We start from the raw sequence: 72,089 nt of genomic DNA on the forward strand, positions 1-72,089 counted from the left end.
GTGAATATAAATCATGTGGTACTGGTGGCCTCACTCTAAGAAATGTGGTCTGGTGGTGTGGAATGGGTACATTAATTGAGTTCTTTGACATGTCCCCTTTTAGGGGTGATGTTGTTCAATCTAGATCCATTATTATTAGAACTCAGGTAGAGACAGCAAGCACAGCATACATACTGCCTTTTGCCCTACACTCATCACAACATATGCTTAATTTCCAAAGTGAAGAGCAGCATAATGCAATGTCTACTGAGCACGTGCTATGTGCTCAAAAGTATAGTATGTTGCACTGTAAAGAAGCCTTTACATTGTGTGATTTAATCCTTGCTGTGCCAGAAAAGGTGAGTAGTATGTGTCCAATAATTTACAGAATAATTTAGATGTGGTGTCAGCCTTTCTATTCCTCTAACACAATTATAATACGACATTACACAAGACATTATAATACAAGACATTATAAGACATTATAATACGACCTTACAGAAGATCTAGAAAATTGTCTACACTCACCCCAAAAAGGTTTTTTCAAACTCAACTTACAAGTCCATGTTGATCTCTAACACTGCAGCATATGTCTCCCCTGAGTTTTTGGTACATCCTTATTCCAGAGTATGTCCCTGTCTTGCGAATTCTAGGTTGAGGCCAGGTCTAGTTTCCTTCCCTCTGTAAAAGCAAAGGATACACAACATGTGTATACAACGTGTGTATACACTTGTGTATCCTTTGCTTTTACAGAGAGGGAAGGAAAACAGGAAGAAAATTTCCTCTTTGGAACCTGTCTAATGCATCTTGAGGAACCTTAGACCTTTCATTCAGAATTCAAATCTGCAGATTTAGGTCTCTAAAGAGGCATGGATTCAGTTGCACTCATGCACACTTCCAGGCATTTGGGCAAAACAGAAAGCAGAAAGGGAGTTTATGTGTCACACACAGTGCACAGTAACTTGTTCCCATTTCTGTCTCAGCCCCATGGTCTCTGAATCCATTTCAGTTCTAAAGATGTGAGATGCATTTACAGAAAGGATAGAACTACTGATTTTAATCCTATGAGATGGTATTCACAGGAATCTGGTCTAAGTATGCTCTGGAGGGACAGTAGACACCAAAAAGGCCTAGAGAACTTACTGTTTGCAAATGTGGGGACAGTGAAGCTCTGGGCTGCAGACTTGCCAGTTACAGACTGGAAGCCCAAGAAGGAATCTAGTGTCCAAAGCCCTTCTAATTTAGAAGTGGTGGGCACATTTTATGTTTATGTTGCATTTTTAATTCTGGAAAGTGTTCAGTAGATATTAAAAGTAAAGAGTCTCCAACTCAGAAAACCTATCCACAAAGTTAAAAGAGAATTGAAAAAAAAACCCTCTTATCACTCAATTAAAGCAGAATGTGATGTGCACAGTGCCAATCCACTGAGACATTTCAAAGGCACAACATAAAGTTGTTATTGGACATAGCTAGGCAAATCCTTTTACATACATGTTATCTAGATAATAATTTTCTGTGAACAAAGAAGAAAGAAGCCTGGACAGCCCTATTTGTCATAAACGGTGCATCCTAAACTTACTTGGTTATCAGTGAGACTTTCTTTTTTTGGTAATTGGTTAATTTCAAATAAAATACATGTGTCTGAAGTTATTGCAGGAGGAGATAATTTTGCAACTTAAAGAAAAATGTAGGATAGAATGTAATAAGTAGTCATGCTGTGTTAAGAAATGTATGGCTTTTCATTAAGTACAAAATCTTTATTATAAGCATTATAGTAACAATGTAATTATAAATATAATGAAAAAGAGCATCGGGAACATTATTCTTCACAGTAGAGACACTGATAAAAAGGATCACAAGTGATGTATTTTTACTAGGTAACCCCACAGTACATTTTTACAACACATTATCTCCAACTTTGAGTAACATTGGATAGGTTAAAGTTGGTGCAAAAATAACACTTCGTTAAATCTACAACATGTTTGACACATTAAAATTATTTTTAATCTAATGAAACAAATTAAGTTTACATGTTATCTAAAAATATTCCAAATTTCATTTGATTTTATTATCTATCATAATGTATAATATTAAAACAAGTTATTTCTAATATTGTAATTTTTTCATTCTGATTATAATGAGAAGAATATTAGCCTGTATACCCACATCATACATCACTTGAGATACTGTTTGTTATAAGAAAAATCCATAGTACCTCTCCACTTCATAAATCTTACATTTCAGTGATTTTAATTTCCCATGGAAAAGTACATGAATAATGCCTATTGAATACACAAAGACTACTAATAAATGCAATGTAGCTATCATTAACCACAGACATTCACATACACACTAAGAATGAAAGCATACCATCTACTGTTTTTAAAGTTGAATAACATTAATATTTGCTTGTCCAAAAGGGAAAAAATTATACCTTTTTATATTTTTACCCCACCCTGACCAGAAAGTATATTTTACATGTAATTATAACTCTCACAAAATCTCTCTCTTTTTAAAGCTGACATACAAGTAAATCAACTAACTATTTTAACTGGGTAGTACTCTATAATCAACAACCTGGTTTAAAGAAATCTGTGAATGTGTTAGTGCATTAGTGTATTGCACTGTGAATCCTCTGATATTTGTTTAGACTTGATTCTTCGTTAAATGTGTTCTGAAATTCATTATATCTGTAGAGTATTTTTAAGTATCAATTCTTTGTGGTTCTCTAAGGTATATCTTTGGCATAAATATTTTTTCACATTCATTATATTTGTAAGGTGTCTGTCTCTTAAAATTTTTGTGATGTTGAGCAATGTTGGGGAAAATATTGGAGCATTTTTTTCAGTGTAAGTTCTCCCATGTCCAATAAGATCTCTGTTGTAACTAAAGGTATTGTCAGCACTCTACATTATGATTGTTCACTTTAAGTATAAGTACGGTTGTGCATTTTAAAGCTAATACTTAGGGAAAGCACTTCCATACTCATTACATTTATCTCACTTTTATCTAGTATAATTTATTTGGTGTTGAATAAAATGCGAGCAGTTATTAAAGACTTTGCCACAATTCTCACATTCATGGAATTTTTCTCTGTTATGGATTCTTCTATGAAGATTAAGGTGTGAGCACTGGGAAAATGCTTTGCCACATTTCTCACATTTCTATGGTTTCTCTCCTGTATGGATTCATTTATGTAGAGTGAAGTCTCGGAGCTGGATAAAGCCTTTGCTTTTTAGCAACATTTTAGGGTTTCTCTCCAGTATGAATTCTTTTATGTTGAGTAAGGCCTGAACACTGGGTAAAGGCTTTGCCACATTCCTCACATTTGTAGGGTTTCTCTCCAGTATGAATTCTTTTATGTCGAGTAAGGATTGAGGACTGGTTAAAGGCTTTGCCCCATTCTTCACATTTGTAGGGTTTCTCTCCAGTATGAATTCTTTTATGTAGAATAAGGGTTGAGGACCAGTTAAAGGCTTTGCCACATTCTTCACATTTGTAGGGTTTCTCTCCAGTATGAATTCTTTTATGTTGATTAAGGTTTGAGGACCGGTTAAAGGCTTTGTCACATTCTTCACATTTGTAGGGTTTCTCTCCAGTATGAATTTTTTTATGTCGAGTAAGGATTGAGGAATGGTTAAAGGCTTTACCACATTCTTCACATTTGTAGGGTTTCTCTCTAGTATGAATTCTTTTATGTAGAATAAGGGTTGAGGACCATTTAAAGGCTTTGCCACATTCTTCACATTTGTAGGGTTTCTCTCCAGTATGAATTCTTTTATGTAGAATAAGGATTGAGGACCATTTAAAGGCTTTGCCACATTCTTCACATTTGTAGGGTTTCTCTCCAGTATGAATTCTTTTATGTTGACTAAGGATTGAGAACTGGATAAAGGCTTTGTCACATTCTTCACATTTGTAGGGTTTCTCTCCAGTATGGATTCTTTTATGTTGAGTAAGGTGTATGCACTGGGTAAAGGCTTTACCACATTCTTCACATTTGTAGGGTTTCTCTCCAGTGTGAATTCTCCTATGTATAATAAGTTTTGAGCAACAGTTAAAAGGTTTTCCACATTCTTCACACTTGTAGGATTTCTCTGTGGTATGAATTTTTCTATGTCCAGAAACATTAGAGCTGTGGTTAAAAGTTTTGCTACATTCTTTAAGTTTGGAACTTTTCTCTCCAGTATGTCTTGTCTTGTGTCTATTTAGGTTTGATGATTTGTTAAAGACTTTTATACATTTGTAACTTTTGAAGATTTTTCTATGACAAGTTGACAAACATTGGGTAAGACCATCAGAACATACTTTCTGCCTGTTACACTCACCCACACACTCCCAGTCTCTTCTTAAGTGTGTATTTTCAAGGCCAGAGCTTCCATATAGTCTCATTATTGATTTCTGAAAGGGGTCGTTTGTGCCCTGTTCTGGTAACAGGTCTTTGCTGCAATAGTGAGATAGTTCTGAAAGAAATGAAAATAACAAAGTATCTCACTAACCAGACTCAGGTGAATATATTTCACAATTTGAATATATAAAACTGTAGAAAGAACATTAGCAGGAAAGCACAATGAATACCATGGTCTTACTTGCATCATAGATGTATGATCTTAAAAATATATTTACAACCATGATTCTTTTAGAAATCATAACTGCTAATAGTTCATAGCACCCCAATTGAGAAAAACACCAAGAACCACAGGAAGGGGAAGGAAACTTTGTTGCATTTACCCACCAAAGCCCTTCCTCCATGCTGACACTGAGTTATCACTTTAGTAGTAAAATCCCATCTCCTGGATTCCCTTTCAAAAGAGAATGAAACTATGGGCACATGTCCACACATGTGTTTTTTGTGGCCTTTCCAAAGGCTGGTTTCCACCTCCCTTGACAACTACATAACTCTCTGAGAAAAATATGCACATATTAAGAATAAAATTCTGCATTATCATAATGATGGTGCAAAATATTTAATTATGCTAAAAAATTTGAAAGGCAAAATAAAAAAAGGATCATTGCCATGTGTTAATTTCTATACAATATAAAAAGACATAATTATTGACATTGATATCATAAAGGTGAGGGAAGATATAAAGATTAAGAATTTTTATATGCAACTGAAGTAGTTATTCATTTAACATAAGTAGTACGTTCAAAAGATTTTATGTAGTTCTCACAGTGAACATCAGAAAAAAATGTTTATAGAGATAAAAGAAAGCTAGGCAAAGAAACAAAATATGTCACTAAAAATCAGTGAGGCACAATGCAGGACAGAAGGAGAGGAAAGAAAGAAAAGACAGTGACAAAAGTTATATACAACAATTAACATAAGATAAATTGTAAGTCCTTCCTTTGAGAAAATTACATAAATTTTATGTACTAGTTTTTCCAGTCAGAAGGCACAGTTAAATAAAGAGTTAAAAAAAATCCAACTATATTCTATCTAAAGCGACTTGACTTAAATCCTGGTGAGAACAATAGACTACAACTGGAAGGATATAGCAAGATATATCAGAAAAACATTTAGCATCTAAGAGCAGAGGAGTTCAAAATTATATTATGTACATTATTTTGAAGTAAAAAACGTTATGATTTTTAAAATATACTTTAAGTCAAAACTGTCACAAGAGAAAAAAGGGCAATAAATATAAAAAGTGGTCATTCACGGAGGGCCTATGACAATAATACATTTATATGATATCTATCTTTATCTTACATCAAGGTTATCAAATATATTTTTATAAAGCATTGACAGAAATGAAGCAAGAAATAGACAACAAAATAATACGTTACTTTGATATTCTATTCCACTTTCAATAATAATAAAACCAGTCAATTATTAATAAGAAAACAAAAGATTTGAAAACACTACAGAGCAATTAGACCTAACAGATATATTGGAAACACTCTACAGAATAATAGTAGAATATACAATCTCATTGATAGCTCATAAAACGTTCTTCCTAAAAAACTACCTGTTCAGCCACAAGTCTTAACCAATTTTAGAAAATTGAAATTTTACTCACTTTAATTTTTGACTAGAATGGAATGAAACTGAAAATAAATAATAGAAGAAACACAGAAAAATTTACAAATATAGGAAAATAAACAACACACTCTTGAATACGTTCTTCTTCAATGGAAGAAGACCTAATGTTGTGAAGATGCCCAGATTGATCTACAGATTAAATGCAATTCCTTTCAAATTCTCAATTTCAGTTTTTGAATAATAGAAACAGTAGACTCTTCCTTCAGAAGTTTCATTAAATGTAAATGGTTTAGTCTCTCAAATGAAATATAAGATGAATGTATGTATAAAAACAAACAGAACTCTACAATATGCCACCTACAAAATCCTTCCTTTAAAAGCTCTAAAAAGTCAAATGGTTGAAAGTAATGTAAAAAACACTACATAAATAATAGGAGGAGGATTAATTATTAATTATTGTGGCAATAATTAAAGAAAATACACTTTAAGTCAAAAGCCATCAGAAGAGACAAAGACTTTTATAATGACAAAATGGGTCATTTAGAAGAAATCTATAGCACAGAACACAAATAGACAGATGATATACATGTAATGTACACATTTTAGGTTAGATATTATTTAAATATATATTATATATCAGGGCTTTGCATGATATATGATTATTTCAATGATGAATATATAAGGCTATGCCTCATATATATGATTTCAATGATGAATACAAAAATTTGACAGAAGATAAATAAGTAAACAGATAATGGGAAAGACATTATAGACTAGTTAGATGTAAAAGACATTTAAAGAGGTCTGCAGTCAAAAGCAGCAGAATACACTATGGTTTCAATCATACATGGTAAATGCTATTATGACAGTTAAGTCTTATCAAGTTGAAAAACTCTAAAATCATACAACATATATTTTTTGACAAAATTGAAGTGGAACTAGAAATCAAAAGCACAATACAAACTGGCTAATACAAAAATATGTCAAAATTAAACACACTCTTTAATGCATTCATGCTCAATGATCAGATGATTTAAAATTTTTAAGATGTCAATACTATCCACAGTGATATACAAATTTAATCAATGTCTATAATAGTTCAATTATACTTGTTTTAGAGATATATAAAAATAAATTCTAAAGTGTATTAGAACAAAAAATTGCCAGACTGTTTTAGAAATACAAACAAGGAGGAATAGCACTTCTTGATCTAAAAACAAATCTATAGGAATAAAAAAATGAGCAACTGGCACAAGGAGAAATAATGAGATGAAACAACAGAATGGAGAACCCAGAAATAAACTTTTGTGTCCATGACCAAAATTATGTTCCTCAAGATTGCAATGGCCATGCAATGAAAGAGAAGAGTCCCTTAAACAAATGTTGTAGAAAACTGAATATTTATGAGAGAAAAACCAGATGTTGGTACCTTCCCTTGCACTATATAGAATATATCTTAAATAAATTCAATACTTAAACATGAGAAATACATTAATAAAACTCTTAGAAATAACATAAGGGAAACATCACAATATTGGTCCTGGCACTGTTTTAGCAGATGTAACATCAAATGCATAATCATGAAAAAGGAAGAGAAGAAAAATGGGATGGTATCACACTTCAAATTTTTTGCAGAAAGGAAAAACTTAGTGGACTAAAATTGCCTTTTAAAAAATGGGTTAAAATAGATGCAAATCACATAATTGATAGAAGTTAACACAAATGACAACTATGATAAGGTATCACCTCACCACTGTTAAAATGGCTAATGTTCAAAAGAAGAGACATAACAAGTGTGGACAAGAGTGTGCAGGAAATCAATCCCTGTAGATTGTTATTGATTGTAAATGGATAGTGTCATCGTAGAGGTTTGTTAAAGAATGTAAATAATACAACTCCCTTGTCATTCACCAATTCTACCTATGAGTATAACCATGTAAAATCAGTATCTTAAGAAGATTCTGCACACCCATATATATTGCAGCATTATGCACATTTGCCAAGAAAATGAAAACAAACTAAATGCCTGCTTATGATTAATAGACTAAAAAATGACTGTACAAACACATACCATATAATTTACTAAGCCATGAAAATGATAAATATCTTTCCATTTCAACAACATGGATGGACGTAGTGGGTATTATGCTAAGTAAAATCAGCCATTCCAAAAAAGATGAATTCTGCTATAGATAATTTTTTTAAAAGTTGAATTTACAAAAATAAAGAGTACAACAGTGGTTTCCAGAGTGTGGAGTCACGAAAAGTGAGGAGATATTTAAGGGTAAAATCTTTTAGTTATAAGATGAATAGATCTTGGGATCTAATATATGGCATCATGATTAGAGTTATTAACAATGTTTTATATGCTTAAAATTTGTTTAGACCATAGACCTCACTATTAATAAATGTTCTCACTATAATTAAATGGTAACTATGAGAGATGATGGAATAGTTTATTACTTTAATTATATTGTTTTACCATTTATACACGCGTCAGTTCACTACAGTGTGTACAATAAACATATACAGTTATACAATTTTTATTTGTGGAAACTTTCACCATTAAACACCACACACAGAGAAATATATGCACACATACACACATATGAATGACGCATTTCTGATGCTACTAAATAGGGGAAAAATATGGAATATAAGTTATCAATGTATTATGTATCAATTAGGAGTATAAATATATTAAGCTATTTGAAGCACTGAATGAGACAGTATATGTAAGAATTTCATAAGGTGAGAAGGGAAAATAAACTATATTATAGTTTGGGAATTTGGGTATAATAAAGTTGAAAATTTACTCTTATTTTATATAACAAAAGGAGTATTTAGAAGTGAAATAACATTAGATTTTCTTACATTGAGTAAGAGGATATGAATTTATATAAAATTAGTGAGTCTGACTTTCTGTAGGATTGCCTCTGAAAACTTAGAATTGGAAATCATGATGCATAAAATATGAATATATGTACCTAGTGTTTCTAGCATTCCAGAAACAAATCCCAATATCTCCACTATTCCCCTTTACACATTTCAGAAATGAGGCATCAAAAAGAACTTAAAACATGGAGATGGGTAGGAAGGATAATGCCTATAATCCAAGGACTTTGGGAGGCCAAGGAGAAGGGTCACTTGAGACCAAGATCTTGATACCAGGAGTAGCAACCTGAGGAGACTCCATTTTTATAATAAAGTAATAATAATAAAAAGGGCTGGCCATGGTAACTCATGCCCATAGTTCTAGCTACTTGGAAGACAGAGGTTGTAGGATCCCAGGAGCCCAGAGGTTTGAGGTTGTAGTGAGCTATGATCAGCCACTGTACTCCAGAAAGGGCAGGAGGGCAAAAACCTGTCAAAAGATGGTTTAATATAGAAGTCTTCAAAATATGTACAGATGGGTCCATAACCCCTAAATAATAGAAATACTGATAGATAATGTAGTCCCTTACAAGCCATTGCAAGTTTGGCTCTCACTGAATTCTAAGGAAGATCACTGCATGGGTAGAGTTCTTAGAGAGTTATAATCTTGGGACAGAAGATGTCCTTCTGGAAGATGAATAGAAACATACACAGGCTTCCTAAAATCATTTCCAACAGAGCAGAATATTCCAAGCCACTCTTTTGAAATCTGCCTTCCTCCTTGAGCTTTGGTTCTCTAACATTTGTTATCTGCTTCACTGGATCTCACCTACCTGGATATTTAGCTGTTGTTTCCTCTTTCTTCATAATCCAGGGCTCTATCCTTTGCTCCAGGCATGTGATCAGCTCTGGCTTTGAGATGGCAAGACCTGTATTATTAGAAAAATTTCACGTGACTCTTGCTGAAGACTTTCCAATTACTAACGCAGTACTATCCTTAGTACACAGAACATTATAGACAATTCTAGAAAATTCCTCTGCAAGATATCGTTTTCTCAGAGACCCTGTAGAATGATAAAAAAATATTTCTTATTTATGACTAGAACACCAATTCCCACTAGCACCAAATAAATAAGAGGTGGAAATTCTATTCTAAGGTGCAGGCAACAACTATATACCCTGATTTCTAAAGTAACTACTAATCTACTGTGAAATGTACATATCAGCCAAAGAAAGGGAAAGGTTCAAGATAACATGACACATTTAATGATTTTATTGGATACACCAAAAATTCTCAAATTTTCTTTAAAAGAAGGGATATAAAATTCATTCATGTAAAGCAGAAACTTTTCAGAAACTATCTACAAAAATAAAATAATGGCCTTAATGTGGAATAGGAATTCTGTATATAAGTGATCCTCACCAAGGGAGACCAGGTTTCCGTAGTTCTCTAGCATCACATCCCTATACAAATTCCGTTGAGCATTGTCAAGGCATGCCCACTCTTCTGGAGAGAATTCTACAGCCACATCCCTGAATGTCACCATCTCCTGTAAAAAGACACATATTTCCCAAGTGGCCATAGAGAGAGTTCTTAATTTGACCACAAGGAAAATGAGATGTGAGAACTTTTTCTGACATATGAGTGACTGGAATTATCCAATAAGATATATTTTAGCACAGTAATATTCTTTCATATTTTCTCTTTTTCACAGGAATGAGGATCTCAAAAGATGCATGAATCTGTGTGCATATGATTCTGCTTTGGTTGATAAAGTGTCTAATACAAAATTAAGGGCTTACAACAGTAATATAAATTTATGCATGTTATATTTACATCATGTCAATAAATTGTGCATATTTCTCACATAGAGAAACAGAGAGTTACAAAGTACCACCTAATATTTAAAAGTACAATAAAGAACTGGAGATTTTCTTAAATTACAGAATCTGATTCAGTAGATCTGGGGTGAGGTCTGAATCTCTGCATGTCACATAATAAAGCTATTGATAACAATGCTTCTTGCCTAAGTAGAGTATTTTGTCAATGTCCAGTAAGTGGTAGACTTTGAATTTATCTCAATTCATCTGAACAGAACACAGATGATAGTCCTCATTTTTTAAAGCAAGCTATACGAAGAAAGGGGAGCTTCCAGATGAAATGTGATTCTTCATTCACAATAGTCAGTAAATCTCCATGAGACACTTAGTGACAAAGAAAAAAAATAACTTTATATGGAAAAAATCTGTCAGAGAGAATCTTAAGAAAGTGAATGAAATTAACATATCTTCAGTGGGACACATTGGTGTTAGGCACCCTTGCAAAGAGGAGGATTCAAAATTACTACTGGGATGGTAGTGGCCAACAATATGTAACCATGAAGAATCATCAGTTTTATGAAAATTTCAGATACAGATACTTCCCATGGTTCATTATCTTTAAAAATGTATGTAAATAGTTTAGCATCATACAGAGCAAGTCTACTGTTTTCTATTTTTCCCATAATTTTCTGATTATATTAGCCAATCAATGTTATCCTCTTTCTGAATTTTCTTAATAATATTTTATGGAGAGCTGATGAAGCATCCAGATCAAACTTTGAGAGTACATGTTTCCCTTCCTCACTCAAATCTAAAGACTCTATCCCATACCTAATGGGAATCTCAGATATTCACACCATTCTATCTTGACCTTTCACAATGGGAAAATTTTCAATATTACATGTCATACATTTCTTATAAAACTTGGTTATTGTATTAAGAAGCTTGTGAGAGAGAATATACAGCTGGATCTGTTAAATAGGGATAAAGGATTTTCCAAAGCTCCTTGATTATCATAAGAAGAAATAAAAAAATTTACTTATAAAACTTATTAGTCATACACATGAGAAGTAAAGAAGTGAAGGTTTATAAATTCAAAAAATTGAAGTTCTATTCTACCCAAAATCCACTGAATATACGTTCTTCTCATCAGCTCACGGGACATTCTCTAAGATTGACCATATCCTAGGACACAAAGAAAATCTCAAGAAATTTAAAAAAATAGAAATCATACCATGTACCTTCTCAGATCACAGTGGAATAAAACTAGAAATCAACCCTAACAGAAACTCACATTTCTACACAAAAACGTGGAAATTAAACAACCTCCTACTAAATGATTACTTCGTAAATGAAGAAATCAAGACTGAAATAAAAAAGTTCTATGAAGAAAACGACAATGGAGAGACAAGTTATCAACTCCTCTGGGACACAGCTAAAGCAGTTCTGAGAGGAAAGTTTATCTCCATAAATGCCTATAACCAAAAGACAAGAAGATCACAAATAGACAATCTAATGAAACGACTCAAAGACCTGGAAAAAGAAGAACAGACCAACCCCAAACCCAGCAGAAGAAGTGAAATCAATAAGATCAAATCAGAACTAAACGAAATTGAAAACAGGGAAGCTATTCAGGAGATTAATAAAACAAAAAGTTGGTTCTTTGAAAAAATAAACAAAATTGACACACCATTGGCTAAGCTAACGAAAAGCAGAAAAGAGAAATCTCTAATAAGCTCCATCAGGAATAAAAAAGGAGATATCACAACTGATCCCAAAGAGATACAAGATACAATTTATGAATACTACAAAAATCTTTACGCACACAAACTGGAAAATGTGGAGGAAATGGACAAATTTCTAGAAACACACAGCCTCCCTAGGCTCAACCAGGAAGAAATAGATTCCCTGAACAGACCAATCTCAACAGCTGAAATAGAAACAGCAATTAAAAATCTCCCTAAAAAGAAAAGTCCCGGTCCAGATGGCTTCACACCTGAATTTTACCATACTTACAAAGAAGAACTAGTACCTATCTTGCAGAAACTATTCCACAACATCAAGAAGAACGGAAACCTCCCCGACACCTTTTATGAAGCGAATATTAGTCTGATACCAAAACCAGGAAAGGATGCAACAAAAAAAGAAAACTACAGACCAATATCCCTAATGAATATAGATGCAAAAATTTTCAACAAAATCTTAGCTAACCGAATCCAGACACTTATCAAAAAAATAATCCACCACGACCAAGTGGGCTTCATCCCAGGGATGCAGGGATGGTTCAACATACGTAAATCTATAAATGCATTCACCACATAAACAGAAGCAAAAACAAAGACCACATGATTCTTTCAATAGATGCAGAAAAAGCTTTTGACAAAATTCAACACCCTTTCATGATACGAACACTTAAGAAAATAGGCATAGAAGGGACATACCTAAAAATGATACAAGCCATATATGACAGACCCATAGCCAACATCATACTGAATGGGGAAAAATTGAAATCATTCCCACTTAGAACTGGAACCAGACAAGGCTGCCCACTATCTCCACTTCTGTTCAACATAGTGCTGGAAGTCTTGGCTACAGCAATCAGACAGGAAAATGGAATCAAAGGTATCCAAATAGGGGCAGAAGAGATCAAACTTTCACTGTTTGCTGATGATAAGCTATTGTATCTAGAAAACCCCAAGGATTCAACCAAGAAACTCCTGGAACTGATCAATGAATTTAGTAAAGTCTCAGGATACAAAATCAATACACAGAAATCAGAGGCATTCATATACGCCAACAACAATCTAATTGAGAACCAAATCAAAGACTCAATTCCCTTCACAATAGCAACAAAGAAAATAAGTATCTAGGAATATATTTAACCAAAGAGGTAAAAGACCTCTACAGGGAGAACTATGAAACACTGAGGAAGGAAATAGCAGAGGATGTAAACAGATGGAAATCCATACCATGCTCGTGGATCGGCAGACTCAATATCATCAAAATGTCTATACTACCCAAACTGATCTACAGATTCAATGCAATACCTATTAAAATCCCATCAGCATTCTTCACAGATATAGAAAAAATAATTTTACGCTTCGTATGGAACCAAAGAAGACCCCGAATATCAAGAGCAATTCTAGGCAACAAAAACAAAATGGGAGGCATTAATATGCCAGATATCAAACTATACTACAAAGCTGTAGTAATTAAAACAATATGGTATTGGCACAAAAACAGGAATATTGACCAGTGGAACAGATGTGAGAATCCTGATATAAAACCATCCTCATATAGCCATCTCATCTTTGACAAAGCAGACAAAAACATACGCTGGGGAAAAGAATCTCTCTTCTATAAATGGTGCTGGGAAAACTGGATAGTCACCTGTAGAAGGCTAAAACAGGACCCACACCTTTCACCTCTCACAAAAAGCAACTCACGCTGGATAACAGACTTAAACCTAAGATATTAAACTATTAGAACTCTAGAGGAAAAAGTTGGAAACACTCTCCTAGACATCGGCCTGGGCAAAGAGTTTATGAAGAAGTCCCCAAAGGCAATCACAGCAGCAACAAAAATAAATAAATGGGACATGATCAAACTACAAAGCTTCTGCACAGCCAAAGAAATAGTCATGAAAGTAAACAGACAACCTACAGAATGGGAGAAAATTTTTGCATCCTATGCATCCGATAAGGGACTGATAACTAGAATATACTTAGAACTCACGAAAATTAGGAAGAAAACATCAAATAACCCCATTAAAAAGTGGGCAAAGGACTTGAACAGAAATTTTTCTAAAGAAGACAGAAGAATGGCCAACAAACATATGAAGAAATGCTCAACATCTCTAATCATCAGGGAAATGCAAATCAAAACCACAATGAGATATCACTTAACCCCAGCGAGAATGGCCTTTATCAAAAAATCTCCAAACAATAAATGCTGGCGTGGTTGCGGAGAGAGAGGAACACTCCTACACTGCTGGTGGGACTGCAAACTAGTTCAACCTCTGTGGAAAGCAATATGGAGATAACTTAAAGCGATACAAGTGAATCTACCATTTGATCCAGCAATCCCATTGCTGGGCATCTACCCAAATGATCCAGTGACACTCTACAAAAAAGACACCTGCACTCGAATGTTTATAGCAGCACAATTCATAATTGCCAGGCTGTGGAAACAGCCCAAGTGCCCATCAATCCAAGAATGGATTAATAAAATGTGGTATATGTATATTATGGAGTACTATTCAGCTCTAAGAAACAATGGTGATATAGCACATCTTATATTTTCCTGGTTAGAGCTGGAACCCATACTACTAAGTGAAGTATCCCAAGAATGGAAAAACAAGCACCAGATATATTCTCCAGCAAACTGGTATTAACTGAGTAGCACCTAAGTGGACACATAGGTGCTACAGTAATAGGGGATTGGGGAGGTGGGAGGGGGGAGGGGGGCGGGTATATACATACATAATGAGTGAGATGTGCACCATCTGGGGGATGGTCATGATGGAGACTCAGACTTTTGGGGGGAGGGGGGGAAATGGGCATTTATTGAAACCTTAAAATCTGTACCCCCATAATATGCCAAAATGAAAAAAAAAATTGAAGTTCTACATGACTTTCTAGGAGAAATAGTGGACACAACACCTAATCTGGGACACACTTACCCGAAAACCAGCCATTTCTGCTCCCTCGTCTCCTACTCTGAAATCTCTTTTCAGGTGAGATAGTGTAGAACAATTAGAATTACATCTTCAGATTGCCCTGAAGGAAGTCAGCACAATTTCTTCCCTTGTTTCCACAAGATTCACAAGCAGGAGGAACACAAAATGAAGAAAGGCTACACTCACTTGTTCTTACTGAAAGGGAAGATTCAGCTATGATCAGCTCTTTCATGGAGACCAAAATGTGAGATTCTCCTGTCTTTTCTTCTGGTTACCTCCCCCTGCTACAGATCCCAGGATTTTCTGCTACAAGAATGGGAATCAGGAACACAATATTCTGCCTCTGGCAAACCCAAGAGAGCAGAACCTATGACTTCCCTCTAAAACAAAGCTAGACTCAATTCTCACGAATATATGCAGGAGTCCTAATGTTTGAACCTGGTATCAAATTAGAATTATTTGGGGCACAATTAAAACCACATAGATGTTCTCATTCAGCCCAACAGGCAGGTGATGGTGTTTCTTCAATCTACCCAGGTTATCCTAATTGAAAGCCTGGGATGAGAGGTAATTACCTTAAAATTGTCTCTGAAACATCAATGTGAATATAAATCATGTGGTAATGTTGGCCTCACTCTAAGAAATGAGATCTGCTTGTGTCGAAGAGGTACATTCATTGGGTTCTTGTCAGGTCCATTTTAGTGCTGAAGTTGCTCAAACTAGATCCATTATTAGTAGCACTCAGGTAGAGACAGCAAGCACAGCATACATACTGCCTTTTGCCCAACACTCATCACAACATATACTTAATTTCCAAAGTGAAGAGCAGCATAATGCAATGTCTACTGAGCATGTGCTATGTGCTCAGAAGTATGGTTTTTTGCACTGTGAAGAGCATTTACATTGTGTGATTTAATCCTTGTTATACCAGAAAAGGTGAGTAGTAAGTGTCCAATAATTTACAGAAAAATTTAGATGTGGTGCCAGCCTTTCTATTCGTTTCACACAACTATAACATGACACTACACAAGATCTAGAAAATTCTTTACACTCGCCCAAAATAGGTCCTTTCTAAGTCAACTTACAAGTCCATGTTGATCTCTTACACTGCAGCATTTGTCTCCCCTGAGATTTTGGTCCTTCCTTAGTCCAAAGTATGTCAGTGACTTGTGAATTCCAGGTTAAGGCCAGGTTTAGTTTGGATCGAAGTTGTGTATTCTTTGCTTTACAGAGACGGAAGGAAAACAGGAAGAGAAATTCCTCTTTGGAAGCTGCTCTTATGCATCCTGAGAAACCTCAGACCTTGGATTCAGAATTCAGAGCTGCAGATTTGGGTCTCCAGGGAGGCATGGATTCAGTAGCACTCACTGCACATTTCCTGGCATTGGGGCAAGAAGAGAAGGCAGAAAGGGAGTTTATGTGTCCAAGCCAGAGTGCATTATCTTTTTCCCATTTGTGTCTGAGCCTCAGGGTTTCTGAGTCTATTTCAGTGATAAAGATGTGAGATGCATTTAGAGAAAGAATAGATCTACTGAGTTTTATCCTATGAGAGTGTATTCACAGGATCTGATCTAAGTATGCTCTGGAGGGACAGTAGACATCACAGAGTCTTAGAGAACTTACTGTGTGCAGATGTGGGCACAGTGAAGCTCTGTGCTGCAGAGTTGCAGGTTACAGACTGGAAGCTCAAAAAGGAATCTAGTGTTCAAAGCCCTTCAAATGTAGTAGTGGTGGGCACATTTTATGTTTATGTTGCATTTTTAATTCTGGAAAGTGTTCAGGAAATATTAAAAGTAAAGAGTCTCCAACTCAGAAAAGCTCTACACAAAGTTAAAAGAGAATTAAAATAAAACCCTTTTATTATTCAATTAAAGCAGAATGTGATGTGCAGAGTGCCAATCCACTGAGAGATTTCAAAAGCACACATAAAGTCCTTACTGTACATAACTAAGCAAATCCTAACTTTTACATACATGTAATCTAGATAAATAATAATTAGCTTTGAAGAAAGAAGAATGAAGTCTAGACAGCCCTATTTGTCATAAAGAGTGCACCATAAACTTACTTGGTAATTAGTGAGACTCTGTTTTTGGTAATTGATTACATTCAAATAAAAAACAAGTGTCTCAAGTATATGCAGGAGGAGATAATTTTGCAAATTAAAGATAGGTGCTCACTGAAGTTGGCATGCCATCTTCTTATGGAAATTGTGGGATAGGGAACTATCTTCCTTGATATTTCATTTCAAAGAGATATTTCTCAGTTTCAGATAAAGCATTTCTTTAAAAAAAAGAATATTTAAAAATCTTAGAAAAGGATTTACAATCAGGCAGATAGTTAGGAACTCTGGCTCTTCTTGGGACAATGGTACCCTGTTTTGGTGCTGTTTCCAGCAATTGCTCCACCTGGGGAGACAGATAAGGCTGCCATTCCATTTTGGTGCTGCCCCATCCTTAATTAAACCCTGAGCCACTTGTATACCTGAGGAAGGAGGGAATGCTTTATCAATCTAGCATTTCCCTAGCCAAGGCATAATAAGATTTACAAAGTGATCTAGGTGATCCTAAGGGATTAATACATCATTAGCTTTAATCTGCATTGCAGTTCACCCTCCTTCATGGGCTTTCATAGAGGGAGCTCCTACACCTTGATGAAATTCCCAGGACACCTGTTGATTATTTGATAAGAACCTACACCTCCGAAGATACAAATGCTAGTGAAATAAAATTAATGAGCATGTTAGAATTTTAAAGTGAAAAAATAATAAAACCATCCAAGAGCTCCTCAATTCTTGTGTAGATTATTAATATTTGGTATGTGTTTACAATGAAATATTATTCAATTTTAAGTAATGACAGTGAGCTAGCACTGCTTATGGTTTCCTGGATTGAGTGAGCCCATTATGCACAGTGCAGTGACACAAGATCAGAAGAAAGGGCTCCACATGTACTCGCCATCTAATTGGTACTGACAGATTAAAACTATGGTGCACAAATGGTGGTGCTGTTCAAAGAGGGATTTAGGGGTTTGCAGGTAGACCCACATCTAAGGGAAGCCTTGATCATCATGGAGGGTAAGGGCATACCTCTAACCCTTGCTAGGTAGAGGAAAATATATAAAATGTGACTAAAGTGTTTGTACTCTCATATTTTTTTGAAATAAAAAATATAAAAATAAAAACCATACATCTTTCCTTAACTTTATAAAAATACCAAATATTGAGTCGCAAAGCAAATATAAAGGTCAATCAAGTAATGATTGCAAACTAAATTAAGCAAAAATGTCAAGATTATTTAAAACTTAAAAATATATCAATAAATTTTGATTTAGTTATCTCATGCCAGGAAGTTAGAGTTAGGGTGACTTTAGGGGAAATTTCAAATTTAGGATAAATTATACATTAAAAATATAAATTATTATATTGTCCATAATGGCAGCATTAGAAGATTATTACAATTCAATAGATATATTTAGGTAAGAATACCAGGGTTCTTCTATTTAGAGGTCTATGAATTTTAAAAAATGAACAAACTGACACTTTGTACCCTTTGATTTTCTCTTTCCTCATCCCACTCTTTGTGGTAACCACACTTCCCACTATGAAATCAGCTTTCTTTAGATTCCACACATAAGTGATATCATACTGTATTTGTTTTTCTGTGCCTGGCTTCCTTTACTTAGCATCATGTCCTCCAGTTCAAAACATGGTGTCACAAATGACAGAATTTCATTCTGTTTGACAGCTCATTGTGTAAATGCAGCTCATTTTCTTTATCCACTCATGTGCTGGTGGACACTTAAACTGCTTCTATACCTGGGCTAGAATGAATAATGTTGTAATGAATATGGAAGGAAAGATATATATTCTACATGCTGGTTTTGTTTCAATTGAATATGCATCTAGAAACGGGAGTGATGGATCATATGGTAATTCAATTTTCATTGTTGAGGAATCACCATACTATTTTCTACAAAGGCTGTATTGAGAAAATACATTTTTAAGACTGAGAAGGGAGGAGGGTGATTGGGATTAAGGGACCAAATCTCATCTACAGCGTGAAAACTATATTCATTGAATGAATAATGCACTAAATGTCCTCAATTTAACACTATATAATTCATACATTTATCAAAGAGAGAAACACGACTGGAGCCCCCCCCAAATTTATTGAAATACAAATAAATTTGTCTGTCCTAATTTATATTCACAGCAACAATATGCAAGTGTTTCTTTTCTCCACATCCTCACGATCACTTAGCATTCATTCTATTGAGAACAGGCATTCTCACACGTGTGAGTTAATAGCTCATTGTGGCTTTAACTTTCATTTCCATGATGATTAGATAGGTTGAGCATTTTCACATACATCTGTTGAACATTGATTTCTCTGTTTTGAGAAATGTCAATTAGTTTTATCATATCTTTCCCAAAGTATGCCTAGATAAAATCATCACACTGTGTCTAACATATTCATATACAATTATTTGTGAATTAAAACAAAAACATAGCAAAATAAATAACAATGACCAAATAAGATGATTGCACAGGAATAAAAAATGGGTATTTGATGTAATACACAAATAAGCCACATTCCAAATATTTTATATTGGAGTAAAGATACAGAAATGAAAATAAAGGAAGAAAATGACCGATTTACATATCAACTTTCAAGAGAGGATCATTTCTGTGTGTCTATTATCTGTTCCCCAAAATATCTGGCTTTATAGTTAAATGCATATGAATATGTCTCTCTACATATGGTAAATCCCACCATTTCCATGTCTATGTTTCATTGTTTTAGATTTGGATTTTCAGTGGAAAGTTAAACATGTCATATTGCTGATTTTCTGAGAACTCTCCTGGAGGCTCCTAAGACATCATCATTTGTCAGACACCTCCACCATCGCCATTCTAAAACTTTACTGGCATGCGTTCCTTATCCTTATCTTTTACTCATGGGAACTGTTTATTGGAATCAGTCTGCAGGAAAGCTGACTTTCCTGGTAATTGTGCCCTATTTACTTGTATAAACTTCACTTCATGGGCTACTTTTAACAAATCCTTACATAGTCTGTATTTTCTCAAGGCTCGTAAGGAGATATGGTTGCCTGTCAACCTATCTCGACCTTGGGGCGATTCAGTCCTGGTCACCACTCTTTTAAATAAAATAACTCCTCTGGCTTGTAGAATAAAAAGAGTCATTGGTCTGACAATCATGGCAGTAGTTGGCTTAATAGCTGTTGCTTCCTCAGTTGCTATTGCTGGGGTTGCATTACACCTTTCTGCGCAAACAGCTGATTTTGTTCCTAAGTGGCATGATGTTTCACATAAATTACGGAAATATCAGCAAGAAATTGATACTCACCTGGAAGGTAAAATTATTCAGATGCAGAATACAGTTCAGTGGCTGGGAGACCAAATTCAGGTTTTGACAACTCAATATTTTTTTCCATTGTGATTGGAATTCTTCCCGTTTTTGTGTCACTCCTATTCCTTTCAATAGTAGTCAACATTGGATGTTATTATGAAAATTGTTAAATGGAGGCCAAAACCTAACTGGTGACCTCCAAAAATTAGTACAGGAAATCACCTCTGCTTTTCAGGACAATCTGCCAGATTTTAATAATGAGGAGTTCTTTTCTGGCCTGGCCAGTCAATTGTCACAGGCCTATCCTTTGGCTTCATTAAAAACGATGCTCAGTAGTGTTGGGAATAATTTGGGTGTTCTCCTCCTTGTATTATGTTTTTTGCTCTTAATCTACAGGTGCTGGCAAAAAAGGCAAGCAACTCAGCAACAGCAAAAATAAAATGTCATGGCCGTGTTCCAGTGTGTTCACCTTCAAAATTAAATAAAATAGGGGGAGATGTAGGGGACTGACATTATATATTCCTAGTTTAAGAATTAAATTTAGTGAGTAATGTACGGGCTCTACTCAGAGTGTTTGAAAGTAATGTGTTCCGGACAGGGTCTCTGTGATAAACAAGGTGTTGCCTAGAGGCATAACAAAGGACCTGAGCTGCAAGTAAGCAAGAGCTGCCCAGCCCCAAGGCAGTGGGGGTCTGGAGGCCACATGATAAATACATTGTTCCTCTGAAGGCTGCTTAAGCCCCTTAAAAATGGATGGCTACTCAATGATGGATAAGACCCCTCAAGGGAGGGGTGACCTAAGCCATGCACAGCTGCAGGGGATCAGCCTAAGAGAAACTGGGGGCGAGAAATGCTCCCTGTGGCTGCCTTGCCCATCCTTGCTAATCTTGCTGCGTGATCTATGCCTGGTGCCTAGAGCAACCACCTGGAAACCTTGAGTAGGGGACATCTGTGTCCTTAAGGCTATGTGTTCCAGAATTTATGGCCATTGCTGCAATGCCTGGGTGGTAATGTACAAGGAAGTAACTTCAATTTTTTAGAGTATAAAAATATAACTTACCCAGTGTATTAACACTCAAGTTAACCATCTTTGTATGTGTCTCTGTGTTTTCTTCTGTGTTCTGTGTTCGTCCTCCATCCTGTAAATAGGCCACAGCACTGTGGTTTTAGGAAAGTGTACAATCGGGGGGGGGGGGATGTCTTTTAAAGGATACATTATTTCTGCTGGGTAGAAAGAAAAAATTCAAGAGATATACTGTATACAGCATGCTTACTATACTTAATGATGATGTATTTTTAAAATATGCTGAGAGAGTCAATGATAAGTGTTCTTCACCACAAACATGATAAATATGGGAAGTAAAGCATCTGCTAATTAGCTAGACTAAGCATTAGACAGTGTTTGTGTGTGCATGTACTTCAAAACATCACATTTTACATGATAAATACAAATAATGTTATCTGTCAATTACAAGAACAAATCAGTAAAATCTTTGAAGTATAGCACTGTTCCAAATACTGAGCCTGGATCTTTGTCATGAGCTTAGCTGAACTGTATCAAAAATATAACATTTTAGTGCTGTTTTTGTCATTCCATTTGTCAATCATAAGCAAGGAAACTCTGATAATTACCAACAGATTCATAATCCAGCACAGAACAGGAAAGGGGCTTAGACGATTTTATTTGAAGATAAAGATGCCTGTAACTTCCTCGTGCTGATTATTATGGTATAGAAGACACTAAAGAGGTATGTGGTGCTGACTGTCCTACCTCTGGCCACTGTGAGAACAGAAAACAGAAATTGGATTGCATCCCAAATCACTGATGAAATTTTCAATCAAAGACTGCCATAATCCCTGAGATTCCGAGAGTCAGTGACCAAACTGTTGGCCACAGTTAGATGACTAAAAATGAAAACTGTGTGTTGCACACTGCACTCATTAAAATGAAAGAAGATAGAGTCATGTAAAATAAATTATCTAAGATTCAAATATCAGATAAAGATTATTCCAATTATTTTCAATACACACAAATCATTCTATTATATTCTAACAATGAAAATACATAAGCATAAGTAGATTCTAGATGGATGCCTATGTTGTACTATAAGTAATTCACAGAAAATTATATTCAAACTTATTTATTTACCTAAACTCTCTATTGAGAGAATGCCAAATTCTCATTTTTCTATATATAGTATTTACGATATGCATCATACACTAATTAATGCTTTACTTATTGTAATTATTTTCATATTTATGATATTATATGTTAGGACGTAATAACATTTTGCTTTTACAAAGCAAAAACACTGCATTCTGGATTTAATCCTCTGGCACTAAAAATTGATTTTCTTTCTTTGTACTTTAAGGCTCTAAATTTAACCTTAGGACACTGAATCTCTCTAATCTTAAATAATCAGAATGCTGTATGTATAGCCTATAAATGGTCTCAAGCTCTCTAGTTAATTTTTTTCCTCCAAATTAAAAAAAAACTCTACACTTCTCATCAGAACTTTTAAAGTACTGTGTGAACTAGCTGGGGGTGAGTACAACAGTGAGAATATTGTAGCCCAAGCACAGGCAGAAACAAGAATGGCTTAGATACAGTTGTAGAAGGGAATGAAGACAAAAATGGCCTAAAATTAGAAATAATTATGAAATGAAAGCAGCAGAACTTCCACTTATAAATTCCGAGAGTTGGTTGTTCTGTAGGTCCCTTCACTCCACATGCATAATCAGTGATTTTTTTACCCTGGACATTTTCAATCTCTTCTCTGGAGCCACAAGCTCACTCCCACAGAAATATTGACTGCTATTTATGAAGCATCTGTTACATATCTAACACTGTTCTGTCCTTATTTATTCTATTTAAATATAAAATCAACTCCATAATTTATAAATCCTTCTTAGTGTTTGCCTGAACAAAGTAGCCTGATAATGTCTATAAATCAATTGGTTCGATCAAGAAAAGTAAAAGAAACAGTAATCAAAAAGGTGCTTTCAATATGCTTCCCAAATTAGAATGAAAATATAGAATGTAATAAGTAAAATGAAATTACTACACTGCGGAATTACTCATACCTTCAGGTAATTTTATGAGCACCATTAAGTTTTATAACAATCCTTGTTGCAATTGCAGATCAGGTCATACAAGCTATATTTAATGAACTTTGAAATGATAAAATAACATAGTAGACCTAGCATGAGTAATAAGGATATAAGAACAGAGCACTGGCATGGGCAGGTTTCGATTCAGAAGCTTTAGGGTTTTAAACAATTAATTCAACATAAAGCGAACAAAATATTTCCTTTCAGAATCTTTGAAGTTTCTAGTTCGCTAGTAAATTCTCAACACTTTTGAAATTACCCATTTTTTCTAATATTATTCTTTTCTGTTCAAAATAGTCATATATCCACATTCACACAAACATAATTACTTACTCTGTAAATATACTACAACTATAGTTCATCTTAACCGTGATGTATTTGTATATCTGATTCAATATAAATAAAAAACATGCTTATTTTTGTTTCACTGGCCAGGCAGGTTGCATGTAGAAAGAAAAATGTAGGATAGAATGTAACAACTACTCATTCTGTGTTCAGAGATGTATGGCTTTTTGATAAGTGCAAAATATTTATTATAAGCATTACAGTAACAATGTAATTATAAACATAATGAAAAAAAAGCTTTGGGAACAGTATTCTTCAAAGTAGAGCAACTGATAAAAGGATCAAAAATGATGTCTTTGTATTGTGTAGCCCGACAGTACATTTTTTTTTTTTTTTTGAGACAGAGTCTCGCTTTGTTGCCCAGGCTAGAGTGAGTGCCGTGGTGTCAGCCTAGCTCACAGCAACCTCAAACTCCTGGGCTCAAGCAATCCTGCTGCCTCAGCCTCCCGAGTAGCTGGGACTACAGGCATGCGCCACCATGCCCGGCTAATTTTATATATATATTAGTTGGCCAATTAATTTCTTTCTATTTATGGTAGAGACGGGGTCTCGCTCTTGCTCAGGCTGGTTTCGAACTCTTGACCTCGAGCAATCCGCCCGCCTCAGCCTCCCAGAGAGCTAGGATTACAGGCGTGAGCCACCGCGCCTGGCTCCGACAGTACATTTTTACAATCGATTTCCTCCAACTTTGAGTAACATAGGATAGGTTAATGTTGTTGGCAAAATAGCACTTTATTCAATCAACAACATATTGGAAACAGTAAAAACATTTTTAATTTAATGAAACAAATTAAGTTTACATGTAATCTAAAAATATTCCAAATTACATTCTATTTTATTATCATAATGTGCAATAGTAAAACAAGTTATTTCTAATATTGTCATTTTTTCATTCTGATCATAATGAGAATATTACTCTATATACCTACATCATACATCACTTGAAATACTGGTTTTTATAAGATAACTCCATAGTACCTATTCATTTCATAAATCTTACATCTCAGTGTTTTTAATTTCCCATGGAAAAGTATATGAATAATGCCTACTTAATACAGAAAGACTTCTAACAAATGTGATGCAGCTATCATTAACCACACACATTCACATACATGCTAAGAATGAAAGCATACCATCAATTGTATTTAAAGTTGAATAATATCAGTATTTGCTTGTGAAAAATAGCAAAAAAAATATACTTTATTACATTTTCACCAAATCCTGACCACAAAGCATATTTTACATGTAATTATAACTCTCACAAAATCTCTGTCTTTTTTAAAGCTGACATACAAATAAATCAACTATTTTAACTGGGTTGTTCTCTATAATCAACAATCTGGTTTTAAAAAATGTGTGAACGTGTTAGTGCATTAGTGTATTGCACTGTGAGTCCTCTGATATATGTTTTGACTTGATTCTTCAGTAATTGCATTCTGAAATGTATTAAGGTAGTTTTAAGTAGCAATTGTTTGTTTTTCTTAAAGGTATATCTTTTGCATAAATATTTTTTCACATTCATTATATTTGTAGGGTTTCTATCTCTTAAAATTTTGGTGATGTTGAGCAATATTTGAGAAGATATTGGAGCATTTCTTTCAGTGTAAGTTCTCCCATGTCCAGTAAGATCTCTGTTATAACTAAAGGTATTGTCAGCAGTCTACATTATTATTTTTTTTACTTTAAGTATAAGTACTGTTGTGCATTTTAAGGCTAATACTTTGGTAAAGCACTTACATACTCATTATATTTATCTCGTTTTTATCTAGTATGATTTCTTTGATGTGGAATAAGATGTGAGCAGTTATTAAAGACTTTGCCACAATTTTCATATTTGTAGAATTTTTCTCTGATATGAATTCTTTTATGTAGATTAAGGGGTGAGCACTGGGAAAATGCTTTGCCACATTCCTCACATTTGTATGGTTTCTCTCCTGTATGGATTCATTTATGTAGAGTGAGGTCTCTGAGGCGAATAAAGGCTTTGCCACATTCTACACATGTTTAGGGTTTCCCTCTAGTATGAATTCTTTTATGTTGAGTAAGGGTTGAGAACTGTGTAAAGAGTTTGCCACATTCCTCACATTTGTAGGGTTTCTCTCTGGTGTGAATTCTTTTATGTTGAGTAAGAGTCCAGCACTGAATAAAGGCTTTGCCACATTCCTCACATTTGTAGGGTTTCTCTCCTGTGTGAATTCTTTTATGTAGAGTAAGGTGTGTGCACCAGGTAAAGGCTTTGCCACATTCCTCACATTTGTAGGGTTTCTCTCCAGTATGAATCCTTTTATGTCGAGTAAGGTTTGTGCACTGGGTAAAGGCTTTGCCACATTCCTCACATTTGTAGGGTTTCTCTCCTGTATGAATTCTTTTATGTTGAGTAAGGTATGCACACCAGGTAAAGGCTTTGCCACATTCTTCACATTTGTAAGGTTTCTCTCCGCTATGAATTATTTTATGTTGATTAAGCTGTCTGCACCAGGTAAAGGCTTTCCCACATTCCTCACATTTGTATGGTTTCTCTCCAGTGTGAATTCTTTTATGTCCAGTGAGGTCATTAAGCCAGGTAAAGGCTTTGCCACATTCCTCACATTTGTAGGGTTTCTCTCCTGTATGAATTCTTTTATGTTGAGTAAGGTATGCGCACGTGGTAAAGGCTTTGCCACATTCTTCACATTTGTAAGGTTTCTCTCCGCTATGAATTATTTTATGTTGATTAAGCTGTGTGCACCAGGTAAAGGCTTTCCCACATTCCTCACATTTGTATGGTTTCTCTCCAGTGTGAATTCTTTTATGTCCAGTGAGGTCTTTAAGCCAGATAAAGGCTTTGCCACATTCCTCACATTTGTATGGTTTCTCTCCAGTATGAATTCTTTTATGTTGAGTAAAGTGTGTGTACCAGGTAAAGGCTTTCCCACATTCATCACATTTGTATGGTTTCTCTCCAGTATGAATTATTTTATGCACAGTGAGGTCACTTAGCCAGATAAAGGCTTTGCCACATTCCTCACATTTGTATGGTTTCTCTCCAGTGTGAATTCTTTTATGTCGAGTGAGGCTGTAGAGCCAGGTATAGGCTTTCCCACATTCCTCACATCTGTATGGTTTCTCTCCTGTATGAATTCTTTTATGTCCAGTGAGGTCACTTAGCCAGATAAAGGCTTTGCCACATTCCTCACATTTGTATGGTTTCTCTCCTCTATGAATTTTTTTATGTCGAGTGACTACATCAGGCTGGGTAAAGGCCTTCCCACATTCTTCACATTGGTAGGGTTTCTCTCCAGTGTGAATTCTCTTATGTATAGTAAGTTTGGAGGAATGCTTAAAGTCTTTTCCACATTCTTCACACTTGTAAGGTTTCTCTCCAGTATGAATTTTCCTATGTCCAGAAGGTTCTGAGCTGTGGTTTATCATCTTGCCAAATTCATTACATTTGAATCTTTTCTCACCAGTATGTTCTATCTTATGTATATTGAGATTTGAAGATTTGGTAAAGACTTTTATACATTTATAACATTTGACGTTTTTCCTATGGGTATTTGACGAACACTGGGTAAGACCATCGTAACATACTTTCTGCCTCTTACACTCACCCACACACTCCCTGGCTTTTCTTAAGTGTACATTTTCAGGGCTACAGGTTCCATATAGTCTCATTATTGATTTCTGAGACGAATCTTTTATGCCCTGCCCTGGCAATAGGTCTTGGGTGCAATGGGAAGACAGTTCTGAAAGAAAGAAAAATAACAAAATATTTCACTAACTAGACTCAAGTGAATATACTTCACAATTTGAATATATATGACTATACCAAGCACATTAGCAAGAAAGCACAACAGAATACCATGATCTCACTTCCATCATAGAGGTATGACCTTAAAAATATACTTGCAAACATGACTTTTTGAGAAATCATAACGGCTATGAATTCATAACACCCTAGTTGATAATGGCATCAACAACCATATGGAAGTGGAAGGAAAGCTTGTGACATTTACCCACCAAAGCCCTTCCTCCCCTCTGATATAGAGCAATCACTTTAGTAGTAAAATCTCATCTTTTGGATTCCCTGTGAAAAGAGAATATGACTATTGACACATGTGTCCAAAGATCTCTTTTTTGATGGTGTTTCCAAAGGCTGGCTTCTATCTTCCATGACAACTACCTCACCCTCAAGGAAAGATATTCACATATCAAAAATACAATTCTGCAGTATTATAATCATGGTGTAAAAGCATTTAATTATGCTATAAAATTTGAAAGAGAAAATAAAAGCCATCATTGCCGCATGTTAATTTTTATACAACATGAAAATACATAATTACTGGCATCGACATTGTAAAGTTGAGGGCAAATGTAAAGGTTAAAAATTTTGTATGCAACTGAAGTGAAGTAGTTACTAGTTTAACATATGTTGTGACTTCAAAACATTTTAGGAAATTCTCATAGCGAACATCAGGAAAATGTTCTTAGAAATACACAAAGGAAGATGAGCAAAGAAAAAAGATATGTCATTAAAAATCAGTGAGGCACAATGCAGGACAAATGGAGAGGAAAGAAAGAAAAAAATAGTGACAATAGGTATATAAAATAATTAACATTAGGGTAATTGTAAGCCCTTCCCTTTGAGTAAATTATGGAAATATTTATGTACTAGTATCTCTGGTCAGAAGACAAAGTTAAATAAAGGGATTAAATAACCCAACTATAATCTCTCTAAAGAGACTTGACTTCATGCCTGGTGAAAACAATATACTAACACTGGCAGGACATAAGATATACCATGAAAACCTTAAGCATATAAGAGCAGTGGAATTCAAAATTATATTCAGCACATTACATTTGAAGTGAAAATGTTATGGTTTATAAAATATACTTCAAGTCAAAACTGCAACAAGAGACAAACAAGGACATTTACTATAAAAAGAGGTCATTCACTGAGAACCTATGAAAATAATACATATATATGACATCTATTTTTACCTCACATCAAGTTTCTCAAAGATATGTAAAAAAAAGCATTGACATAATTGAAGATATGAACTGCAAAATAATAGGATACTTTGATATTCCACTTTCAATAATAATAGAGCCAGTCAAATTATTAATAAGAAAACAGAAGATTAGAAAACACTCTAGAGCAATGACACCTCACAGATTCACAGAGAACACTCTATAGAATAATAGTAGAATATACAATCTTGATAGCTCATATATCATTCTTCCTAAAAAATTACCTTTTCAGCCACAAAACAAGTCGTAACCCATTTTAGAAAATTGAAATTTTACACACACTTTAAATTTTGACCAGAATTGAATGAAATTGTAAATAAATAACACAAGAAACACAGGAAAACTCACAAATATATGAAGATAAACAACACACTCTTGAACATGTTCTTGTTCAAGGGAAGAAGACCTGATGTTGTGAAGATGTCCAAAGTGATCTACACGTTAAATGCAATTCCTTTCAAAGTCTCAATTTTATTTTGTTTCAAAAATAGAAACAGCAATCCCCAAAATAATATGAAATCTCAAGAGACTGCAAAGATCTGAACAATCATCAAAAAGAAAAAGAGTGCTATAGGTACCCACAGTTCCCCATATTAAAAAAAAATCCTACAGTGGTCAATGAAGTTTTCCACTGGCAGAAAGACAGACTCTTGCATGAATGAATCAGAGAGAAACACAAATATAAACACTTGCATATGTTGTAAACTAAAGAGGTATCTTCAAACCCATATATTTTTTCACCATTATTGACAAAAGCTGGTAGATGCAAGCAACCCAAACTGTCCTTACTAAACAAAAGGACAAATACAAGTAGAAATTTGGAAATAATAGATTAGTTCTCAGGTTTAAAAACCCAGATAATCTAATAATGTCCACAGTAGAGATAAACCTTGATGACATTATGCTTAATGAAATGTCAGTTACAATAAATCAGATGTTTTATGATTATACTTGTATGATATTTCTAAACCAGTTACACCCCGAGAAACAGAAAATGTAATGGAGTTTATCAGCACTTAGGCAAGGGGGGAAAATGGGTAGTTTTCTCACGTGTATTAAATTTTAGTTTCACACAATACATATATTCTAGAGATATATTGCATAATGATGGACATATATTTAAAGAGACTGATGTGAATAATTAAATGTAAATCAGGTTGTCATGTTTGTGGTTTTACAATAATTAAAATAAAAATTATATCTGAAGGAGATACACAGTTATGAAGTTTTTCAAAACTTTCTTACATTTGACAAAACTGTTTCTTTTTCTTAATTTAGAAATATTATGGGAGTAAATCATTTAGATTACATATATTGCTTTTGCACTGACTGATTGGACTACAACTGTGCCCATGCATAGATTGTGTGCACCACATCCATTAGGTGTCAATTTTCCCAATGCCTACACCCACTTCCTACTGCCCAATACCTGCTGAATTTTATTTCCATTTGTTAACGTAGGTGTTGATCAATTGGCAACAATATGATAATGAGTATGCGTGGTGCTTGCTTTTCCATTTTTGTGATACTTTAATTCAAAGGATGGGCTCCAACACAATCAAGGATAATACAAGCGTTATTTAACCACTGATTTTTTGAGACTCAGCAGTACTCCATGGTATACATACACTAATTTTTATATGTATTTATACATATATTTATATATATGTATTAGTAAGTACCGAGGTTGTTTCCCCATCTTTGCAATTGTAAATCTTTAGGCCATAAACATTCAAGTCAAGATATCTTTATTTTAAGATGACGTTTTTACATTGGGTAGATTCCAGATTGTGGGATTGCTGGATCAAACGGTAGTTCTTCATTTAGAATTTTGGGGATCAGGCAAGATGGTGGATGCGAAACACTGCCAGGCAGACTGTCTCTGCAGAAAAGACAGACTCTGACAAATAAGAAGAAAGAAGCAAGCAGACAAGTATACAGCCGGCGAGGGTTGGAAGGAGGGGTACCGGAGACTACCAGAGACCCCATGGGAGGAGGTTGTGGAGGAGAACTGGAAGCAGAGACCTCCTGAGTAGCCTAAAGACCAGCGGCAAGGGTAGGTTGAACTGTTAACTTTCCCCTCCCTTGCATCTCAGACTGCTGGTAGGCTCCCCAGTGGTAGGAGAGACCTGCCGACATCAGCCCAGAGTGCCCCTCCCTGACAGCTTTTACAGGAAGCAGAGAACAGAACTTTGACCCCTGTTGATGGCATTGGTGGTGCCTGAGGGCAGGCTGACCCAACCCAGCTCTGCCCAGTCTCACTCCAAGATCAGTCCCCACTGAGGGGGAGAATGAGGATACATCCAGAAGTCCCAGGGACCGACCCACCACCTGAGGCACTGGAGTGCCTTTCTATTGAAACAAGAGCTGGATACAACACCCAAAAACAACAGTATAGCCTGCTCCTCCAAGCAAGCACCACCTGCTGACAGGGAGGACACCCTGCACACCCTGTTCATGGCACCTACTGATCCATCATACACGGTGTGGTTGAATCTCACCCACAGAAACCACCTACTGGCTCAGAGACTAAACAAGGTGTGTCAGTATCCAAACAAAAACCTAAAGGCAAGAAGCAACAACTGATCCAGATGGGAAGAAATTAGTGGAGGAACTCTGGAAATGTAGGAACAAAACAGAAAGCACACCCCCAAAGAGGAGCACCGGACCCTTAGATATGGGCAATAATCAAAATCAGACCTCTAAAATGACAAAAAAAAAGAATTTCAAATGTGGATCATAGGAAAATTCAACGACTTGCTAGAACACTGGGACAACCAACACAAAGAAAACACAAAAAGACTCCAGGACCGGGAACAAAAACTCACTAAAGAAATAGAAACACTTGGCCGGGCGCTGTGGCTCACGCCTGTAATCCTAGCTCTTGGGAGGCCGAGGCGGGCGGATTGCTCAAGGTCAGGAGTTCAAAACCAGCCTGAGCAAGAGCGAGACCCCGTCTCTACTATAAATAGAAAGAAATTAATTGGCCAACTGATATATATATGTAAAAAATTAGCCGGGCATGGTGGCGCATGCCTGTAGTCCCAGCTACTCGGGAGGCTGAGGCAGAAGGATCACTCAAGCCCAGGAGTTTGAGGTTGCTGTGAGCTAGGCTGACGCCACGGCACTCACTCTAGCCTGGGCAACAAAGTGAGACTCTGTCTCAAAAAAAAAAAAAAAAAAAAAAAAAAAAAAAAAAAAAAAAAAGAAATAGAAACACTGAAGAAAAATCTAACGAAACACCTGTAAATGAAGAATCAATTCAGAGAACTACAAAACACAGTGGAAAGCCTCAAGAACAGGGTAGAACAAACAGAAGGAAATTTCAGAGATTGAAGATGACACCTTCCAATTAAATAAACCAGTTAGAGACATAGAACAGAGAAACAAAAGAAAAGAGTAAAGCCTACAAGAGATGTGGGATTATGTGAAGAAACCTAATGTGAGGGTCATAGGGTTCCCAGAAGGGGAAGAAGACAACACTCAAGGGTTGGACAAGCTATTAGAAGATATAATAGAGGAAAATTTCCCAGGCCTTTCTAAAAATCTTCAGATACAAGTTCAAGAAGCTCTGAGGACACCTGGGAGATTCAATGCAAACAGGAAGACGTCACAACATGCAGTTATCAGACTGACCAAAATATCAACTACAGAGGCCCTTCTATGAGCTGTAAGATGAAAGAAGCAAGTAAAATACAAAGGAAAAGCAATCCAAATAACTCCAGACTTCTCTTCTGAAACTTTACAAGCAAGGAGAGACTGGGGTACCATTCTCACTCTTCTGAAACAGAATAATGCCCAGCCTAGAATCTTATTCCCTGCAAAACTAAGTTTTGTATATGAAGGAGAAATCAAGACATTCTCAGATAAGCAAAGTCTGAGGGAATTCACCAAGACAAGACCAGCCCTTTAAGAAGTACTCAAAACAGTGTTACCCACGGATCAGCACAATAAACACAAATGTAAATCTACTCAAAGCTAAAGATCAAAGCCCAGATACCACAATGGCTCAAGAGAGAAAACAAAGGAACCAAGTTCAACCCAATATAATGAACAGAAATCTGCCCCCCCCATCAGTAATCTCAATAAATGTAAATGGCTTGAACTCCCCACTCAAGAGACATAGGCTGGCCAAATGGATAAAAAAATACAAGCCAAGTATCTGCTGCATTCAGGAAACACATCTAACCTGCAAGGATGCAGTTAGATTAAAGGTAAAGGGGTGGAGAACAATATTTCAAGCAAACCTTGCAACCTTGGTGCACCCAGATTCATAAAGCAAACTCTACTTGATCCAAACAAATGGATAAACAACAACACCATAATAGTCAGAGACTTTGACACCCCACTGACAGCACAGGACAGATCCTCCAAACAGAAAATCAACAGAGAAATAATTGACTAAAACAGAACTCTAGAACAAATGGACATGACTGACATTTACAGGACATTCTACCCCAAAACCACAGAATATACACTCTTCTCATCAGCTCATAGGCCATTCTCTAAGAGTGACCATATCCTAGGACACAAAACATGTCTCCCACAATTTAAAAAAATAGAAATTATATCATGTATTTTTTCAGACCACAATGGAAAAAATGTAGAAATCAACCCTCACAGGAGTTCTCATTTCTACACAAAGTCATGGAAACTAAACATCCTTCTGCTCAATGATCACTTCATAAACCGGGAAATCAAGATGGAAATCAAAGGATTCTTTGAACCAAATGACAAAGGAGACACAAGTTACCAAAACCTGTGGGACACAGCTAGAGTAGTCCTAAGATGAAAGTTTATTTCCATAAATGCCTATATTCAAAAGTCAAAAAGATCAAAAACAGACAACCTAATGCATCATCTCAAAGAGCTGAAAAAAGAACAGACTGACCCCAAAATCAGCAGAAGAAGTGAAATCATTAGATCAAATCAGAACTAAACAAAATTGACAATAGGGAAACTATATGGGAAAAAAAACAAAAAGTTGGTTCTTTGAAAAAATAAACAAAATTGACACACCTTTGGCTAGACAAACCAAAAGCAGAAAAGAAAAATCTCTAATAAACTCCATCAGGAATAAAGGAGAAATTACAACTGATGCCATGGAGATACAAGATATCATTTATAAATACTACAAAAACCTCTATGCACACAAACTGGAAAATGTGGAGGAAATGGACAATTTCTTAGAAACACACAGTCTCCCTAGGCTCAACCAGGAAGAAATAGAATTCCTGAACAGACCAATATCAAGTACTGAAATGGAAACAGCAATAAAAAAACCTTCCTAAAAAGAGAAGTCCTAGACCAGATGATTTCACAGCCAAATTTTACCACACCTACAAAAAAGAATTGGTGCTTATCCTGCAAAAATTATTTCACAAGATCGAGAAGGATGGAATCCTCCTCAACACATTTTATGAAGTGAACATAACTCTGATACAAATACCAGGAAAAGATGCAACAAAAAGAAAACTGCAGACCAATATCCGTTATGAATATAGACGCAAAAATTCTCAACAAAATCCTAGCCAATGTAATCCAGGTGCTTGTCAAGAAAGTAATCCATCACAAGAAAGTGGGCTTCATCCCAGGGATGCAGGGATGGTTCAACATACGCAAATCTATAAATGTAATTCACCATGTAAAAAAAAAGCAAAAACAAAGACGATATGATCCTTCAATAAATGCAAAAAAAGCATTTGACAAAATTCCACACACTTTTATGATAAGAACGCTCAACAAAATAGGCATAGACTTACCATAGGCTTACCTAAAAATGATACAATCCATATATGACAAACCCACAGGCAATATCATAATGAATGGAGAAAAATTGAAAACATTCCCACTTATAACTGGAACAAGACAAGGATGCCCACTATCTCCACTCCTTTTCAACATAGTGCTGGAATTCCTCGACACAGCAATCAGATAAGAAAGCAGAATTAAGGGTGTCCAAATGGAAGCAGAAGAGATCAAACTCTCACTCTTTGCTGATGACATGATATTATACATAGAAAACCCCAAGGATTCAACCAAAAGACTCCTTGAACTGATAAAAGAATTTGGTAAAGTCTTAGGATAAAAAAATCAATACACAGAAATCAGAGGCATTCATATACGCCAACAACAGTACAAGTGAGAACCAAATCAAAGACTCAATTCCATTCCAAATAGCAACAAAGAAAATGAAGTACCTTGGAATATACTTAACTAAGGAGGTAAAAGACCTCTACAGGGAGAACGATGAAACACTGAAGAAAGAAATAGCAGAGGATGTAAACAGGTAGAAAGAAGAAAATACCATGCTCATGGGTTGGCAGAATCAACATTGTTAAAATGTCAATACTACCCAAAGTGACCTAGAGAGCCAATGCAATCCCTATTAAAACATCATCATCATTTTTCACAGATATAGAAAAAATAGTTTTACGTTTTGTATGGAACCAGAGAAGATCCCGTATAGCAAAATCAATCCTAGGCAATAAAAACAAAATAGGAGGTATCAATTTACCAGATTTCAAAGTACACTACAAGGCTATAGTCATTAAAAGAGCATGGTATTGGCACAAGAACAGAGACATTGACCAGTGCAACAGAACAAAGAACCCAGATATAAAACCATCCTCATATAGCCAATTAATCTTTGACAAAGCAGACAAAAACATACATTGGGGAAAAGAATTCTTATTCAATAACTAGTGCTGGGAAAACTGGATAGCCACATGTAGAAGACTGAAACAGGACCCACACCTTTCACCTCTCACAAAAATCAACTCACACTGAGTAACAGAGTTCATCATTAGGTATGAAACTATTGGAATTCTACAGGAAAACATTGGAAATACTCTTCTAGACATTGGCCTAGGCAAAGAATTTATGAAGAAGACTCCAAAGACAATCACAGCAGCAACAAAAATAAATAAATGGGACCTGATCAAAGTAAAAAGCTTCTGCACAGCCAAATAAACTGTCAAGACAGCAAACAGACAACCCACAGAATGGGAGAAAAATTTAGCAAGCTACATATCCAATAAAGGGCTGATAAATAGAATCTATTTACAACTCAGGAAAATCAGCAAGAAAAAAAATCAAACAACCCTATCAAAAAATGGGCAAAGGACATGAACAGAAAATTCTCAAAAGGAGACAGAATAATGGCCAACAAACATATGAAAAAATGCTCAACACCTCTATCAGGAAAATGCAAATCAAAACCACAATGAGATATCACTTAACTCCAGTGAGAATGGCCTTTATCAAAAAGTCCCCCCAAAATAAATGCTGGCATGGATGCAGAGAGAGAGGAACACTCCTACACTGCTGGTGGGACTGCAAACTAGTTCAACCTCTGTGGAAAGCAATATGGAGATACCTCAAAGTGATACAAGTAGATTTACCATTTGATCCAGCAATTCCACTACTGGGCGTCTACCCAAAAGATCAAAAGTCACTTTATGAAAAAAGACACCTGCACTCGAATGTTTATAGCAACACAATTCACAATTGCAAAGTTGTGGAAACAACTAATTCATGAGTGGATTAATAAAATGGCGGTATATGTATACCATGGAGTACTACTCAGCTTTAAGAAACAATGGTGATATAGCACCTCTTGTATTATCCTGGGTTGAGCTGAAACCCATTCTACTAAGTGAAGTAACTCAAGAATGGGAAAGGAAGCACCACAGGTACTCACCAGCAAATTGGTATTAACGGATCAACAATTCAGTGGACATATAGGAATAACATTTATCGGGTGTCGGGCAGATGGAAGGGGGGAAGACGGGATGGGCATATACAAACACAATGAGTGAGATGTGCAACGTTTTGGGGATGGTCACGCTTTAGGCTCTGATTTGAGGGGGGAGGCGGGGCATGGGCTGTATACGTAACCTTACCAATTGTACCACCATAATATGCTAAAACAAAATAAATTAATTAAATTAATTAATTAATAAAAAAAACAGGGGACCAGTTCACTGTCCCTCAGACTACTGGAGGGCAGGACTATAGTTTAAAAAAAACTATAAACAAATTGCTATGCACACTGCACATATCTTATTTTGAAATAAAAAAAAAAAAATGGGCAAAAACACCCACACATGGCCCGCGGGCCGTAGTTTGAGGACGCCTGTTTTCATTGAACCACATATTGACTTAAAGTGTATGCAGAGAGTTGTAATGTCATATAAAATTATAATACCTAGGTGAAATCAAACACACAATAAACTGACGTCAAGGAAACTACCCTAGGCCGGGTGCGGTGGCTCACGCCTGTAATCCTAGCATTCTGGGAGGCCGAGGTGGGTGGATTGCTTGAGGTCAGGAGTTTGAAACCTGCCTGAGCGAGATCCCAACTCTACTAAAAAAATCAAAAGTAACTAATAAACCAACTAAAAATATATATACAAAAATTAGCCAGGCATGGTGGTGCACGACTGTGGTCCCAGCTACTTGGGAGGCTGAGGCAGGAGGATTGCTTGAGCCCAGGAGATTGAGGTTGCTGTGAGCTGGGCTGATGCCAAGTCACTCAATCTAGCCTGGGCAACAAAGGGAGACTCTGTCTCAAAAAAAAGCATAGATGTTTTTCGAGGGCACAAACATCAAGTTACAAGATCCAAAATGTCATAGACCTAATCTACACCATGGTGTCTATAGATAATAATGTTTTGCATCTGAAAATTTGCTGAGTATAGACCATAAGTATTCTGACAACACATACAAAAAAGAATAAGTAACTGTGAGGTCATATATATTTTCACTAACTTAGTTATGTTAATCATTTCAAAACATATAAACACATCAAATCCTTACATTATCCATAATAATTATATAGTTACGCTATTCTTATTTGTAAAGAAAATTCATGACACACACAAACACATATATACACACATATAAACCTGTGAATGACACAGCCCCAGTAAGCATCAGACTAAAGAAGAGAAAATGATAGAATCAGAGTGAGTAAAAATACAAACTAGAAGTTTAATGCACACTCAGCACTGTTCTAAGAGCCCCAAACATTTTTAAGAAATGTAGGGAGTAGATACATTACACTATATTAAAAGTGAGAAATTTGGGCACATAGAGTTAAATCATTAATCAGAGTTCACAATAAAAACACAATTTTGAAATGAAGTAACAATAAAAATGCTAAGTGTTCTCATAATAAGTAAGAATTTCATACATTAAAAATCCACTTATATAGAAAAGAAAAAAAAAAGAATTTCTATAGAAACACATTTAAATTCACAATATTCACAGTAAAAACACAATTTTGAAGTAAAATAACAATATACTTCCCTAGATTTAGGGCAATACTAAGTGTTCTGATAATAAGTATGAATTTCTGTAGAAACAACATTTAATCCTTTCACAAAGGATAACAAATCATAAAGCAGAAAACATACGACATCTGCTTGTGGTCATCCTGGGATTTCTGTCCCAAATACCAATATCACCACGACACTCACACATTTCAGACGTGATGCAATAAATGCAGAGAAATTAAAAAATGGTTTGTAGACAGGTGTGATGCCTCACACCTGTAATGCTAGCACTCTGGGAGGCCAAGGGGGGAGGATCGCTTGAGCTCAGGAGTTCAAGAACAGTCTGAGCAAGAGCAAGACCCCGTCTCTACTGAAAATAGAAAAATTAGCCAGAGACTGTGGAACATGCCTATAGTTCTAGCTACTCGGGAGGCTGAGGCAGGAGGATCACTTGAGCCCAAGACTTTGAGGCTGCAGTGAGCTTCCAAGATGCCATTGCACTCTACTCAGGTTGACAGAGTGACACTCTGTCTCAAAAAAAAAAAATTCTTTACCATAGATTTTATTAAATATACACACATATTTCCATGTCTGCAATGGAATGGAAAGCAGTCAGTACCTGCAGTCCCTTATAAACCATGAGCAGGGCTTTTGTTCTCACTCTAACCTTAAATTAACTACACTGAAGAGAAATAAAGTCCTTAGATAATTTAACGGTAAGGGACAGGGAAGCCTGTATCAAAGATTAAGATAAGGAAACTCAGGCTTGCCAGAACCATGGAAGCAGAGTTTTGCAAACCACTTTTCAAGGTCTGGCTTCCTCCTTGACCTTTGGACCTCTCTCCTGTCCGTCACCTGCTTCATTCACTGCCACCTACCTGGGTGTTTGGCGACTGTCTCATTTGTCTTCACTTTCCAGGGCTCTGTTCTTTGCTCCAGACAGGTGATCAGGTCTGGCTTAGAGGCAACAAGACCTGTTTTATTTGAAGAAAAGTGACATGACATTTTTGAGATTCTTCCATTACCAATGGTGTACTGTGCTCAGTAGAGAAACGGGAACAGTACAGAAGACCCTAAAACAAAATTAATCCCAAAACACTAATGCCTGACAGACACTTTATAATATTTAGAAAGTACTTAAAATTTGGGGGGTCCTTAGCTCCATTACCCAATACTTGTGGAATCAAATATTGGTGGTGGAAATTGGATTGTAAACAGTGAGCAACAAAATCTTATGCCACCAAATTTTTGGAATTATCACTAACGAAGAGTGAAAGATACTGATCAGTTCAAGAAAGAGAAAGATTAATGTCAAGATAAAAAAGATTGAAGATTTTCTTTCCTATACCAAGAAATTTCAATTTTTCCTTGGAAACAAACATCTGAACTTCACTCATGCAAAGCAGAAAATCCCAGAAAAATTCTGCATAAGTAGAATATAAAATTCTTAGTGGGGAATAAAAATTATGTATTGAGATGATCTTTACCCACAAACACTAAATTTCTGTAGTTCTCTAACATCACATCCCTATAGAAATTCCGCTGAGCATTGTCAAGACATGCCCACTCCTCCAGAGAGAATTCTATGGCCACATCCCTGAATGTCAACAGTCCCTGAAAAACAAAACAAAATGAAACACATATTTACCAAGTGGTCATGTGGAGATTTCACTGCTGGTGAAATAACAGAGTAAAGAGAACTGGTTCTGACTCATATGAGTAACTGGAATTATTCAAAATGACAATTTTTAACACAGAAATATTCTCTAATGTGTTATCTGACTCTGGGGAGAGACGATGACATAAGGTCCACAAAACTCATGTAGATATTATAGTTTTTTGACAGATAAGGTATAAAATTCAAGTTACCAACACAGGCATTTATATTTTTGAGTACTATATTTATATCATACAGCACAAGTCATGTATATTTTTCAGATAGAAAAGTCATGTTCAATTACATGGTATTAATACTTCTTCAGTGTTACAAAGATTTCAATATGTACAACAATGAACTACAAATCCTATTAAAATAGATTTTCATTTCAAATATCTGGGGCGAAGTTGAGTTGCTGAATTTCTAACAAGCTCAGCAGTGACATCAATGCTTCTGGCCAAAAGGGAATATTTTTCAAACAATTGGAAAGCAGCAGAGCCTACCTTTATCTCAGTTCATCTAACCAGGAAAGAAAGATGAGAGCCTTTATTTTCCAAAGCAGGTTATATGCAAAGGGAATCTAAAAAGAAAACGGGAGCTTCCAGATAAAATGTGATGGTTTATGCCCATGATTAGGTAAAACTACCCAAGGTATTTAATAATTAAGAAAAAAATAATTAACTCTATACTAGAAAAATGATAGAAAACACGTTAGCCAAGTGAATAAAATTAATGTCAACTATAATACAACAAATTAGTATCAGGTGTCAATGCACACAGACATACCACCACTGCTGTGATATTTTGATATTTTTTAGCCAAAGGAAAAAAGTAAATTATAGTCTGAATCTAATCCTGAACATCAGTTTTATGCAAAGTTCAAGCTACTGATATCTATTTTGTTCTGTAATCTCTAATGATGTATTTAAATAGTCTTTCTTTAGTATCCTACAGAGGAAGTCTCTTCTAATTATTCTTTTTCTCAGAAATGTTCTGAGTTATTCTGAACAATTAATGTGTATTCTATTAATCTTATTTTACACAGAACTGACGGAGCATGTAGATAAAACCTAAATGGTACATGTTACCCGTCTTCACCGATATCCTAGGGACTGAACTCATCTCTAATAGTAATCTTGGGCATCCAAGATTCTGCTTCCAAGATGTTCAACAGCTACAAAGGGAATATTTTTAATATTGGAGGTTATAAATGTATGGTGACAATTGTTGATGGCCTACAAGAAGCCTGGATGGAAAGAAGGCTCTAGTATATAGACAAAAAGAATTTTTCAGAGATTCTTGACTATCTTTAAGAAAAAGGGAAAAAAAAGCAGTTGAGATGAACAGATTAGGTACAGAAATCAAAGGAGAAAAATTCAAGTTTGCAAAGTCTGAACATGACATTCCGAGAGGAAAAGTGAATACAGCCCCTGACCTGGGACACATTCACCTGAGAACCAGCCATTTCTTTGTCTGCTTCCTTCTCTGAAATTCCTTCTGTGTTAAGATTATCTGGAAAATTCACCCTTGCATCTTGAGAGTATGCATCTAAAGGTGTCAGCACAACCCTTCCCCCTGATACTTCCACACCCAGAGCAAAAAGACCATGAAGTGCAGAAAAAATTGACACTGCCTTGTCCTTTATTACAAGAGAGAGTAAAGAGCGTCAAACTCCTACATAAATATCAAAATTTGAGTCTTTTCTTTCCTACTCTCAGCTCCCCTTCCCTACCACCGTCATCAGCAATTTTTGCACAGGAGTGGATATATGGACCACACAGACCTGTCCTTATAAAACACAAGCAGAGCAGGGCCTCTGGCTTTCCTTTGGAACAATGTGTGAATTCAAGTCTCATGGATATATCTCAGAGCCCTTGTATTTTCCCCTAGCTGCAACTTAGCACCATGTGGGCACTTCATTAAAATCACATCCATGGTCCCACCTAGACCAATGGACACTCTGTGGGAGAGGGCACAGGTGATGGTGCCTGGAGGGAGAATCTCTTAGAATGTGCCTACAAATCATTTGGTAATCTGGAGCCCACTCTAAGTAATGTGATCCTAGAGCCAAGGAATTCATCCAAGGGGTCCATGAATTGGCTTCCTGAAAAAGTCCCCTGTGAATGCTGACGTTGCTTCTCCTAGACCCACTTATGAGAAGCACTCAACTATAGACAGCAAGAACAGCACATAGAGAGCATCACACCCAACACTCTTATGACAAAAATACTTTTGGTCCAAAGTGAAGACCACCAATTGCCATCCTGAAACATGGCATTCTATTAAAAGATTACAGAGGCTAGAGAAAACGGCGGTGTCTGAGTAAGTCTGCATTTCGAAAACAACATGAGCCATGCCTTAATGCTACATTTCCTGAGCATGTAGGATGTGTTCGCAAGTATGTTGCATCAGTGGTCCCCAACCTTATTACAGGTACCTGGGACCATTTTCAAGGAAGACAATTTTCCCCCACACTGGGGAGTTGGAGTATGGTTTGGGGATGATTCAATTACATTGCATTTTTTTGTGAATTTCAGATTACTACATTGTAACACATAATAAAATAATTCTACAACTCGCCATAACTGGTGGATCACTGTGCTACAGTGCTGGAAAGTTCCAAGTTTGGGAGTTAATTCTCATAATACCTTGGGAGGTGAATACTAAAGTCCCCATAATTTCCAGAATTTAGGTGATGGGCCCACCCTGTTTCCTTTATTTTTCCTTCCTTCCTTCCATTTCCTTCCTTCCTTCCTTCCTTCCTTCCTTCCTTTCTTCCTTCCTTCCTTCCTTCCTTCCTTCCTTCCCTCCCTCCCCTGGGAGGTGAATACTAAAGTCCCCATAATTTCCAGAATTTAGGTGATGGGCCCACCCTGTTTCTTTTATTTTTCTTTCTTTCTTTCTTTCTTTCTTTCTTTCTTTCTTTCTTTCTTTCTTTCTTTCTTTCTCTCTCTCTCTTTCTCTCCTTCCTTCCTTCCTTCCTTCCTTCCTTCCTTCCTTCCTTCCTTCCTTCCTTCTCTCTCTCTCTCTCTCTCTCTCTCTCTCTCTCTTTCTTTCTTTCTTTCTTTCTTTCTTTCTTTCTTTCTTTCTTTCTTTCTTTCTTTCTTTCTTTCTTTCTTTCTCACAGTGTCTTGCTCTGTCACCCAGGCTAGAGTGCTATGGCATCAGCCTCACTCACAGCAACCTCCAACTCCTGGGATCAAGCGATCCTCCTGACTCAGCCTCCTGAGTACCTGGGACCTCAGGCATGCACACCATCCTCAGCTAATTTTCTCTATACACATTTTTCATTAACCAATTAATTCCTTTATATTCATAGTATAGACGAGGTCACTCTTGCTCATGCTGGTTTTCAACTCTTGACCTTCAGCAATCCGTCTGCCTCAGCTTCCCAGAGTGCTGGGATTACAGGCCTGAGCTGCCACACCTGGCCCACCTTGTTCTTTTAACTATCATGATTTTAAAAGAAAAATGTAAGGCCGGGCGTGGTGGCTCACCTAGCACTAGTACTCTGGGAGGCTGAGGCAGGCGGATCGTTCAAGGTCAGGAGTTCGAGACCAGCCTGAGTAAGAGTGAGACGCCGGCTCTACTAAAATAGAAAGAAATTAATTGGTCCACTAAAACTATATAGGAAAAATTGGCCAGGCACGGTGGCCCATGCCTGTAGTGCCAGCAACTAGGGAGGCTGAGGCAGGAGGATAGCTTGAGCCCAGGAAGTAGAGGTTTCTGTGAGCTAGGCTGATGCCATGGCACCCTAGCCTGGGTGACAGAGCAAGACTCTGTTCCAAATAAATAAATAAATAAGAAAGAAAATGGTACAGAATAAAAGGTAAATATAATCAGATGGAACAGATAGACAAAGGAAAAGTGGACTGTAGTTTGCAGGGATTTTTCTATTGTCTTTATATTTACTGTCTTGTAACTTGTGCAGCAACTGCTAAATGCAGAGGAATACACTTAAGGCCTCAAAACAAATAGTCTTTTGTCCTTATCTATCTGAAAGTCTTTGCTTCAAGCCCCCCTGGTGGACCCCAGAAACAAACCCTGGAAGATTGCTCTCTGATCCATAAATCTCTCTTTGGTCTAATAAACTCTATCATGTCTTTTTTTTTTTTTTTTTTTTTTTTAGACAGAGTCTCGCTCTGTCACCCAGGGCTAGAGTGCCGTGGTGTCAGCCTCACTCACAGCAACCTCCAACTCCTGGACTCAAGCGATCTTCCTGCCTCAGCCTCTCAAGTAGTTGGGAGTACAGGCATGTGCCATCACACCTGGTTAATATTATATATATATATATATATATATATATATACATATATACATATATATATGTGTGTATATACATACATATTTAATTTTCCAGCTAATTTTTTTCTATTTTTAGTAGACACAGGGTCTCGCTCTTGCTCAGACTGGTCTCAAACTCCCCACCTCCAGTGCTCCTCCCTCCTGGGCCTCCCAGAGTGCTGAGATGACAGGCGTGAACCTCTGTGCCCGGCCTCTATCTTGTCTTCAAGGGGTGCCTTAGAGTAATTTTAACACCAGAGGGGAGGGACGGGGACCACAGGGCCTACAGCTCCTCCCACGCATGAACCCCACACCCCAGTCGAAATCTTTCCCTGTTGACCCTGCCATAGTCCCTGCACAAGCTAGGGGAGACACAGGGCTGCACCTTGGAACCACCCGGAGGAACCCAGCTCTCAGCCGCATGGCCTGAGGGCAAAGCTGGGCTGGTGCATCCTCATGTCTGCAGACTCTGGACCGGCGGGAAACCGGGGACCTGCCCCAGCCAGTTCTGATGAGTTTCAAACCCCCTAGCACAGCCGCCATGCACACTCACCATTTTCTCACTTCCGTGGTGAGCCGGGGATCCTTCCTGCAGATGAGTCCACAGGTGAGAGGGCGGCAGAAGCAGAGGGTCACCTGAGTTCTGCAAAGCAAAGAAGAACTGAACACACAGACACAAACCGGAACTTGGAGGACTCAAAGGAGAAAAAGACCGGGCCAGGTCCCGGAAGTCTCGCCCTCCGACTGCGTGCCTGATTGGACAGTTCCCGCACCAAGATTTCTGATTGGGTAGAGCTCCAGGCCACACCCCTCGGAGCCCTGACTGACATATAATGGGATCCCACCCACTAATGGTGGCAATCAGGGCTTTCTCTCTGGTGCTTCCCGGAGGATGTTCCCATTTAACCTTGTATATACTGTGTTTCCTCGAAAGTCAGCCGACCCCATACAATAAGCACCTGCAGGATGTGTAAGCACACGCACCATAGACGCCCCACCCCGAAAATCAGCCCTAGTGATGGGTGTGGCTACGCAGCACATCTGCACAACCCATGCCTGTCGCTGGGGGGCGGACAGAGGAAGAGCAGCCCTTCTCATCTGCCCCCTTAAAGCTCTGTGGCTAGACAGGAGACATGGGTTCTAGATGGTTCTAAAGGAAACAGAGTCAGAAGACATTCAGGATGGGATCCGGGGTTTGGAGAGTGAGGAGGATGTTCTAGAAGAAGACGACTTCACTCTATTTGAATCCATGGAGATGGTTGTACCGTGCTTCAAAAAAAACACATACCCTGAAAATAAGCCCTCGGTTGTCTTCTTGAGGGAAAATAAATAAAAGATCCTGTCTGATTTTTGGGGAAACGTGGTAGGTTATATCCGTGTTGGACGTGGTGATTCACACATGTCATCCCAGCACCCTGGGAAGCTGAAGCAGGAGGATCGCTCAAGGACAGGAGTTTAAGGGAAGGCTGAGCAAGAGTGAGACCCTGTTTCTACTAAAAAAATAGAAAGAAAATAGTCAGACAAATAAAAATACATACAAAAAAATTAGCCAGGCATAGAGGTGAATGCCTGTACTCCCAGCTACTCAGGAGGCTGAGGCAGGAGGATCCCTTGAGCCCAGATGTTGGAGGCTGATGTGAGTGAGGCTGATGCCACAGCACTCTAGCCCGGGCCACACAGTGAGACTCTGTCTCAGAAAAAAAGGAATTCTCACCATCCATGGAGTGTAGAAAGTAAAAAAAAAAAAAAAAAAAGAAAAGAAAAAAAGGAAAAATAAATGTTATCTCCATTTATGAATAATGTATATCATATTCAAAATTGGAAACTGTACAATGACAAACATTTTAACATTTCAGATTTGGTAAAGGTGGTATTTTTTTACTGCTTAATGTTTCTGATGCACTTTGGTAGGTGTGGGTGTTTTCTGCTGTCCTGATCTGTCTACTTTCATCAACACCACCCTGCTTTAAGTACAGAACATTTTTAAGTGTTTTAACTTCTTATGGGAGAAGAAAACCTCATTGTGTGCTTCCCACTGGAATTTTGGCTATACTAATAAGCTTGTTCTTCCATGTGCATTTTGAAAAATCATTGCTAGGTTTTAAAAAGCTGACAGAATCTATTATGAGATCCAATGCCATGTTGAAGGCACAAAGGACAAAGGACCTCTTTATAGTATTGATTTTGTATCCCTACAAGAACAAGATAGAACTCTCTATGTGTTTAAGTCTTTGTTCATATATTTCAAGAATGCTCTTGTATTTTGTTTATATAGGCTCCACATTTCCCATTCAATTTGTTACTGATTGTATTTTTATTTTTCAAACTCACTTTATAGTATACTCTTATGTTGCATGCTTACACTGTACTGCCAAACCTGGCAGGAATTGCTGCGTGGAAACCTACATATTCCTTCCACTTTAATACAAGGGTTGAGATGCAGCCAGTTCCCTCAGGCCCTCTTTGGAGTGGAATCTCCCAGCATGCTCACCAGATCAACACCCTCAACCACAGTGAATATCAGCAACCCCACAAGACACAGGAAATGAGCAGGAAGGGATGCATCAAGGTCTGGGACTTCAACCCCCTGGCAATAAGAGTCTTGTCTTTCAGCTTGACTGTCTGAATAAAGATAATTATACCCGTTTCTATAATTGCTATCTGCTGGTGGCACTCTGGTGGTGAGACAGGAAGCCAGTACTTTGCCCATTTGAGACTTGGCAGGTCAGACCTCATGCTTCAAGGCAGAACTGACATCCTCAGCTGCTGCCTGCTATGCCCTGGCCATCAGCCTGAGTTCCAAAGTCTGCTCCTCATGCTGTAATGTCACAAACATGAACAAGCAGACACTACTGAGGCCCAGGGTTAGTGCTGGGAGGCAGGGGGGTTTATGGGCCACTGGGTTGGCAGGGATGCCTAGCAACAAGGTTTCTTGAGGCATCCAACAATACTCACCACCAACTACCACCATACCACCCTGGATGTGACCAATCTGATCTGATTTGAAAGCTAAGCAGGGTCAGGACAGATTAGTACTTGGATGGGAGACCGCCTGGGAATACCAGGTGCTGTAGGCTTTTGCCACTTTTCTGTAGCATGCCTTGGAGAGTTGGGTGATGTAGGGGAGGATGGGGCTGATGTAGGGGAGGGTTGGAAGGCCAATCCAGCCTATGAGGTTGCCACAGCTCCCATCCCCATCCACTAACACATATCATAAACACTATCTCTAACCCTAAACCTAAACCCTAATAACACTTATGTAACCCGAACACATAGCCCTAAACTGTAACCCTAAGCCCTAAACCCTAACACTAACCACTAATACCTATGCGAACCCTAAACCTTAACCAGTAACCTTTAACCCTAAACACTACCCCCTACCCTAACCTAAACAATAACCCCTAAACCTAACACTCAACCCTATCCTCTAATCTGAACCTAAACAATAACCCCTAACCCTGAAACTCAACCCTAACGCCTACCCTAACTCTAAACCCTACACTAAGCCTAAACCCTAACACAAGATATTTTTACATTTGTGACATCTTCAATTTTTCTCATCAATATCTTTTTCAATGTAAACCTATTTTAACTCCTTTGTTAAATTTATTGCTAAAAAAGTCATTGTTTTGTGCTAATATAAATGAGGTTGTTTTATTCCTTATTCTATTTGATAGTTTGTTCCTAGTGTATTGAAACACTGATATTTTCATGTTCATTTAATACTCTGCAGATTTACTGAGTGTGTGTTTTAATTTAACAGGTTTTTGGCCTACTATTTATGGTTCTCTTTTATATGACATCATGTATTCTACAACTGACTTTTTAAATTTTCTTTTCTTTTTGGATACATTTTAAAAAATTTTCTTGCCTAACAGTTCTGCCTAGGATTTCCAATACTATGTTAAATGGAAGCATTGAATATGGTCATAATATACGTTTTCATTGGTGTTGTGTATTTAAGGGAGCAAACACTTCTTCCAGTTTTAATAAGCTAGTTTAAGTAGGTAAAGATTTTCCCTTCTTGGGTTCCCAGGAAGATGGGAATTTCTCTGGATTTTGAGATAAAAGGGGTTGTCGCTGGGTCACAAGTGTGCTGATGGGTATGTAGTGAGGACTGCCTTTAGTATGGGCCTGTTAGCAGAAGCTAGGGTAGTTGTGAATCCTGTCTTATTCATGGGCAGACTGGATTTCCTTCATGGCTTTGATCTTTAGGGCAGGCACTTACAGTTGGGTCTGCAGAGGCTGGGCCTGATGCCAGGTTTATGGATGAATGTGGCTCCCACTGAATATCTGGGATGCTTTCCTCAGGTCACTGTGTGGGTTCCTAAGTGGGCAGCACTGGTCATGAACTGTGGCTTAGCCAGGTGGAACAGAGTGACAGAAGGGCTTCAGAGATCACAGTGAGCGCAAAGGGCTCTGGTCCTGTCTCCATGGCCACTCAGTGGGCACTTGAGTTGATCCCTCATCTTTGCCTTTTTGAATTGTGCCGCTATAAACATTCAAGTGAAGGTGTCTTTTTTTATGGAATATTTTTTTTCCTTTGGAAAGAAGCCCAGTAATGGAATTGCTGGATTAAATTGTAGTACTACTTGTATCTCTTTGAGGTATCTTCATAATGCTTTCCACAGAGGTTGTATTAGTTTGCAGTCCCATCGGCAGTGTATGGGTGCTTCTGTCTCTCCCCAACGAAGCCAACATTTATTGTTTGAGGACTTTTGATAAAGGCCATTCTCACTGGAGAGAAGTGATATCTCATTATGGTTTTTCTTTGCATTTCCCTGATAATTAGATATGTTGAGCATTTTTTCATATGTTTCCTGGCCATTAGTTTCTCTTCTATTGAAAAGTTTCTGTTCATGTTCTTTGCCCACTTTTTCATAGGGTTCTTTGATTTTTTCTTGCTGATTTTCCTGAGTTATATAGATTATAGTTATCAGCCCTTTATTGGATGTATAGCATGTCAATATCTTTCTCCCATTCTGTAGCTTGTCTGTTTTCTCTTGTGGTAGTTTCCATGGCTCTGTAGAAGCTTCTTTAATTTGATCCTGTCCCATTTCTTTATGTTTCTTGTTGCTGTGATTGCTTTTGGGGTCTTCTTCATAAAGTCTTTGCCCAGACCAAGGTCTATAACAGTTTTTCCAACATTTTCTTCTAGAATTCTTATAATTACTACGCACCTTAGGTTTAAATCTGTTATGCACCATCAGTTCACTTTTGTGAGAGGTGAAAGGTGCAGATCCTGTTTCAGTCTTCTACATGTTGCCATCTAGTTTTCCCAGCACCATTTATTGCATAAAGATTCTTTCCCCCAGTGTATGTTTTTGTCTGCTTTGTCAAAGTGTAGATGGCCATATGAGAATGGTTTTATACCTGGGTTCTCAGTTTGCTCCATCGATCTATGTCTCTGTTCTCGTGCCAGTTCCATGTTGTTTTAGTTAGTATAGTCTTGTGATATAGCTTGAAGTCTGGCAAATTGATGCCTCTCAATTTGTTCTTTTTACTTAAGATTGGTTTTGCTATACAGGGTCTTCTCTTTTTCCATATGAAGCATAGAATTATGTTTTCTAGGTTTGTGAAAAATGATGTTGGTATTTTAATAGGGATTTCATTGAATCTGTAGATCACTTTGGGTAGTACAGACATTTTAACAATGTTGATTCTGCCAATCCATGAGCTTGGTATGGTTTTCCACCTGTTTACATCCTCTGATATTCCCTTCCTCAGTGTTTTGTAGTTCTCCCTGTAGAGGACTTTTACCTTCTCAGTTACATATATTCCTAGGTACTTTATTTTCTTTGTTGCTATCATGAAGGGTTTTGAGTCTTTGATGTGGTTTTGAGTTTGACTGTTGTTGGTGTATAGCAATGTTACTGATTTCTGTACATTGGCTTTGTAACCTGAGACTTTGCTCAATTTCTTTATCCACTCCAGCAGTCTCATGGCAGAATCTTTGGGGTTTTCCAGATATAAGATCATATCATCATCAAAGAGAGATAGTTTGACCTCTTCTGCTCACATTTGGATATCCATAATTTGCTTTTCTTGTCTGATGCTTCTCTTGTCTCTGGCTAGGACTACCAGCACTATGGTGAATAGAAGCAGTGATAGAGGGCAACCTTGTCTGGTTCCAGTACTTAGTAGGAATGCTTTCAATTTTTCCCCATTCAGTATGATGCTGGCTGTGGATTTGTCATATATACCTTGTAAAATTTTTAGGTAAGTCTGGTCTATGCCTATTTTCTTAAACACATTTCGTACCGCATAGAGATCTCTAAGACTTAGGCCAGGGACCACACGTTTTTGTGCAAGCTGCACATTTTTTAAATCATCATAAGTATAGATCATAATGCACTTTAAGTGTTGTTTTTCAATAATTATAATATTCTTATTTACAAAAACAATTAAACAACTAATTAAACAAGTAACATTCCTAGTACTTTTATAATGTACAGTACTGCATAAAACATTTTCCTCTGTGAAGAGAGACCAAACAGAATTTACATAAATATCTAGATTCACTCATTTTTCCGTGGGTGGCACAAAGTCTGCAGACTCTCGTAGGAAATTTTTTCTTTCCACTTGCTGGAATACACGTAGGTTCATGCAGCTTCATATCACCTGACAACCCTTTGGATCTTTACGAGGTGCTCTCCTTGCACCCCCAGGGGAAGGGCTGGACAGATTTGTCTCTGGTTCTGGAGAGCCTTCATTGTTGTCATCCATTATCCAGTCTCTCACCACCAATAGCAGAAACTGTTTATGCTTCATTTTTGTTTGTGGATTGAGGACGTTGTACACTCTAAATGAATTGAAAAATCCACAGTTTATAAGGTACAGTACTACTTTTTTTGTCCATTTCATCATTTTCCTTAGAATGGAACAACATGAATTAATCCACACAGTCAATGCCTTTCATCTGGGCATTGTATTCCTTGATGCAGGTAGGTTTTTACAATATTTTCTCCCATTTTTCTATTTTTTTTCCAGTTGTCAAGACAGAAAGAAGTGTCACGGATTGTTGATATCACTTGGAAAATTGCTTGTCTTTCCATTCTAGGAGAAGAATATTGCCTTTTCTGGAAAATATTATGTCACCTTTCTTCATTCTTGATGTTTTCATTTGCAAATTTGGCAGTACACCTCTACTCTTCCTAACAGACAAGACGGTGTATTGACATCTAAGGTCCATAACAGATGGCACGTGAAACACGAGAAAACTCGTGAGTGGTCTTCAACAGATGGCGTGCAAAACACAAGAAAACTCATGAGTGGTACAAAAGGTGTTAAGTGTTCTTATCATAAAAGGATGTTGAATTTTCTCAAATGCTTTTTCTGCAACTAGTATTTTTTTTTGAGACAGTGTCTCACTGTGTTGCCTGCGGTACAGTGCTGTGGCGTCAGCCTAGCTCATAGCAACTCAAAACTCCTGGGCTTAAGTGATCCTCCTGCCTCAGCTTCCTGAGTATCTGGGACTACAGGCACGGCCACCATGCCTGGTTAATTTTTGTTTGTATATATTTTTAGTTGGCAAATTAATTTCTTTCTATAAGTTTGGCCACTCTGTTAACATGAAAATGAATTTTGTATGTAAAATCACTTAAGGAATGTTTCAATCCAAAACCTGCCATAATCCCTGAGATTTTTCTAGAGAGAATAAACAGAATTTGGCTACAGTTAGGGAAATAAGAAGAAAAACTGGGCCGGGCGCGGTGGCTCACGCCTGTAAGCCTAGCACTCTGGGAGGCCGAGGCGGGCGGATTGCTCAAGGTCAGGAGTTCAAAACCAGCCTGAGCGAGACCCCGTCTCTACCATAAAAATAGAAAGAAATTAATTGGCCAACTAATATATATAATATAAAAATCAGCCGGGCATGGTGGCTCGTGCCTGTAGTCCCAGCTACTCGGGAGGCTGAGGCAGGAGGATCGCTTGAGCCCAGGAGTTTGAGGTTGCTGTGAGCTAGGATGACGCCACGGCACTCACTCTAGCCTGGGCAAGAAAGCGAGACTCTGTCTCAAAAAAAAAAAAGAAGAAAAACTGTGGATGGTAAACTGTTCCCATTAAAATAAAGCAATAATAATGTGAGTGAGAAATTCCCCAAGATTGCAATATCAATCTGGAAAAGATCATTCCAAATTTTATATACACATATGTCAATTACTGTCAAACATTTAATATGTACACTCAAAAATATTCTGCATAGAAACATAAGTTCTGGTATAATAATTCCATTAAAACACTAAATTCCAAATTTACTATTGACTCTCCTGAAGATTTTATTTCAAAGAGACATTGAATCTTAAGAACTTTCCATATTCTGATCTGTGTCTTTACATTATTTACAACAGGTTAAGGCCCACTACTAATGCTATTCGTACTCTAACATTTTTCCTTCACAAAGGCAAACAATATTAACAATCTGTTTTAACCCTCTAGTCAATGGACACTACATCATTCTTATCTCAAGAAAATGATCAGAAAGTTTCCTTTATAACTTATATGTGGGCTGTCTCAAAAGTATCAAGCCATTTTTTCTCACGTATTTCATATTACATGGCTGCATACTTTCCAGACAGCCCTCGTAAATGCTTTCAAACTCTCCAGTTAAAAATAATTTTTCACCACATTAAAAAAATTCAAACTTTCCATTGCAACCTACAATGTGCTATGCAAAATTACATGGGGTGGAGAGGACAGTGAGAAAGCTGTTAGGCATAACACAGGAAAAGGAGAGAAGGAGAAGGGCTGAGATGCACTTGTAGCTGGAGATGAACATGAAGAGACACCAAGGGCCGGGCGTGGTGGCTCACACCTGTAATCCTAGCACTCTGGGAGGCCAAGGCGGGCGGATTGCTCGAGGTTGGGAGTTCGAAACCATCCTGAGCGAGACCTCGTCTCTACTAAAAAAATAGAAAGAAATTAATTGACCAACTAAAAATATATATATACAAAAAATTAGCCGGGCGTGGTGGCGCATGCCTGTAGTCCCAGCTACTCGGGAGGCTGAGGCAGGAGGATGGCTTGAGCCCAGGAGTTTGAGGTTGCTGTGAGCTAGGCTGACGCCACGGCACTCACTCTAGCCTGGGCAACAAAAGTGAGACTCTGTCTCAAAAAAAAAAAAAGAGACACCAAGGACCTGGATATAATTAGGAAATTAAAAATACAGAATTCCTGGAAGGGACGGGGTCGCTCTCGGGAGCCCCCCCCGGTGGCGGGGCCGTGGCCCGCGGGCGGGTCGAGGGGTTGACCGGTGGTGAGGGCCGGCTGGCGTCACGGGCACGCCGCGGGGCCGCTCCCGTGTGTTGGGGCGGTGGGATCCCGCGGCGTTGTTTTCCCGGTGGCCCGGTCGCGTCCGGGGTCTTCTCCCCCCCCCGCCCCCCCCCCCCCCCCCCCCCCCCCCGCTTTCCGTGCCTCGCCCTGGCGGCTCTCGGCCTCTCGGAGGCGCCCGCTCCCCCTCTCTCTCCTTCCCCGCCCGCTGCCCGACCTCCCCCCGGGAGCGTTCGCCCCACCGCGCTGTGCCCGAACCTGACCTCGGCCGCGAGGGAGGGTGTCGCCCCGGCCGGCCACGGCCGTCGGTGGCATCCCCCCCCCTCGTGCCTCGGTTTTTTTTTTTTAATTTTTTTTTTTTTACTTTTGAGACAGTCTCACTTTGTTGTCCAGGCTAGAGTGAGTGCCGTGGCGTCAGCCTAGATCACAGCAACCTCAATCTCCGGGGCTGCAGCCATCCTCCTGCCTCAGCCTCCCGAGTAGCTGGGACTACAGGCATTGAGCCACCATGCCTGGCTGATTTTTTCTATATATATTAGTTGGCCAATTAATTTCTATTTATTTTTTTTTCCTTTTCTTTTTTTTTTCTTTTATTTAATTTTTTTCTATTTATAGTAGAGACGGGGTCTCACTCTTGCTCAGGCTGGTTTCGAACTCCTGACCTCAGGCAATCTGCCCGCCTCGGCCTCCCAGAGAGCTAGGATTACAGGCGTGAGCCACCGCGCCCGGCCTCGTGCCTCGGTTTGTGACGGTCTGCGGTGGCCCCTGCGCGTTTCGGGCGGAACGACCTGAGGGGCGGGCGGCCGCGTGTGCGTGGCGAGAGGGACGGCTTCCCGGGAGCGGCGTGCGACCGTGGTGGCGGCGGTCGGGCCCGGGCCCCGCGCGGTGCGTGGGGGTCACCGAAGGCGCGCAGCCTTGTCGTTCCGGGCGCCGCGGGACCGCTGTCGTGCGCTGAGGCCAGTGGCGGTGAGGTCCCGTGCGTGTCCCGGCCGGCGGGTTTGGCGTCTGAGGCCGCCCCCTCGTTCCTCGCGGTCGTCCGGCGGTCCCTACCCCCGTCGCCGCTTTCGTGTCGTCCCCGAAGCGCCCCGCTCGCCCGCTGCTGCCTTCAGACTTCTCGTCCTCTCCCGTCCGGCTTCCAGTCGCGGGAAGGGGTGGCCCTGGTCCTCGTCCCACCCCGCTCGCCCCCGTACGCGTCGCGTGTCGGCGTTGCCGTCGTCCCCCCCCGCGGTGGACGCGTCCCCGTTGTCGTGGACGTCGCGTGTGTGCGGTGGAGCCCGGGCGCGGGGGTCTCTCTCTTCCCCGGTCAGACGTCGCGCCGTTGCCCCCGCGCCCGGACGCCCGCGGCGGGGTCGGGACGGGCTCTGGCCCGCCACCGGGACCCCGTTCCGGGCGGGACGGGCGCTTACGGTGGCGACGCGACTGGCCGTGGAAAGGGTTGCGAGTGCCCCCGCGCCCGCCGCCCCGCCTTCCCGGTGTTCCGTGTCGTGGCTGGGGTCCGTCACCCTCCCTCCGCTGCCGCGCGCGTCGTTCGTGGCTCCCTTCCCTTCCCCACGCGGCAGGCTCGGCGAGGGGGTCTCGCCGGCCTCCGCTGCTCCCTCCTCCTCTCTCGCGGTTCCGGGTCGACCGCGGGGCCGCCGGCCCCCGTCAGGGTACAGCGTGTGTGGGTGTCGCGCCCGGGGTCCCGGCCCGCGGTCCACGAGGTCGACCAGATGTCTGTGTCACAGCTGGTGTTTGGTTTCCCGCTTTCCCACACCTGCCCCCCCTCCCGCCGGGTCGACCAGATGACAGCTCGACACTTAGTATATGAGGAGAAAGGGTCCTGGTAGACCAGATGTCGGCTGGACACTTAGTATATGAGGAGAAAGGGTCCTGGTAGACCAGATGTCAGGCTGACACTTAGTGTATGAGGAGAAAGGATCTTGTGTCCCCCCCCCCCAGGTAGACCAGATGTCCTCTGACACTTAGTGTATGAGGAGAAAGGATCTTGTGTCCCCCCCCCCCAGGTAGACCAGATGTCCTCTGACACTTAGTGTATGAGGAGAAGGGACATCTGGCTGGTTGGGGGGGGGGTCTGCCTATTTATTTATTTATTTATTTATGTGTGTATGTATGTATGTGTGTATGTATGTATGTGTGTACGCATTTTTATAACTATGAATTCACTTATCTTATATGTACGTACTTATTTTTTATTTTTTGTGTGTGCATGTATGTATGTACGTACTTTTTAAAAATTTATTTATCTTAATTTTTTATTTTTATTTATTTTTTATTTTTTTAGGACTTTTTTTAAACTTTTTTTTTATTTTGGCATATTATGGGGGTACACATTTTAAGGTTTCAATAAATGCCCATTTCCCCCCCTCCCCTTTATTTTTATTTTTTTACTTTTTTTATTTTTATTTTTTTTTATTTTTTATTGTTTCCCCCCCCCACCCCCCGCCACACTCTTGTCTCGGTGGGTATGGAATGGGAGGAGAGGCCCCTGCCGATTTCCTCTCTCTCTCTCTCTCTCTCTCTCTCTCTCTCTCTCTCTCTCTCTCTCTCTCTCTCTCTCTCTCTCTCTCGTTCTCGCTCTGGCTCTCCCTTTCTTTACTCCCCACCGCCCTTTTTTCCTTCCTTTTTGTTCCAAACACACGGGTGACGGGGCACACGTGCACGCGCAATCATCACACTTCGGAACCCTAATGGGACCTGGGATGACTTGAATGGTTTTCTCCCCTCCCCACCCCTCCCTCGCCGGCCACGATCACCCGGGCTGGCGTGCCTCTGGGCCCGTGGGTCGACCAGATGTCCGCTGGCTCGGCGACAGCCGGTGGGACGCATTGAGTGTCTATGTTGTTGCCGCCGCTAGGGGTCGCCCTCGGATCGCTATTTTGGCGGCGCGGGCGCTTCGCGGGGTGTGTTCCCCCGGGAGTTGCTGTCCGCAGCTTGTTGATTTGCTCTCACTACCTGACCCCCGTGGGACTTTCCTTTTTTCCCCTTTCATTGGATGGATCTTCTCCTTTCCTTCTCCTACCCCCCTGTTCCCCTTCACCCCTCGCTTCACGTCACACGGGGGATGTGCCGACACACTAGGAGGCACGGATCACCCGCGAGTGTGAACACGCGATCGCCCTGCTTAGGAGCTACAAAGGGAGCTGCTGTCACTTTGTCATGATTTTCTCCCTCCCGCTCCCTTTCACGGCGCTGAGAACGAGCTCCCGGCCTGGCTCGTGTGCCTGCCAGGGAATCGCCTGCTGCGGTCGCCATGCCCGCCCCCCCATCCCAGGTCGACTCCATGTTGCCCTCGGCCTCTGTTGCCTCTGGCGAATTGGGCCCTAGATGGTGGTGGCTATATATGGTCGCTAGGTGTCGCTCTTGGATCAATATTCTCAGTATGACTCTCTCTCTCTTTGTTTTTTTATTTATTTTATTTTTAACTTGAAAATAGGCCAATTCAATCTCTCTCTCTCTCTCTCTTTCTCTCTCTCTCTCTCTCTCTCTCTCTCTCTCTCTCCTCCTTTCTTTTTTGCTGTCTTTTTCTTGAGAGATGGAGTGTCACTGTATTGCCCAGCCTACAGTCCTGTGGCGTCAGCCTGGCTCATGGCAACCTCAAACTCCTGCGCTCAAGTGATCCTTCTGTCTCAGCCTCCAGAGTAGCTGGGACTACAGGCATGCGCCACCGTGCCTGGCTAATTTTTTCTATAGATATATATTTTGAGTTAGCCAATTAATTTCTATTTCTAGTAGAGAAGGGGTCTCGCTCTTGCTCAGGCTGGGCTCGAACTCCTGAGCTCCAATGATCCACCCACCACAGTCCCCCAGAGTGCTAGGATCACAGGCGTGAGCCACCACGCCAGCCCTGCCTCTTTTCTTTCCCTCCCTCCCTTCCTTCCTTCCTTCCTTCCTTCCTTCCTTCCTTCCTTCCTCCCTCCCTCCCTCCCTCCCTCCCTCCCTTCCTTTTTTTTTAAGCCTATGAAATTTACTAGTGGGGCATTGAATACCAACTTAAATGACACTAATGTTACAAATGTCCCCTAGAGAAAGGAGGGGACGTGACCGGCCAGTTCTGACCTGCCTTCTCATGGGCAACAAATCTGCTTTTTAGGCTCTTTCTAGGGTCCGGGGGAATCGGTCCCTTGAGCCTGCTGGGGTGGGGGGGCGGGGCGGGGGCGGTTAGATTAAGATTTTAATTCATTTCCCAACCTGTGGTGGTGGCAGCGGCGGCAGCGGCGGGAGGGGTGGCGGCTGGGAGCAGAGGCGGCGGCGGCGGGAGCGGCGGCAGGAGCCCTGGCGGGAGGGAGCAGCGGCGGCGGGAGCGGTGGCAGGAGCCCTGGCGGGAGGGGTGGCGGCGGCGGGAGCGGTGGCAGGAGCCCTGGCGGGAGGGAGCGGCGGTGGCGGCGGGAGCGGTGGCAGGAGCCCTGGCGGGAGGGAGCGGCGGCGGCGGCGGCGGTGGCAGCGGGAGCGGTGGCAGGAGCCCTGGCGGGAGGGAGCGGCGGTGGCGGCGGCGGTGGCAGCGGGAGCGGTGGCAAGAGCCCTGGCGGGAGGGAGCGGCGGCGGCGGCGGCGGCGGCGGCGGCGGGAGCAGTGGCAGGAGCGGCGGCAGGGGCGGGAGCAGTTGTCATCTTCTTCATCACCGTTATCGCCTCCATAAAAACACCGAATGATGTCTCTCTATCCACCAAAGGTGTCGGTTCGCCTCCAGATGATAAAGCAGCCTTTCTCTAGGCCTAGTTCTCCAAGTCTGCGCTTGACCCTGCTGATGCCACACCCACCTCCTTTATCGCCACCGGGGGTCGGCCATCCCGCCAAGACTGCCCTAGCGCGCTCCGGCAACTATCAGGCCAGGAACCCTTAAGCGCCCTCGGTGGTGATGGCGGTGGCAGTGGTGACACTGACTCTCTTGAGAAGAAAGGAATGTCTAGCTATTTATTTACACACAGGTGCACACGCACGGCAAGCAAGCTCCCCATAGACGCCGCTTATTCTCATTTCTGCACTCTTTCTTCACTGATCTCCACAGAGTCCAGTAGCCCACAAAGTAAATAAAGTCCCCAGAACCACACTCACATCCTCATCGTAATATCCGTTTCTCTCTCTCTCTCTCTCTCTGTATATATATATGGCAATTTCTCACTAGGTATAATTTCTCTCTATATATATAAATTTCTATATATAATTTCTATATATAAATATATATTAATAAAGTCCTCAGACTATATAAATATATATATGTATATATATATATAGAGAGAGAGAGAGAGAAATTTTTCTCTCTCCCTCCCTGCATTTTCTGGTAAATCCCTTTTCCTTAATTTTTTATTTTCAGACAGACTCTCACTTTTAGGGCCTGGGCTAGAGTGCTATGGCTTCAGCTTAGCTCACAGCAACCTCCAACTCCTGGGCTCAAGTGATCCTTCTGTCTCAGCCTCCCGAGTAGCTGGGAGTACAGACATGCACCACCATGCCCGGCTTATTGTGTGTGTGTGTGTGTATGTTTAGTTGGCAAATTAATTTCTTTCTATTTATAGTAGAGACGGGCTTGCTCTTGCTCAGGCTGGTTTTGAACTCCTGACCTTGAGCAATCCACCCGCCTCGGCCTCCCAGAGTGCTAGGATTATTGGCATGGGCCACCACGCCCAACCCCTTTTGCTTCATTTTTAATTATTAGGGTACCTAATATTTGTATAGTCTTTGGGTGAGTGACAGGGTCTGTCTCCCTCTATCAAACAGGGTACGATGCATCCTTGGTCACTGCAACCTCAAACACGTGGGCTCCATCCATCCTCCTGCCTCAACCTCAGGAGTCGAGTCACTGGGACTACAGGCTTGTGCCACCATACTTGCCCGATGCTGCTTCTTCCCTCCCTCCCTGGCAGTACCGCTGAAATTCCCAGGAGCACCTATTAGAATCCCAATGAGCCCCTAGGATGAGTTCAAAGAACAGATCTAAATTTCTGACGCTAGGACCCTAAAAGACATCAGATGAAAAAAAAAACGGAAAACAAAACCAAGAATTCCATCATCCTAGCACTTTGGGAAGCCTGGGTGAGAGGATCACTGGAGGCCAGGAGTTTGAGGTGGCGCTGAGCTATGAGGATGCCACTGCCCTTTAGCCTGGGAACCAGAGTGAGAGCCTGCCAAAAGAAGAGAAAAGAAAAGAAAAGAAAAAGAGAAGAGAGAGAGGGAGATGAATCTATCCATTGCATTTCCTACCCTTTAGGTGACTGGGCCTCAGCAGGGCCATGTGAATTGACAAAGTTGGCGTTGCTAACAAATAAAACGCTGGGGTTCAAACTCTCAGTTTTCCCAATAAAACCTATCCCCCTACCAACCATAGTGTGCCACCTCTGACAGTATATACCCCCCAGAGGAGAGCCGTGGAGGCCGTGCTTGGATAGACAGAGCCAACGGGTGGAGATCAGGGAGTCTGTGCTTTGCAGTCAGTCTAGAGGCACATGGAGCCACTCAAACTGCTTGTGAGGAAAAATACCACGTCCTAGGGAAACAGAGACGTCTGCTATGGCCAGGTAAAATTTAGGAAAAGAAATGAAACGTCTCCTCTTCTGGCAGTGCTTTCTGGTGAGGTACAGACCCCTTCCAGTCACTGATTCAGATACATCCTTTCATGGAAGCGTGGTCCACAAGTCACTCTTTGCGATGAAAACTGAACTCTAATGTTTTGCTAAAAACTCCTTCCTAAGGAGGCCAGCTGGGTTAGGCTGGCAAATAATAAAGAGGCCAGCGGGGTTAGGCTGACAAAGGGTAAATTCCCACAAAGCGGCTTTTGGTAACCAAACAAAGCAGTGGTTTACTTCCTGGCCTGATTCTGGTATGGCATTAACATCACCTAAAAGATAAAAAGCCCCTGTCTTAACTCACCATCCTGGCAGATGCCTATCATAAATCTAAAATGTCTTCACTGAGCATCCTAGCAGGCGCCTCTTCTTCAATTTAAAGCATCTTAAAACATCCTAGCAGGCGCCTATTGTAAATTTAAAATGTCCTCCTGTCTAGACCTCCCAGAGTGCCCACGACCTTATCTTAAAATAAGCATATCCTTTCTAGTCTTCTAAATAAATAAATAAAAATCATACTATTGCTGGCACTTAAAATCATCCAAAAAAAATAATAATAAACTTGCCTCCCTCCAAAAAGTTAATAAGAAAATACTTAAGACTGTCTCAAAATTAAAAAAACTAGCAAAAGCCGCTTCTAAAATCAAAAACGCTCCAAAAATTGTCTCTCCTCCTGCTCCCCCTAACCCTCTCTTCTCTAAATTTCCTTATCCTAATAATTTCATTTCCCCCCCTCCCCTATTCCTTCGCCTCAAGCTATAAAAAAATCAAAAATAGCTAAAAAAACAAATAAAATAGTTATTGCTCCCTTTAAAATAAAACCCACTGAGAGAGGAGACCCTAATGTATTCTATACACCCTAGACCAAGACAGAATTAAAGGCACTGGTGTCTGGGTTCCCTAATCCAACTCAAGACCCCCTCGGGTTTGCCAAAAAATTACAATTAACACTTAAGACCTATAATCCAGGTTTCTCTAACCTATATCAGCTAATTAAGTTACTAGTCCCCAAAAACAAAGCTAAAAAATGGTTCAAAATAGCAGGTTAAAAAACCTTTAAAAAATTTTAATAAAATAAATAGAAATAAAAAAAAAATACAAAGAGCTCTGTGACCGCCTCTATAAAAACTTACCACAAATTTTCCCTAAAGTTATAAATTGGGCAAAAGTGCAACAATATAAAATAGGCCCAAATAAAACCATACCTGACTTGTATAACAGGTTTAAAAAAACATTCAAACGATATTCAAAAATACCTCCTAAAAATTTTGACCATAGTAAAAGTGACACTTTACTAAATTTTAAATTTATATGAGGCTGAAACGACAAATTAGTGACCCTAATAAAAAAAAAGAATGTGGCCTAGGCTTCTCTGCCCACTAACAGCCTAGTCATCCTAGCCGACCAATCGTCACAAACAGTAGTTAAAAAACAAAAAAAAAACGGCCTCCAAAATTATGAGTTTACAGCTAAAGCAACTTAATAACCAAGTCAACAGGTCAAAAGGGGTCTGTCCCCTGCAAAAATCACAGCTGGCCACCAAAAAAGTGATTTGTTATTACTGCAAATAAAGGAACACCTTAAAAAAAATTCTAAAAAACTTAAATGGGTGCTTACATAAAAAGAGCAAAAGGCCTTAGAGGGAGGCACCAAAAAAACTTTAAAACCAAAATAGAGAGGCTCCAAAAAAATAGGGTTTTCCCCTTACTTCTAACAAACACTCTAAAAACATTAAAATATCCATAAATAAAAAAGACACCAGAGCCCTTATAGACACTGGTGCCACGCTATCAGTCCTCAACCCTACCTTAATTAAACACCCTCTCCCTCAGAGTAAAATAAAAATTCAAATAATAAAAGTTTCAAACTCCCCAATGGTTGCCTTTAAATCTAATCCACTCCAATTTCAAGTAAGAGAGCTTACAAGACAGCATGTTTTCCTTTTAATAGAGAGTGCTCCTATACACCTGCTGAGACAAAATTTCTTAGAGACCCATAAGGCCCACATCTCATTTTCACACACACACAAAATAATAATTCTCAGTTTGGGAGACACAGAAGACTTACAAAACCCTACATGCAGCATCATGCTTGCTGAGGTTAATAGAGATTTTAAACAGGGGGACATAGAGCCTTTCTTATCCAAAATACCAAATTCTCTATGAGCAAACTCTTCCACAGATATTAGACAAATGAAGTCAACAGTTCCCATAAAAATCACCACAAATGAGTCTAAACCCCTGCCAAACATTAAACGATGCCCCCTTAGGCCTAAAGCCTTACTAAAAATCAAGCCAATCGTTCAAGACTACTTCAATAAAAGACTCATAATACCCTGCACCAGCCCTTAAAACACACCGATCCTCCCAGTCAAAAAACCAAATAAAAAAGGCTGGCAGTTTGTTCAAGACCTAAGAGCCATAAATCAAATGATAGTTCCGAGGCATCCTGTCGTCCCTAACCCCCACACCTTACTGTCCGACATTCCTATCACAGCCAGCCACTTCTCTGTCATTGACTTATAGGGTGCTTTCTTTAGCACACCTATAAATCAGAATAGTCGATATCTTTTTGCCTTCACTTAAAAAAATCGCCAGTATACGTAGACAGTCTTGCCCCAGGGTTACTCTAAAAGTCCTACATATTTTTCTCAAATATTAAAGGCAAATTTAAATGATATTATATTCCAAAATAAATCTACTCTAATTCAATATATAAATAATTTGCTGTTGTGTTCACCCTCCCTAAATGAATGCAAAAAAGACACTATATGCCTGCTACGGCAGCTTGCCTTAAAGGGACACAGAGTGTCCAAAAATAAATGACAATTTTGTCTCCCCCAAGTTAAATACTTAGGGCACACAATTTCCCCAAAGAGACTTCTTATAAAACCCCAAAAAATCTCTGCCATCATGGCCTTTCCTTTGCCCAAAACAAAAAAAAACAATTAAGAGGGTTCTTAAAGCTAACAAGCTACTGCAAAAGTTAAATTCCAAACTACTCATTAATGGCCCAGCCCTTATACAGAAAACTAAAGCATCACCAACCAGACCCAATTTGCTAAAAAAAATAAATAAAAAGCAATATATAAAAGATTTAAAACAGGCTCTTACCCAGGCACCTGCTTTAAGACACCCAAACTATAGCCTTCCTTTTTTCCTTTTTATACATAAAATAAATAAAAATGCGCTTAAAATATTAACTCAAAAGCATGGCGACAGTCACAGGCCAGTTAGTTATTTCAGCCAACTGTTAGACCCAGTAGCGAAAGGACACCCCCCTTATAGGAGAGCCATATCAGCTACAGCCATTTTATATAAAAAAATTAAAAAATTTGTCCTAGAGTCCCCCCCTAATAATTTATGCCCCTCATTCTATAAAATCTCTCCTAACCTCTCACCACACTCAACACTATTCTATAAGTCGCCTTACCTCCTATAAAGTGCTTTTGCTTTCTGCCCCTAACATCACTTTAAAACACTACAACATTCTTAACCCTGCAACTCTTCTCCCTCTTCCAGGTGAGCAAAAAAAAAAAAAACATAACTACAGTCTACTAACTAATATCTTTCTCCTAGAGCAAATTTGCAAAAAACTTCTATAAAAAATGCTAAATTAATTTGCTTTACGAATGGTTCTTATTTAAAAGACCATCAGAGACATTATCAAGCAAAATATGCTGTCACTTCCACAGTAGACATAATAAAGAGCACCCAACTCAAAGGAGTAAAATCAGCCCAAATGACTAAATTAATAGCATTAACTAGAGCTTATATTTTAGCTAAAAAAAAAATAGCTAATATATACACTAACAGCCGCTATGCCTTTAAAATAGCCCATAATTTTGGCAAAAAAAAATAATTTTGACAAAGATAAGCGTGAGCACCCTCACCATCCAAAAATATGAACACCTAGCTAGTGATCCGGATCACATGTAATAGAAAAGAGAAAGCTCCCACAGATACAAGAATGTGAGAACCCCAAAACACTGCAAAATAATTTAAAGAGGTTTTTCTGAGCCCAATGTCAGAGACCATGGTCCTGAGAGCTGCACCCAAGAAGCCTTGCGCAAGGGGTCCCATGGTGGTGGGGCGGGTGACAGTTTAGCTTCATACATTTTAGGGAGACAGGAATGACATGTGAAATCACAGATCCATATATGAAGGGACATATTAGTCTGAGCTGAAAAGGCCAGACATCTGCAAGTGGGGGGAGGGGGAGGCCAGGGTGCCGGTTTTGCAGGTTTACAGCTGGGTTGAGAGACTCTTTGATTTGCAATTGATGAAAGAAATGCACTTCTGCCTAAAGGCTTGGAATGTTTTCAGTTCAGATAAGGATGTTTGCTAATAACAGGCCGGCTACCAGACATTTACCCAAAACTCAAGGGCTCTATAATGAAGCAAAGAGGGCCCCTTCTCGTCTGGCTGACACTGGCACCTGTAGTTAGTTGTCACCTAGCTGCCACTTTGATCAGACATGCAGATGGGGAAAATCAGGAGATGTTGGGAGCTTAAGAGTGGACCCCACCCCCACCCAAGGTGTGGAGGTCGGCTTTCAAATCTGCTGGGGTGTAGAACAAGGTTCTTCCTGTGCCCGCCAGCCCCCAGGCGCCTCTAGCCTTCGGGAGGTCTCCGCCCACCCCACCCTCCCTGTTGTCCCAGGGAGGGGCCCCTCCTCCTCCCGCTCCCTGCCTGCCTCCCCGCCCCCACCGTAGGCCTCTGCCCAGGGTTTTTTTTTTTCTTTTCCTGTTTTCTGTTTTATCTTGGTTTTTTTGTTTTTTGTGTGGTTTTTTTTTAGGTTTATGGAATATCGTTTAAAAATTAAATCACAGAATGAATTCGACAACAACCTGTGGCTTTTTATCCTAGGCTGAGAGCAATGTATTTTCTCTTCCTGTGAATTTCCCTGTCCTGGAAGAAATGCAAAGTTGATCCTGGGAGTTTCAAACCATCTTCTGGTTTCCCTGAACAGAAAGACCTTGAACACGGTTTATTTGACCATGTCTCTGTGTGCGTGCACGTGGGTGCCTGTCCTTATTCCTTTTGGGCACCGGGCTCTTTGGTCTCACAGAGTGGGCCTTCCTTGGTCGTGGACTGAGGCTGAATAGACTTAGGGATCAGATTGAAGGGACTTGACTACAGTAACCCCGGTCAGGGAAATTTTATTGATTTGAAAATATACATTTCTAAATGAATAGGGTGAGTGACACATTCCAGAGGGGCCTCTGTCCCTGGATAGGTGTCCCGGAGGGTCCTCCTGCAGCTTGTTGTGGTACCTCCACATTTAGGAGAGGAAAATCATTCATTTCCCTAATGATCCTAGATGAGTCTGCTGAATTTTTTATGATGTCGTGGAAACATATAAAACACCCTTCCTACTAAACATAGCCGACCACAAAGTTTCTCCCAGGAAAAAATATTCAACATCATGAATTTCCCAGTGTAATAGAGGGAATGGTCTAGACAGAGGGAAAAAAAATAAATAAAGGACAGAAACATTTTGTGTCCTTTTAAAACTTCCCCCCTCACCCCCTGATGTTGGAAACTTGTAGTCTGGCCTGTATCCCCAAGAGGAGTTCAATCCTTTCTTAAAACTTCTGAGCAGTCCCCAGATCCACAGGCCTTGTTTTTGGCCCAGCTGAGACCAGTGACATGATTAACCACAATAATGGCTAAAGGGGAGAACCCTCCCTCTATGTATTTTTTAACATACTTTTATTTATTTATTTATTTATTCATTCATTCATGCATGCATGCATGCATTCATTTAATTTTTTGAGTCAGAGTCTCCCGTTATTGCCCAGGCTAGGGTCAGTGCCATGGCGTCAGCCTAGGACATGGCAACCTCAACATCCTGGGCTCAAGCAATCCTCCTGCCTCAGCCTGCCAAGTAGCTGGGACTACAGGCATGTGCCATCATGCCCAGCTAATTTTTCTTTCTATATATATTACTTGGCTAATTAATTTCTTTCTATTTATAGTAGAGATGGAGTCTTGCTCTTGCTCCCACTGATTTGAACTCCTGACCTCCAGCATCCTCCCCCCTTTGCCTCCCAGACAGCTAGGATTATAGGTGTGCTGGGCCTGAGAGAAATTTTTATCTCTCCCTCCCTGCTGATGTCTTTTATTCTGTCTATAGCAGACATATATATATATATATATACAGAGAGAGAGAGAGAGATAGAGAGAGAGAGAAATTATTATCTCTCCCTCCCTGCTTTTTCTGGTAAGTAAGACCTTTTTAATTATTATTAATTTTTTCTTTTTTTTTGAGACAGAGTCTCACTTTTAGGGCCCGGGCTAGGGTGCTATGGCTTCAGCTTAGCTCACAGCAACCTCAAAATCCTGGGTTCAAGTGATCCTTCTGTCTCAGCCTCTTGAGTAGTTGGGACTACAGGCATGTGCCAGCATGCCTGGCTAATTTTTCTTCCTATATATATTACTTGGCCAATTAATTTCTTTCTATTTATAGTAGAGATGGGGTCTTCCTCTTGCTCAGGCTGGTTTGAATTCCTGACCTCCAGCAATCCTCCCACCTTGGCCTCCCAGAGCTAGGATTGCAGCTGTGCTGTGCCTGAGAGAAATTTTTATGTCTTCCTCCCTGCTTATCTCTTTTCTCTTTTATTCTGTCTATAGTAGACATTCTATCTATAGCAGCAGTGTGAAGCGGTCGCCAGCCCCGCAAAGCCTCCTCCAACCTCCTTGCTGTGACTTCTCCTTACCCCTTGTCTTTTCCTTGCTAGCTCCCCTCACTTTAGGGGTCCACTTAACTGGATCTCAAGCTTGACTCTACTTTTATCATGTTAATGTCTCCCTCTGACCAAAGTTCTCTTGCATTCCAAAATGTTTTACTGAAACTGTCATTCAGTATTCAATCCGGGGTCCACCTCATTGATCAGTTCTCTGGGCCAGTTCCTGGACAAAGGAACACTTTGGAGAAAATCACAGAAAATATATACATTGAGAGAGAGAGAGAGAGAGAGAGAGAGAGAGAGAGAGAGAGAGAGAGAAATTATAATCTGTCCCTCCCTGCTTTTTCTGGTAAGTAAGACCTTTTTTATTATTATTAATTTTTTCTTTTTTTTTTTTTTGAGACAGAGTCTCACTTTTAGGGCCCGGACTAGGGTGCTATGGCTTCAGCTTAGCTCACAGCAACCTCCAACTCCTGGGCTCAAGTGATCCTTCTGTCTCAGCCTCCCGAGTAGCTGGGAGTACAGACATGCACCACCATGCCCGGCTTATTATGTGTGTGTGTGTGTGTGTTTAGTTGGCCAATTAATTTCTTTCTTTCTTTCTTTTTTTTTTTTTAATTTTTTTTTTTACTTTTTTTGAGACAGAGTCTCAGTTTGTTGCCCAGGCTAGAGTGAGTGCCATGGCTTCAGCCTAGCTCACAGCAACCTCAAACTCCTGGGCTCAAGCGATCCTGCTGCCTCAGCCTCCTGAGTAGCTGGGACTACAGGCATGTGCCAGCATGCCCGGCTAATTTTTCTTTCTATATATATTACTTGGCCAATTAATTTCTTTCTATTTATAGTAGAGATGGGGTCTTCCTCTTGCTCAGGCTGGTATGAATCCCTGACCTCCAGCAATCTTCCCACCTTGGCCTCCCAGAGAGCTAGGATTGCAGGTGTGCTGTGCCTGAGAGAAATTTTTATGTCTCCCTCTCTGCTTATCTCTTTTATTCTATCTATAGCAGACATATATATATATATATATAGAGAGAGAGAGAGAGAGAGAAATTTTTATCTCTCCCTCCCTTCTTGTCTCTTTTATTCTGTCTATAGCAGACATATATATATATATAGAGAGAGAGAGAGAGAGAGAAATTTTTATCTCTCCCTCCCTTTTTGTCTCTTTTATTCTGTCTATAGCAGTCATATATATATAGAGAGAGAGAGAGAAAGAGAGAGTGAGAGAAATTTTTATCTCTCCCTCCCTGCTTATCACTTTTATTCTGTCTATAGCAGTTTTATATGTATATATAGAGAGAGAGAGACAGAGAGAGAAATTTTTATCTCTCCTTCCCTTCTTGTCTCTTTTATTCTGTGTATAACAGACATATATATATATATAGAGAGAGAGAGAAATAGAGAGAGTGAGAGAAATTTTTATCTCTTCCTCCCTGCTTATCTCTTTTATTCTGCCTATAGCAATTTTATATATATATATATATATATACAGAGAGAGAGAGAGAAATTTTTATGTCTCCATCCCTGCTCTTCCTGGTAAGTCCATTTTCCTTAATTTTTTTTTTATTTTTTTATTTTTTAAGACTATTGTGGTGCTCAATTAATTTTTTTTTTTGAGACAGAGTTTCACCTTTGGTGCCCCGGTTAGAGTGCTATTCCCTCAACTTAGCTCACTTAAACCTCAAACTCCAGGACTGAACTAATCCTTCTGTCTTAGCCTCCTGAGTAGCTGGGACTACAGGCATGCGCCAGCATGCTCGGCTATTTTTTCTTTCTATATATATTACTTTGCCAATTAATTTCTTTCTATTTATAGTACAGATAAGGTCTTGCTCTTCCTGGAGCTGGTTAGAATTCCTAACCTCCAGCAATCCTCCCACCTTGGCCTCCCAGAGAGCTAGGATTGCAGGTGTGCTGGGCCTGAGAGAAATTTTTATGTCTCCCTCTCTGCTTATCTCTTTTATTCTGTCTATAGCAGATATATATATATCTCTGTATATATATATATATATATACAGAGGGAGAGAGAGGAATTTATATCTCTCCCTCCCTTATCTCTTTTATTCTGTCTATAGCAGATTTATATATATATATATAGAGAGAGAGAGAGGAATTTATATCTCTCCCTCCCTGCTTATCTCTTTTATTCTGTCTATAGCAGATTTATATATATATATATATAGAGAGAGAGAGAGAGAGAGTGAAATTCTTATATCTCCATCCCAGCTTATCTCTTTTATTCTGTCTATAGCAGATTTATATATATATATATATATATAGAGAGAGAGAGAGAGTGAAATTCTTATCTCTCCATCCCAGCTTATCTCTTTTATTCTGTCTATAGCAGATTTATATATATATATATATAGAGAGAGAGAGTGAGTGAAATTTTTACCTCTCCCTCCCTGCTTATCTCTTTTATTCTGTCTATAGCAGATTTATATATATATATATAGAGAGAGAGAGTGAGTGAAATTCTTATCTCTCCATCCCAGCTTATCTCTTTTATTCTGTCTATAGCAGATTTATATATATATATACATATATATATATAGAGAGAGACCGAGACAGAGAGAGACACAGAGAGATATATATATAAAAATCTATCCATTGCATTTCCTACACTTTAGGTGACTGGGCCTCAGCAGGGCAATGTGAATTGACAAAATTTGTGTTGCTAACAAATAAAACGCTGGGGTTCAAACTGTCAGTTTTCCCAATAAAACATATCCCCCTTGAAACCATACTGTGCCACCTCTGAGAGTATATACCCCACAGAGGAGAGACGTGGAGGCCCTTTTTAGATAGACAGAGCCAAAAGGTGGAGATCCTGGAGTCTGTGCTTGGCAGTCAGTCTTGAGGCACAAGGAGCCATTCAAACTGCTTGTGAGGAAAATAGGGAAACAACAGAAACTCACTCATCTCCGTTGTGGCAGTCAAGATCAGCTTTTATGAAACCTACTAAACCCACATAAGAAGTAAAATAGGACCATACTGATAGATGCAATTTTAATCTTAGAGCAGAATGCGTGGCACTGCCTGTCCTCTTAGATACTGTCAACAGAAAGCATTTGGTGGACAAACAATCTCCAGCAGCTTTTCTGCAGAGATGAACCTACCTGTCTGTGTGTGTGGGGGGAGGGAGATGATAAATCATGAGGATTGAGGACCAGATAAATGACTGGAAAAAAATACTTCCTGTTTCCTCAATACCAGCATCCATTTTAAGGGTATACCTGTAGACCTAGGTGGAAAATGGAGGCAAGCTTTAGAAAGAAAAAAAAAAATCGCTGTCAGCCCCGTCAGAGGGTCCCCTCTTGTCTGGCTGACACTGGCACTGGTACTTAGGGGTCACCTAGTGGCCACTTTGATCAGACTTGGGGATGGGTAAAGTCAGGCCATGTTGGGAGCTTAAGAGTGGACCCCACCCCCACCCCAGGTGTGGAGGCCGGCTTTCAAATCTGCTACATTGTATGACAGGTTCTGCCTGGGCCCGCCAGCCCCAGGCGCCTCTAGCCTCCAAGGGTCTCCGCCCAACCCCCTCCCTGTTGTCCCAGGGAGGGGCCCCTCCTCCTCCTCCCGCTCCCTGCCTGCCTCCCCGCCCCCACCGTAGGCCTCTGCCCAGGGTTTTTTTTTTTCTTTTCCCGGTTTCTGTTTTATCTTTGTCTTTAGTGTTTTTTTTAGGTTTATGGAATATCGTTTAAAAATTAAATCACAGAATGAATTCTACAACAACTTGTGGCTTTTTATCCTAGGCTGAGAGCAATGTATTTTCTCTTCCTGTGAATTTTCCTGTCCTGGAAGAAATGCAAAGTTGATCCTGGAGGTTTCAAACCATCTTCTGGTTTTCCTGAACAGAAAGACCTTGAACACGGTTTATTTGACCATGTCTCTGTGTGCGTGCACGTGGGTGCCTGTCCTTATTCCTTTTGGGCACCGGGCTCTTTGGTCTCACAGAGTGGGCCTTCCTTGGTCGTGGACTGAGGCTGAACAGACTTAGGGATCAGATTGAAGGGACTTGACTACAGTAACCCGGGTGGGGGAAATTTTATTGATTTGAAAGTATACATTTCTAAATGAATAGGGTGAGTGACACATTCCAGAGGGGCCTCTGTCCCTGGATAGGTGTCCCAGAGGGTCCTCCTGCAGCTTGTTGTGGTACCTCCACATTTAGGAGAGGAAAATCATTCATTTCCCTTATGATCCTAGATGAGTCTGCTGAATTTTTTATGATGTCGTGGAAACATATAAAACACCCTTCCTACTAAACATAGCCGACCACAAAGTTTCTCCCAGGAAAAAATATTCAACATCATGAATTTCACAGTGTAATAGAGGGAATGGTCTAGAGAGAGGGAAAAAAAAATAAAGGAAAGAAACATTTTGTGTCCTTTTAAAACTTCCCCCCCACCCCCTGATGTTGGAAACTTGTAGTCTGGCCTCTATCCCCAAGAGGAGTTAATTCCTTTCTTAAAACTCCTGAGCAGTCCCCAGACCCACAGGCCTTGTTTTTGGCCCAGCTGAGACCAGTGAAATGATTAACCACAATAATGGTTAAAGCGGAGAACCCTCCCTCTATGTATTTTTTAACATACTTTTATTTATTCATTCATTCATTCATTCATTCATTCATGCATGCATGCATGCATTTAATTTTTTGAGACAGAGTCTCACTTTGTTGCCCAGGCTAGAGTGAGTGCCATGGCATCAGCCTAGCTCACGGCAACCTCAACCTCCTGGGCTCAAGCCATCCTCCTGCCTCAGCCTCCCAAGTAGCTGGGACTACAGGCAGTGTCATCATGCCTGGCTAATTTTTCTCTCTCTCTATTACTTGGCCAATTAATTTCTTTCTATTTATAGTAGAGATGGGGTCTTGCTCTTGCTCCCACTGATTTGAACTCCTGACCTCCAGCAATCCTTCCCCCTTGGCCTCCCAGAGAGCTAGGATTACAGGTGTGCTGGGCCTGAGAGAAATTTTTATCTCTCCCTCCCTGCTTATGTCTTTTATTCTGTCTATAGCAGACATAGAGAGAGAGAGAGAGAGACAGAGAGAGAGACAGAGAGAGTGAGAGAGAGAAATTATTATCTCTCCCTCCCTGCTTTATCTGGTAAGTCCTTTTTTATGATTATTATTCTTCTTCTTTTTTTTGAGACACAGTCTCACTTTTGGTGCCAGGGCTAGA

The 72,089-nt window shown here is 39.4% G+C and overlaps 1 protein-coding gene across 1 annotated transcript; it reads right to left on the reverse strand.

Annotated features, from left to right (window-relative positions):
* Positions 1–24,665: 24,665 nt before the first annotated feature.
* Positions 24,666–45,073, reverse strand: LOC142862641 (uncharacterized). Its single transcript, XM_075995963.1, has 4 exons — positions 44,946–45,073; positions 39,939–40,065; positions 39,330–39,425; positions 24,666–27,888 (listed from the first exon to the last, which is right to left on the reverse strand). Exons 1-4 carry the CDS (start codon positions 44,946–44,948, stop codon positions 26,168–26,170), a joined length of 1,947 nt encoding a protein of 648 aa, XP_075852078.1. The 5' UTR covers positions 44,949–45,073; the 3' UTR covers positions 24,666–26,167.
* Positions 45,074–72,089: the final 27,016 nt, after the last annotated feature.

Source organism: Microcebus murinus, chromosome 20 (genome assembly GCF_040939455.1).
Source record: "Microcebus murinus isolate Inina chromosome 20, M.murinus_Inina_mat1.0, whole genome shotgun sequence".
Classification (NCBI taxonomy): domain Eukaryota; kingdom Metazoa; phylum Chordata; class Mammalia; order Primates; family Cheirogaleidae; genus Microcebus; species Microcebus murinus.

What these genes read in the sequence shown, in the direction of transcription:
- LOC142862641 (XM_075995963.1), bottom strand. An exon ending in CAGAAATTTAGTGTTTGTGG is followed by an intron (nt 39,426 to 39,938) that starts GTAAAGATCATC and finishes CAAATAAAACAG; the next exon opens with GTCTTGTTGCCTCTAAGCCA. An exon ending in GACAGTCGCCAAACACCCAG is followed by an intron (nt 27,889 to 39,329) that starts GTAGGTGGCAGT and finishes TCTTTCTTTCAG; the next exon opens with AACTGTCTTCCCATTGCACC.